Source organism: Dipteris shenzhenensis, chromosome 10, assembly GCF_047967505.1.
Source record: "Dipteris shenzhenensis isolate YYH24624 ecotype China chromosome 10, Dip_SZ_1.0, whole genome shotgun sequence".
Classification (NCBI taxonomy): domain Eukaryota; kingdom Viridiplantae; phylum Streptophyta; class Polypodiopsida; order Gleicheniales; family Dipteridaceae; genus Dipteris; species Dipteris shenzhenensis.
Window position 1 is genome coordinate 14,084,910 of NC_141605.1, and position 72,089 is coordinate 14,156,998.

At 42.7% G+C, this 72,089-nt stretch overlaps 1 protein-coding gene across 2 annotated transcripts; it reads right to left on the minus strand.

The window, feature by feature from the left end:
• Positions 1 to 7,711: 7,711 nt before the first annotated feature.
• Positions 7,712 to 35,706, minus strand: LOC147897435 (isocitrate dehydrogenase [NAD] regulatory subunit 1, mitochondrial-like). Of its 2 annotated transcripts, none has more exons than XM_087380284.1 (4): positions 34,891 to 35,706; positions 27,642 to 27,869; positions 25,676 to 25,754; positions 7,712 to 8,334 (listed from the first exon to the last, which is right to left on the minus strand). In XM_087380284.1, the coding sequence occupies exons 1-4, from the start codon at positions 35,479 to 35,481 to the stop codon at positions 8,060 to 8,062; spliced, it is 1,173 nt and encodes a 390-aa protein (XP_087236410.1). In that variant the 5' UTR covers positions 35,482 to 35,706; the 3' UTR covers positions 7,712 to 8,059. The 2 variants fall into 2 exon arrangements, with proteins under 2 accessions (XP_087236410.1, XP_087236409.1); XM_087380283.1 differs by having other exon boundaries at positions 27,642 to 27,881.
• Between the last annotated feature and the right edge of the window lie 36,383 nt (positions 35,707 to 72,089).

Sequence of the window (72,089 nt, forward strand, 5' to 3'; positions counted from 1 at the left end):
ATAAAAGATGAGAGAGATGGAAAGGACTCCTAGCCCCTCCTCACACGAAAGAAATGTGGCCACCCCTAGTCTCCCCCTTTACCTCATCATCCTTCCTTCTGCTCAACCTCTCCTTTTGGCTTATCCATCCCCCCCTCTTTGGTTTGTAGTAGCTAGTTCAAAAGTTGTATTGAACTCCCCCATTTTTTTTGTTGCCTACATTTTGCTTATTGTCCAAGTCTCGGTGCCAAAGTGAGGTTACAAGGAGGGAGCCAAATGCCCTCCCTCCCATTTTAGAAGGATGACAATCCCTTTGGATTGTGGTCATTGCTCAGCACATTGAAGACTATTTTGCTATCTCTCTCGCCTTGACGTGGCCTGTGAACAAAAATGGTAGGGTCTCATCGCAGGGTGTTTTGCCAAGCTTCCCTTTTGTTTTTGTACTACTAGCACCCCGTTGATAGCTATCTTGATCGTGTGAGACCTAAGCCCCATCTCAACCTTATCTCAAACTAATGCCTTTGCCTTGTGCCTTTGTGGACTGAGCTAAGCAAGCCCTTCATTAGTGTCAGTATCTAGACATAAGAGAGAACCTTGTTTATGCCATAGGAATGTTTGGGTAGCTTACCTAGAGTAGTTAGGTATCTATAACCTATAGCATAGACAAGGTTCTATCTTGTAGCTACCCAAAAAAATAGAAGTTTCCAAGTTGTTTTGTATAGGTGAAAGTAGACAAGGTACCAAACCACATGGCGATGGTTTTCCTTGTTAGTGGTTCCAAGGTGCTTATTTGGGGGGACTGGACTCATCTCTATGAGATATTCCGATTGTGGTGAGGCTTGGAATGTCTTTGGTGCATCAACTTTAGGAAGCACATTTGAGCCTCCGACCTTGAAGCATCATGTGGTCCATGAGGAAAGAAATCAAGGTGGTGTAGATGGTGGACATGCCAAAATGGATGTATTCAACAAGGTAACAAGGTGATGTAGATGGTGGATAGACCAATATAGAGGCATTCAATGTGGAGGTCAAGATAGAGGTGCTAATGGTGGACAACAAGGCGGAGGTGGTGCACAAGGAGAAAGTAAGTGAAATCTGATCACATGGGTAGTGGAAGCCCTTTTTAACATTAAAAACCTCTCTCTTTGTGTATGCATTTTAGCTTTTCATATAGTGTTAAATTTTTCTCATTTTAAATACCAAGGAACTTTCTATGTGTGCGTAAAGCTCTTGTATCTCAGCTATCCCTTAGTGTTTGTATGTGCATTATATGGGTTCACTTTTTCCAATTACTTGAGCTATTGGCACAAATGGAGAAGTCATGCAAGCTTATAAAGATCTCTATCAATGTACATGTTTTAGATGAGATCTCTGTCTATTAATGTAGCATTGTCACATCTCTTGAGAATTTGAAATTTATGTTTGGTCCCAGGAGCACCAAATGCCATGCATCTTGAGGCTCAAACTCAAGTTGAGAATCAAGAGGCCACTTGTGAGTAAAGTCCATCTCTCTTGAGGCTAAAACTCAAGTTTTATCCTCTATAAAATATATGAGCTTTTGGCACAATACTTAGGTAGCATTTCTCCATAGGACATGGTCGCACCTGCCCTTCATCTACTATTTTAAATGAGAGACCTCTGTAGCATTGCCATGTCTCTCAAGACTCAAGCTCAAGTTTGAGAACCAATAGGCTACATGGGACTAAATTCCATTTCTCTCGAGGCTTAAACTCAAGTTTGAGCATCAAGAATTTACATGTGACTAAAATCCATTTCTCTAAAGGCTTAAACTCAAGTTTGAGCTTAAGGAGGCATGGCTCTTTCAAAAAATAGCTCTATGTATGTGCCTTAAATGGCCATGGAGGTTCAAACTTAATTTTGAACCTGCACAATTTATCTGAGCTATTGACACAATATTTAGGGGGCCTTTCTCCACAAGATAAGTGGCTATGCCATGCCTCTCAAGGTTGAAACTCAAGCTTGAGCATTAAGAGACTACATGTGATTGAAGTCCATTTTTGTCAAGGCTCAAGTTTGAGCCTCAAGAGGTGTGATTGTTTCACTTAAATAGCTATATGTATGTGCCTAAAATGTCCATATAGGATCAAACTTGATTTTGAGCCTTTATGACATGCCATGCCTCTCGAGGCTCAAACCCAAGTTTGAGCATCAATAGGCTACATGTGACTAAAGTCACGTTCCGGCTCAAACTCAAGTTGGAACCTCAAGAGGCATGGATCTTTAACAAAATAGCTTGACCATAAAGGCTCAAACTTGAGTTTGAGACTCTAAAAGATATTTGAGCTATAGGCAAAATACTTAGGTGGCCTTTTTCCACAAGGCATAGTCGCGCATGCCTTTCATCTATTGTTGTGGATGAGCCTACTTCTCTATTAATTCAACATTTTCATGTCTCTTGAGACTCAAATTCATCTTTGCTCCTCAAGAGGCTATTTGTGATTAAATGCTATGACTCTCAAGGCTGAAACTCAAGTTTGAGCATCAAAAAGCTACATGTGACTGAAGTCCATTTCTCTCGGGGCTCAAACTCAAGAGGTGTGTCTTCCCCACAAAATGGCTATATGGATGTGCCTTAAATGGCTATGGGGGATCAAACTTGTGTTTGAGCCTCTAGGGGTTATCTAAGTTATTGGCACAATAATTAGGGGGCCTTTCTCCAAAAGATATGATCACTTGAAGTCCATTTCTATCAAGGTTCGAACTCAAAGTAGGCTCAAAGTTGGAGCCTCAATACGCCTGGCTCTTTCACGAAACATCAATATGCATGTGCCTTAGGCTCAAACTTGAGTTTAAGACTCAAGAGGCATGGATATTTTATTAAATAGCAATATATATGAATTTCCTTAAATGGACATGGAGGATCAACCTTGAGTTTGAGCCTCTAAAGGTTATCTGAGCTATTGGCACAAATGGAGAAGTTATGCAAGCCTCAAAATCATGTTTTCATGAAGGTAGATTACCCCTTTGTGGTTTCCCCTCTCTACATCATAACTCTTTTACACTATTTGAATACCACAGAGAAAATTAGAGGTACACGACTAATTGCAAGGAAATTTGCTTTTAAAAATATGACATCATATATTGGCAATTTTAATACTTTAGGATCGGTGTGTAGAAAACCACACCTATACATTTTTTTTGGCAAGAAATAAGAAATGTATTAACAGGAGAAAAGTACAAAAAGTTCACAACTCTATCCATTGAATGCCAACAACAAATTTGGTTGAATTCGTATGTGTTTTCCCATTCACATATACTCTACTCACATTAAATCTATGAGAATCTTCCAAAGGGCATTGAAGCTGTTAACCTTGTGGCAACAAGTCCTAAAAGTGTAGTCTAGAGCAATGAAGAGAAGATCATTGTGTGTGTAGAGAAGTAACAAAGTTTCACTCGTAATATCTTGAGCCTGAAAGATGGTATGAGGAATCTAAAAGGATGAGGATAGCCAAAATCCTCTTTGTGGAGGGAATCAAGAGATTCCCCCACTTTGTGGAGGGACTCAAGAGGTCACTCCAAAAAGTGGAAGGCCTCTTGTCCGAGAGGTCCCACCCTGGAGGTACCTACGAATTATGTAGAGAGCAACATGTATAAATTTCTATCAATGAAATGAAGATCCCACTCTTTGGGGTTCAGTGTTCAACTTCACGATTGTGTTCCTCTGATTGATCTCCATTGCATCCATGCTCCCTTACACTATCGTGTTCTCCCTTACCCTTGCACTCCCTACCCTTGTACTCCTCGCTCCCATCTCCTCTCCTTCCTCCTTCCTCCTCCTCCTCCCTCCTCCTCCTCCTCCTCCTCCTCCTCCCCATCCTCCTTCCTCCTCCCTTGTCCCTCCTCGAAGAAAAACCTTCTATCTATTAGTGCCATTACCAAACAAAACAAGGTGGAATTTGATGAAGGGGAATTTGTCATTCAAGACAAAGTTGATGATTTCAAAATCATAGCCAAGGGAATCACAAGGAAGAAGGACCTTATAAATTGACATCATGTATGCCTAACTTCAAGACCTACATCTCTCAATTAAGCAAGAAATAAATCATGTGGCATGAAAGGTTTGGCCATTTGCACATACAAAGCCTAGTCCTTATAAACAAAGAAAGGTTTTGTGAATGGCTTGCCTCATCTTCATCGATTATTTATAAAGGATGTGTCATGGGAAGGCACAATCGTGAAAAGTTCCCGAAAAAGGGTTCAAGAAAGAAAGGAATTCTTGGCCTGACACTTCACTTCTTGACATTCACAGATGACTATTTAGGAAGGCATACTCTTAACAAAATAAAACTCTTAACAAGGCCTTTACACAATAAATCTTAGAATAGATCATCGAAGAATATTTCATTGCACGACTTATGCTCATATCCCAGATGCCAACAAAAGAAAACTGGATAATAAATCAATTAAATGTATATTTGTTCACTATAGTGATGATCACAAGGCCTACAGGATTTGGAATCCTAAAGCACACAATATCAAGGATGTAATCTTTGATGGAGGAGGACCTAGTTATACTTCACAAAACAAAATATGTTGTTCTATCATATTACTAAGCAAAGTGGTAGAAAAAGAGCCTGAACCATCTCTTGCTAAAGAACCTTCATCAAATACTTGTGAGGTCTCGAGAATTGTACCGAGATGGTTTTATGAAACCATCAAAGTAGGTCAAGTTATTGATGAGCCCTTAACTAGTGAGAAAGGACTCTAAAGATCTATAAGGATCTAAAGTGCACTTGATAGGCACAATTTGAGTCATGCATTAATGGCCACTATGAAAGATGCAACTGAGCCTAAGAGTTATCAGAATGCCAAGGATAATCCCAAGTGGCAAGAAGCCATGAAAGAGGAGTACAATATATCATATAAAATAAAATTTAGGAGTAAGTAGATTCACCACCAAGAAAGACTTCCATTGGTAACAAATGAGACGGAAGTTTTGGAAAGTATAAAGCCAAGCTAGTTGCACTCAGAAAGAAGGCATTGTTTACGACGAGATTTGTGCCTCTTTATCAAATAGACATTAAAAACACTTTTCTAAATGGTGAGCTAAAAGAGGAGATCTACATGGACCAACCCTGTGGTTGAGGTTAAAGGCAAGGAGAAAACAGCCTACAAAATATGAAAAGCTTTGTATGGTTTAAAACAAGCACCTCATGCTTGGTATTCAAAAATTTGATGAACATTTTCAAGAAAAGAGCTTCAGTAAGAGTTCATCGGATTATTACATGTACACAAAGCATGATAACAAAGGCAATATAGTTCTCAATGTCTTATATGTTGATAACGTCAATGGTAATAATGAGGAACTAATGAAGCAAGCCAAAAAAGATTTGAACCAAGTCTTTGATATGAAAGACTGGAGAGACCAAGATAAAACATCCATATCCCAAACCAAGTATCCAATGAAATCCTCAAACGATTCTAAATGGCAGAGTGTAAGCCGATCAATACGCCAAAGAATCCAAGTGAGAAATTGTCAAAAGATCAACGTAGTCTTGGAGTAGATGGTACCTTATATAGGCAACCTATTGGTAGCCTAATATTTGACCATCACCAAACCGAAGGTAGCCTATCTAGTCAGTGCACTAAATGGTTGATCTAAAAGAAAGCCATTGGAAGTCAACTGAGAGAATACTCAAGTATGTCAATGGAATCCCAGATTGAGTATAAAAGAAGCAATAACCTAAAACTGTCAAGGGTTTTGTAAGTGAAAAGATATTAAGCAATGAAATAGAGCTTATCTACTATCCTAGAGAAGATGAGGTCCTAACCAAACCTCTTGCTAGAGTTAAGCAAGAGAAGTTTTCCAACTTGATTGGCGTGAAGCCTAATCCATTGTTCATCAAGGGGGAGTGTTCAAAGACTTATGAACTACAAGACTTAAGCAAGAGAAGTTTTCCAACTTGATGGGCATAAAGTGTAATTTATTGTTCACAAAGGGGTAGTGTTGCAAAAAGCAATGAACTATGGACTTAGTTCACTAAGGTACACTTGGGGTAATTTCTTTGTTAGGATTAATGAAAGATTAAAAAGGGTGGTAGATAGACCTTAGGTCCTAGGGTAGGACATCCATAACATTGTCTTGGTTATGGCACCAAAGGTATGGGCATCTTAACTTCAAAACAAAAACTTGTCTCGACGGTAACATCTTTGGGGCTTTCAGATCTTTGATGCCCCATGACGTCTTAGCTTTCATCTTAACTGTGCAAAAGATCTGAAAGCCCCAAACGAGCAAAGGAGGCTAAGCAAGTCAATGGAACAAAGGACAAGGCATCTCAATCTAAGCCTGACACCCCCATGAAAGAGCCAGAGCAATTGGAAAAGAAGGCATAGGAGCCAAAGGATGAGCCCAAAAATGAAGACAAACCCGAGTCAATGGAATGGGTACACTTCGCTAATTCTCAAGTGAATATCTCATGGTCAAGATGCCCAAGAAGCCACATCATCCAAATAGATACTGAGGTAGGAAAAGAAACTTGTGGATGAAGCAAAAAGCATTGTCAAGAACACGAAACCTAGAAGACTACAAATAGCCCATAGGTGTTGCATGGCATAGGACAAAGAACCCTGTCACTTCCATGATGTGGCTAGTCCCCACGTGCATCCTTCATGGATGAAGAGGATGGTCACCACATTCTATTAGTGTATCTCAGGTGGACTCACCACATCACAAACATTCACTCACCATCTCTCACCCTAGGGCAGCCAATCAAATGCAAGTATGCATGCGTTTGATGCGTTCTGATTTCGTACACTGTGTCAGTGTGCCACATAGGATGTGGCTGAAGCTTTGCCTTTTGTGAGAAGCCACCGGGAAGCTTCTCAAGAAGCTTCAACCCCCCACCTCGACAATTCCTCAATTGGTGTGCTTTATATTGAGGTTCATTGTGCTTTATGTGAGAAGCCACCGGGAACATTCCTTGTGTGGTGTTTTCTCAAAGAAGAGGAAACCTCTTGCCATTTGGGCAATGGCACAGATGGCTGCACGTCTGTGCAGTGTGTGCAACCAGCATTCAATCCCGAGTATAGCAAAAGGTGTGGTTTCAGGGGCAGGTGCCCTCCAAAAAAATAAAACAAACATGAGGATAGCTCTCAGGTTCTCAATTATTTTGGTTGGCAGCAGTTGTAAGTCCACGGGTGACAGCAAATGCTGTTGTGTGGTGTTTTCTCAAGAGGAAAACCCTTGCCATTTGGGCAATGGCACAGATGGCTGCACATCTATGCAGTGTGTGCAACCAGCATTCAATCCCGAGTATAGCAAAAGGTGTGGTTTCAGGGGCAGGTGCCCTCCAAAAAAATAAAACAAACATGAGGATAGCTCTCAGGTTCTCAATTCTTTTGGTGGTTGCCAGCAGTTGTAAGTCCACCAGCGACAGCAAATGCTGTAAATAAATCAAAAGGGTATTACTCATCCTCAATTGCAGATTTCAATTTATTTCCACCAACCGTGACAAAAAAAAGTAATTGATGTATTATTCCTGCATCCAGTGATCAACAAATATAAGACTTAACCACCTTACTGCAAAAGACATCCTTTTTGCGAACGTTAATGGTTACCAATGGAGAGCACTCACACTCACACTACTTTTCAAATAAGAAGGGGAAAAAGTGCACAAATGGGGTGTATGCAGTTAATACAGTTGCTTCACATACATGATTAAACAAGACTGCTAAAACAAGGTATCATATTAAAACGTTACTGCACTAAGCAGACCCACAAGCCTCAGTGTATTCATTATTTCATCAAAACGTGTAAGATACCTTACATGCTCACGCCCTCCATGCACCTTGGCTATCCATCCATTCGATTTATGGCCAATAAGACAGCACTGAATTTATGCAGAACGGAGATGTCACACTACCTCCAAACCAAGCCAAACTTCATGATATTCTATACCATACTCACCTCTGTAGATAGCTTAGTCCTGGCTCCTGAATCATGCTTGTCTGTGTCCATTCTGGATCTTTTGGGGGCTTAGTCTGCAAATACCTATAAATGAGTGGATTGCCAAAAAGAAACAAAATTAACTTTGTTTACAGCCCAATGCAGGTTGTTGGATCACTCCAATTTGGCAATCACTGCATCAACAACCTCCTGTGTCACGCTATTTCCACCAAGGTCCTTCGTTCGGTAGATACCCTCTTTGATGACACTCATGACAGCTTGTTCCAGCCTATCAGCAAAGGCAGGGAACTGCAGATGTCTTAAAAGCATAGATGAGGAGAGCAGCAGTGCTATAGGATTGGCTCTTTTCTGTTGTACAAGCTTCTCATTTCCCACATTGCCAGCTGAAGCTCCTTGCTCGAAAATTGCATGCTCTGCACCCACATTTCCTGTATAATCATACAAGAAACCAGATAAGACTCCCCCCCAAAAAAAAGGATTTGATAAAGAAGCATCATGCTTTGCAAATCGCCAATGTTCCTAGCTTTCATGCTGGTAACACAGTGAACACAGAGACAGAGAAGAAATAATTAAGTCAATCAAACAGTGTGGCTGAAAAGGACAACCCTAATCAAGTATACCATAGATCATTCTCTCCTTTTAAATAGGCACTGAAATCCTTGCTGTCAGCAAGGAACCTGTAAACTTTACAGTCATGATAAATAAAGCGCGTCTCTGCTTGGAACAACCAGAAGGTTTCTAAGGAATAACACTATTACAGGGACCACTAACTCCCCTTATGGTATATGTTTACACAGGTTATACTCAAGCAAATAACCTGTATAAATAGGTATATTCATATACAACTATCCTATATGTCCTCTTTTCTCTGGTCTAGGTTTTCTTCCCTTGGTCATGCTCTCCCCAGGATCCTAGGGAAAATGTACTTTGCTGTCTTCAAAGAGACTGGTTAATTGTTACCACCTGGAAATAAACCTTGGGTTAAGCATAAGCCGAAAGGGTAATTTCATGATATACATTGCATGTTCGAATGACAGGTCTCATCCAAATATCAGTAGCACTACTTCAGCCTAGCATTGAATTAGCTCGTAGCAACGCCATTTGTGACCCTAAACCCATTTTTCCCTCTAATTCAACCATTCGTGGCTTTTTCCCACAGTTACTATCCCCATTGAACCAATTCTTAGTAGACTGGACAAATGGGTCAGTAAAGGCAGTTGATTTGGGCAATACATGCAAAAGGCCCTTATATTTGTTGGGATTGAGCTTGTTACAAGGCCATTGAAGCATTAAAATCCATTACAAGAATATTGGCACCCTCCCTCGTGCATAGATCCAAGCCATCTGACCTACATGACAAACACGACCACAATTCCTCACGTATACATGTTAGTGTAGTCAATTGCCTGCTATCAATAAACACACCATTTGATAACCATAATCATATAGTATATGATGTAATTTTAGAGGGCACAACCCTGGGTGTGCATTCCAAATCATTCCAAATCAGCTGAGGTGCTTGGTGCACAATTTTCTTTGGGCCATCTCGAACGACTCGCGAAATGCTCAGGCCAAGGTCGCTTGGCAGATAGTGGTTCTCCCCTAGGCAAAGGGAGGCCTAGGTATCATTGATGTAAAGATGCAAAGAAAAGCCATGTTGGGGAAGCTTATCGTCAAGGGTCTGGTGGTTCTTCCCTAGGCAAAGGGAGGCCTAGATATCCATGATCCAAAGATGCAAAGCAGAGCCATGTTGGGGAAGCTTATTGTCAAGGATCTAGCTCCAAGCTTTGAGCCTTGGAAGCTCCTCCTCCGACAGGGGTTCCTAAGAAACACACTCCATACAAGAGGACAATGGTAGTAGTCTCACAGGTGGATCTTCACGGAAGCCCCTCTCATAGGGAAGGGATACCTATTGATGTGGAGCTTGATGAGAGTGTGGCAACACTCTCAAGCAACCTCATACGAGCCACCCCTAAAGCAGAGATGAGTTTGAGACCAAGAGTGTTGTATGCTAGGCATGCACATTGGGTGGGCCCAATGGAACAAAGGACCGGCAAGATCCTTGGGGGTACAGATTCGACTCCCCAGCAGTTGGAGGAAAGGCTGAGCACAATTGCCTATTTCAAAGTGACCAGCAGCAAGATGCAGTATGAGAGGACCACAGATGCCACAGACCCTCGGCATTGGTTTGGGCAGTCCTCTAGGACATGAGATTCTCTCAGAGTCATCTACCTACAGCAGAACCACAATAAACCTATCCCATTTTCTTCAGTGTGGGCTTGAGTGGATTACACTAGATGGAATCAGAGTGAAGAGAAAAATATCAGAGAGGCAATGGGGCCTTAAACTTTGTAGAGTGGCAGAGGATTAGAGTTGTTGGTTGTTTGGGGTGGACTTGGACCAACAACTCCAAGCTTCTCTGTATGGACAAGATCACTCTGGGTGGCACCTCTGTTTATGGGAGGGCAGACCCATCCGCAAGGTGCAGTGGGTTCTGGGAGTGTGGTTCTAGCCATCCAGGGTAGGGCACACGGAGCAGGTGGCGGAGACGCCCTTCTTGTCCTACACCACTTGTAGTGGTAGATGGCTTCAGATAGATGAGGCAGAATAGGCTCCTTCACATGAGAGGCACTTGCTAAAGCAACATAAGTCACTTGAGGTCCTTCCCAAGCTTTGGGCCCGCCTTTGGACTAGTCTCCGCCCAAGGAAGATATCCTATTTCTTCTTGGCTAGTAGCTGATGGAGGGCTTCCAATAGGACCATGGCTAGAGCAAATGACAGATGGGGCCTGTCATTGTCGTGATGCCGGGGACCTCGAGATTATAGCTCACTACCTAGGGAGTTGTCCAAAGTCTCAAAGGATCTGGCAGTGCTCCCTCAAGAGGATGGTTGCCAAGATGCGGTGTACCCGCCAAGACTTCACTTGGGACGTGGCAGCTTGGTTGACAAAGGGAAGACATGTTTTCCCCATTGAGATGGTGTTGGAAGGGTCACGTCCCCATCTGTAAGCCCCCAAATGAGGAGAGCATGGGGGAAGGAGACCTAGGGCAGGACATGCCCAAAGGAGAGAGAGTGGAGGCTGCCACATGGGCAGCACCCACAAGAGCACAATGATGTTGAGGTATCCCGGAGGTAGATATGCAGCATATGGCAGGATCTGTGAGCAGATATGCGGTCTGCAACAGGGCCTGTTTGTGGCGTATTTATGGCGGGGGAGGCCTGCAGCATGGTCGGCTAGATGGAGGACTGGTAGGCTGGTCAGAGCCAGCCTACCAGGTCCGGATCAGGGCAGGACCAAGGGGGCTGGGCCCCGCAATGATTAAAGGGCCTACTGCCCGTTTTCTATAGCCCCACAGGATTGGTGGGGGGAGGGGGCCACATAGGCCAGCAGCCCACAGCCCCATACATGGGGGTGAGTGGAGGGAGCTGGCACACACTACAAGGGGGGCTGGGCCCCCACTTAAATGAAGAGGGCACACAGCCCAAGAGCAGCTGCCAACAGCGCAAAATATAGGGCTGGTGGGGGCGGGTTTTTGCAGACCTAGTCGGCCAGTAAAGGGGCTTCCAGTCGGCTATTTTACCAGGCCTTGGGGCCTATAAAAAGGGAGGCTAGGAGCCTCATAACTCATCCTGCACTCCAGTAAATCCAGGATCAGAAGGAGCAGCACAAGCCCCATCTTTGGGCCTACATCCAAGAGGCAAAGCAAGGGCAAAGAGTTGCTGCAGACTGAGCTCAAGAGGGCTGGTACCTTGGCTGTCTCCTAGGGCAGCAAGGAGCTGAGGTCAAAGGACAGAGAGTCTACATATGCTCGAGGTGGAGCACGCAGGCTCAAGTTCTAGAGATATCCAGCAAATAGTAGAAGCACGTGGTGGTAAGATCAAAGGACCATGCTCTGGTGGAACTTTGGATCTCTCTCTCTTTGTATTGTGTCCATAGTTTTGGACGGAATTATATTATTTTGGTAGCTTCTATATCTGGCTGGATCATTGTCTATTGATGAGTCTGCACATCTATTTGAAGCACATAAGTTTAAGAAGTTTGTGTTCCACACCCCACACACACTGTGTGAGCTCCTAGGCTATTCTATCAGTCTTCCACTCTGCGTACCCTCTGTTGGTTAATTTCTAACAGACCGGTCCCTCCAACCTACAGGATATATGGTCTAATTGTCACATGCATGCATATCTAGGACTGGTCCCTCCCTCTCTCCACACCTTTGTTCTCTTCGAAGGACAGCATCTGGTAGATGGTAGCCTACATCATAACATAGAATATCTGGAAATTGAGGATGATACCTCATGTGCGGACCCTCTCTTATCAGAAGTTTGTCCGGTACAATAGGTATTGCACCCAATGGCACACGAACCTCGTTCTTTGAACACGAGGATCGAGAATTTGAAAGATGCCTTACAATAGCTCTACTTGTCGGCAAAGGACATAATAGTTACATACAGCTATTCATCCATTGACAGATAGACACTCATGGGAGGGTAAGGCAAAAGGGATAATGGAACCTACATCTATTGAAATTGCAGAAAAGAGTTAACAGAAATGGCCTTATATAGCAAGCTCCAAGCCAAAGAAATATGCAAGGAGGATGCCTGATAGGAATTCAGATATAGTGCATTGAAGAGGGGCTCCACAAAATGGGACAAAGCATTTGCCATTTGTGAAATTCACGATCCACAAAGCCATACATATGTTTGTGGGGGCGGCAGATAGACGGTGGATTAAACCAAAAAAAATCAGTGTAGCTCCAATTACATGGGAGAATTTTAAAATACAATTCTGAAAATATTCTCTCCACCTAATAAGCTTCTAGAGCATTGGACAAGTATAGATACCTCATGCAAAGGAACTTATCAGATAGCTGACTATACCAATAACTTTGAGGGAGTTAAGAAGATCCCTGGTGTCACATCCCCGCACTCCTGAAACCTCTGATCTGCAAAACAAACACACACCACGTAAGAAACTGAGTAGGCTGCTCACCACCCAACCATGACATCTACGGGATGTGATCCCGAATCAGGAGATGTCCCCTCCGAGCCACGAGCAGAGCTACTGGCACGAACTCCCAATCAGATCCAAACCAGCCTGGTGTCCCATACCACCAGGTGGTGCTGTGAAGCCCTGGATCTGCCACTGGGCCTTGGGCTACGCTAAGATGCAGGCGCGCGTCCGCGACTCAATCCAAGAACAGACCTGGCACCTGGGAACGAAACTTGCTCCCAACTGCACACTAAGAACTGAACCCCCTGGGCCCCTTTTATAGACTTGGGCCCCAGCGCCAAAAATAGCGAAGACCTATAAATAGTTTGTACCCTTGCCACTCAACCCGAGAATCAAACCCTTGCCACTCAACCTGAGAATCAAGCCTGCCTAGCTCTAAGCCTCCCCAGGCTAACCTGAGCTAGTCCTCTGTACCTGGTACACGTCAGATACCAATCCGTGCACATGACATACTCCCCCTCCTCTAAGAACTCACTCCTAAGTTCGCTAAAAAACCCGAAAATGTTCTCTGGAGGTTTTGTAATGTCTCCCATGTTGCATCCTCCTCAACACGATCCTTCCACTTGATCTTGTATTCCGTGATGGTTCTATTTCGAATCTGTCTTTCACGAAAGTCAAGAATACACTCAAGTTCGTGAGGAATAAAAGTCAAATCTGTAACTTCTATTATCTCGTGAGGAGAAACAAGTTGATCATCTACACCCAATACTTCTTTCAGTCTACTGACATGAAAGACTGGATGGACTTTAACAGCAGGAGGCAATTCTAGTCGATATGAACTGGTCCAATTCTTTTAATGACCTTGAATGGACCACAGTATCTTGGGGATAATTTCGGAACCAAACCAGTAGTTAGGCTCTTGGATTCCTTCGGAATTCGCAAATATATCATCGTTCCTTCAGAGAACTCTCTAGGTGAACGATGTCTATTAGCATAAAATCTGTCCCGATCTTGGGCACTCCTAATAGACTCCTTGGCAAACTACAACATTTCTTGCATGTCTAGCAAGAAGTTCTTAGCAACATCATTTTGAATCCCTTTTAATCCAACCATAACTGGTGACTTAGGTTGAAACCCGTACATAAGCATAAAAGGACTGTAACCAGTACTAGAATGCTTTGCACTGTTGTAAGCAAATCAATCATAGGTAGATAATCTTCCCATGAAGACTGAAGTGTATCTTCAACCAACTGGTTGACCTTCTCTGTACTGCCATCGGATTGTGCATGATCCGAGGAACTCATACTTAGAGTAGCTTCTAACTTCTCAAATACAAGTGTCCAAAAGGTACTTGTAAACTTTGAGTCCCTATCACTGACTATGTCAGATGGCAAACCATACAGCTTAAACAAGTGGTCCACAAACTCGTGAGCCAACTGAACAGCTAATACAGTTGTTCTAGTAGGTAAGAATCTAGTCATTTTTGTCAAACGGTCGACTATGACCCATATGGAATCATGACCCTTGCGCGTTCGAGGCAAACCAGTAATAAAATCCATGGAAATACTTTCCCATTTATTACCTGGAATCTGTAATGGCTGTAATAAACCCGCGCTTCTAAGGCGTTCGGCCTTAGTAACCTGACAAACCTGGCAACCTACTACATAGTTCTCAATAAATGCACGCATCTTAGGCCAATAAAAGGTATGCTTCACAAGAGACAGAGTCCGATGTATACCCGGATGTCCAGCACTAGGAGCATCATGACACTCCCAAAGAATCTTGGATTTAAGGTCCAGAACATCTGGCACACAAATCTTTTCATTCCGGAACAGCAAGCCGTTCCTAATCATCCACTGACCTCCCGCCGCCTGTACCATAGGTGGCACAGTCCCTGAGTCCTGGTCAACCATGGAGCTCCCATCCTGGACTCTCTGCCAATAAGAACTGAAATGACTATTAGTTGCGTATAGCCCTCTCAAGGATTGAAATAGGTCTGAGGATATTTCTGTAAATGACAGAGCATTTACAAACTTAACTCGACTTAAGGCATCCGCCACACTATTCAATGAACCCTTACGATAACGTATTTCGAAATCAAAATCTTGCATTAATTCTGCCCATCGAGCTTTCCTTCCCCTCAATTCTGATCCATCACACACATACTTAATTAACTGATGATCAGTCAATACAAGGAACTTTGAACCATATAAGTAGTGCCTCCAAACCTTAAGAGCATGCACTACAGCATAAAGTTCCTTTTCGAGTGTGGGCCAACGATACTGAGTGTTGTCTAGCTTCTTACTCTCGAAAGCTACAGGTCTGCCCTCTTGGAATAGAGCTGCCCCAATCGCATAATCACTCGCATTGGCCTCTAAAACATAAGGCCGGGTAGGATCAGGTAATGCAAGAACGGGTGCTTCCTTGATAGAAAACTTCAAGGTTTCAAAGGCCTTGTTCATTGCATCATTCCAAGGGATTGGCTGGGTAGACCTGCGTCCACGACCTTTCAATATGTTTGTCAAGGATGCCGTAATATGTGAATAATCACGCACAGACTTCCGAAGAAATACCGTAAATCCTAGGAAAGAACAAAGTTGTTTCACAGTCTGGGGAATAGGCCATTCTAAAACCTTCTGGATATGATCGAGATCAATGCTAATACCTTCAGAAGAAATCTTGTGTCCTAAGTAAATGATCTCCTTCATAAAGAAGTCACATTTACTCGTCTTGGCATAGAGCTTATGCTGTCTGAGAACAACTAAGACAACCCGGAGGTGTCCTATGTGATCCTCAAGCGTTCGACTATATACCAAGATGTCATCTAAGAACACTACAACAAATTTGCCCAGAAAATCCCTGAACAAATCGTTCATCATCTGCTGAAAAGTAGCAGGAGCATTGGTCAAACCAAAAGGTAATACAAGAAACTCGTAATGACCATACCTAGTTCGGAATGCGGTCCTATCTATGTGTTTAGCATAGATACGGATTTGGTGATAACCCGTACGCAAATCAATCTTAGTGAAATACTTCGCTCCGGCCAAACGGTCTATCAAATCATCGGAACGAGGTAGAGGATATCGATTCTTAATTGTCACTTTATTTAACCGTTTATAATCTATACACATTCTCCACGAAGAATCTTTCTTCTTTCTTAGGAGAACAGGTGCACCCCAAGGTGATTTACTTGGGCGGATATAGCCCATATTCAAGTAATCCTGTAGCTGTGTAGCTAACTCATCCTCCTCTACCTGGCTCATCCTATAAGGTGGTACACTGATAGGTTGAGCCCCTGGGACTAAGTCTATGCGATGATCTACTGCCCGTTCTGGAGGTAAACCTTCCGGCAGTTGAGCAGGGAATACATCCTTAAAACTATCTAGCAACATTCTCAATTCACGGTGTTCAAACACACTTAAGTCATTCTTGTTAATTACAGAAACAACAAATGAAGAAAGCGGAATCAAAACACACTGATAGACATCATAATGATGAGTATTTAATATATTTCGAAGCTGCATCGCAGATACAATAGGCCCCTGAGAAGAGGGAATTTTATCACACTGAATACAAAATTGGGTGTCCTTATCTACAAAAGAAAGTGTATGCTCCGTGGGTTTTAAAACACTCTATTCCGATCAACAAGTCTACATGCTCCAGATGCATAACATAACATGTAAGAGCCCCTGTGTAGGCTTGAATCCGGATAGGAAGCACTTCAACCTTGCGATCCCAAAATTGCTTCCCCGCTGGACGCTGCACCTCATAGGTATGGTCGCTAGGTACTGTGGACAGCCCCATCTTCTGCACAAATTTGTAATTAACAAAGTTGTGAGAGCTGCCCGGATCAAAGAGAATGTGTACCTGTTGGTCCATAACTTCTCCATAAACTCGGAAAAGATCATGGGAACCAAACAACGAAGTATTGAAAGTGCAATTACAAGAAAGTGGGCAGGTAATGACATTTACAGAAATACCTATCATCGAGACTTGGTTCGCTCCCTTGGCTTTGGTACCAGTACCCGCCTGGAGCTTCGGTCCAAGCACCAACTTTTGGTTCTTGCGCTTTGGACACTCATTCTTGGTGTGGCCCCGCTCCTCGCAATAGAAGCATCGTCCTTCTTTCTTGAGCCTCAAAGTACGAAGGAAACGGGCTTTACCATTCTTTGCTGGAGTCAAGTTTTTCTTGGAGGCGCTGTCCGTAGACTTCGTCTCCTTAGTACCAGTCGTAGACTGAAAGAACTTGCGTTTGTTCTTTCCACTCGTGTCGGAAACTGTAGTTGCTTTGGCACCGGCCATGATATCATCATAAATGCGCGCATAATTCATGGCCTCCTGCAACGTTGTGCATTTGTTGTTCTTTATTTGCAACTTGTATGAATCTGGCAAACCATCCACGAAGAAACCTAACAAGGTCACTGGATCCATCTTTGTGGCCCTGGTTTGCAGATCGCGAAATCTTTGAAGATAAACTTCAAAGGATAAGTTTAGCTTTGACATATCGAGGGCTTTAAGCTTGCCAACGATATCATAATCATCCTCCTTCTTCAGGAACTCCTTCCTGAAGATCCCTTCGAAATCTGTCCATGTATCTGGCTTAGGTTGGATTTCCTTCCACCATAGCAATGCTTTACCTGACATGAAACCCGCTGCAAGCTGGATCTTCTTCTCATCTGGGTATGGGTGGAACTGAAAGTGTACCTGCCACTTGTGTAACCAAGTGTCAACTACCTCCTTCGTTCGAGACTTTTGATCTCCCGGAAAAGGATTTGGAGTTATATTCGGGCCTAGCACTGAAGCCATGGCATCCACATGCGTGAGTGCCTGGACAGTGCTAGCCAGAAGAGTGAGAGTCGCCTGAATCCCTTGGAGTTGCTGTGTTAATCCCGTTTGATTTGCATTAACCTGCTCGAATTTTCCATCCAGAGCAGTGGTAAATTCACTGAAGGCCTTTTTTGTAATCAGGTCATCATAAAGACCCTGATCCTCCTCTCCCACAGGAGTGTAATCCAAATCCTGCTCTCCCATGGTGAAGTCGGGATTTGCAGAATCAGACATAACTGAAATCTGATTTGAATATAGACTGAGAGAAATAACTGACTGAATCGAAGTAAAAAGGAGAATGGAGCAGAGGAAAACCGTCCCAAGAGATGTTGACAGAAGGAGATGCTGGAAACTGGCGAACCGGAAGCACACGAATCCCGAAATCTGGCTGAACCCGCTGCCGGATGCAACGTACGGAATCCTGCAGCGTACGGACTGCTGACATGGCTGTACGGTCTGCTGACGTGGCTGTACGACTGCTGATGCAGTCCGTACGACGGCTGACGTAAGCCGTACGACTACTGACGCAGGCCGTACAGCAGCGGACGGAGGTCGTACAGCAACTGACGTGGCTGTACGGCGACTGATGATGCAGGTATGGATGGCTGGCGCAGGCGCTGTACGGACGGCTGGCGCAGGCGCTGTACGGATGGCTGGCGCAGGGCTGGATGCAACATGATGGCGCAGCGAGGCTGTTTGCAAGGCTATGGCTGGGCTGGTACCCTGCCCATCTATATAGGGAGCAAGGCAGCCTAATTAGGAAGCCCTGCTTCCAAAAAAGGCCAACCCTCCCAGCTTTGGAGGGGGTGCTTTTTTCGAAAAAAGCAACCCTCATCGCAGGCTGGCCGCACCCTGTTCCTGCACATCTCGCCTCACCCTGCCCTGGCCGGATTTCCGTACAGCCTTGGCATCCAATCTCCACCTCCCCCGCAGCCCTTGTCAGGTCCTTCGCCTCTCTTTCCTTCTTCTCTGCTCTCTCTCCTGCTTCCTACATCCTTCTCTCTCAGCCCCCTTCAGGAATTTCGAAACTCTCCCTCCTTTCTTCTACCTTTTCCCTACCAACTGTCCACCCCTGATAACCCAGGAACCACGCAGAATTTGCAGCAACAAATTTCGAATTTTAGGGCATACCTGGAGGAAAAATTCGTCAAAAATTCTCGCATCAGAAGTTCCTACCTCAGGAGCTGGCTCTGATACCAACTGTCACATCCCCGCACTCCTGAAACCTCTGATCTGCAAAACAAACACACACCACGTGAGAAACTGAGCAAGCTACTCACCACCCAACCATGACATCTACGGGATGTGATCCCGAATCAGGAGATGTCCCCTCCGAGCCACGAGCAGAGCTACTGGCACGAACTCCCAATCAAATCCAAACTAGCCTGGTGTCCCATACCACCAGGTGGCGCTGTGAAGCCCTGGATCTGCCACTGGGCCTTGGGCTACGCTAAGATGCAGGCGCGCGTCCGCGACTCAATCCAGGAACAGACCTGGCACCTGGGAACGAAACTTGCTCCCAACTGCACACTGAGAACTGAACCTTTACCCTAGTTGAATGATAGAATTAGAATGGAAGTCAGAGGTAAATATGCCAACATGCTCAATGATGCAATACTGACTAGCGATTGCACTGAATTATGAGGATGCAAGGGGCAAGGCAAGTGGTTTTGCACACTCTAGAGCTCAATATGAGTTCCCAAAGAAGCCAACTTTTTAGACAATTTTCATCAGTAAACCAGTAATCAAGCCAAGTAGGCTAGAACAACCGGTAATGCTTCATAGCCAAGTACCACCATAGGGATAAAAAGGAAAGTATCCCCTATGGCAGCTTGGGCCTAGGCGGAAAAACAAAATCTTCTTTGATTCCAGAGTAGAAGGATAAGGCAAGAAAAGAAGGTTTGTGTTTCCGTGCCTTCAATCGCATTTGTGGAAGGAATGTTTGGAACATTAAGGCCATCACATGGCTGAAATTGTAATTTCAAAATAAGATGCAAAAATGGAGAAGATAGGACCTTTTAATCTAGCTAGTGGGACCCTCTCACAGATTATAAGTTGTTTTATTATCTATTATTATTTCTAAAAACTTAAGAATGCACCTATGCCAATATCCTATCTAAACCCACAACAATGGGATATTCAAATTTTGCAGGAATGGAATTACTAAAGATGAAGCGGAAAGTTGCCAAGCACAATGTCATTGTGTTGTTTCAATCAACGTCAACTACACAATGTTATTAATTCCAAACTAGCAAAAATATATACTCTGACTATGCCTATACAATCCGGATGGCAAATGGAAGTCCAATTGAGGTGTGGGTCCAAAGGATCACACAGTTGAGATGCACCAACAAATTCTTTGGGTACCCAAGATGGGGAGATGGGCCATTAGGCAATCAAATTCTCAATGAATTTTCTTATTGTTTTAGGGATGAATTACCAATGTTCAACATAAGATTAAAGTTATTCCTAGGGCGAAACTTGTCAATAGACCACCTTATAGGCTGAGTTTCGCGGAAGAAGCTCAGGTGCATAGATAATCGGAAGAATATCTCAAGTTGGGGCAAAGTCAACCCAATTTCTCATCTTTTGCTTCACCATTGATATTAAAGAAAAGAAAGATGGTACTTTGTGGTTGTATATCGACTATCGAGGGTTGAACAATATTGTTGTTAAGAACAAATATCCGACAGCATGAATTTATGATGTGTTGGGTGCCTTGGATGCATTGCATGGTGTTGTAATCTTTAGTAAAGATCAATCTTAAGTTGCTTACCATCAAATCAGAATTCGTGCTCAGGATGTGCACAAAACTACTTTAGAAGCAGATTTGGTTACCAAGTTTTTGGTAATGCCATTTGCGCTTACCAATGCTCCAACTACATTCGTGATGATAAATGATTTACTACGCTGAAGTTCATAGTACATTCAATTAATGATATATTACTTTACAACAAAAGTATTGCTGAGCATAGGGAACATGCAAGAAAAGTGTTCAGCATCCTGAGACAAGCTAGTCTCTACGCGAATAAGAAGAAAACTGTGCTATGCATGTTAGGTTAGAATATCCGATGTTTAATATACCTCCTGATAAGGTCGAAATGAATCCAAAGAAGGTGGCTGTAATTTTAGTGTGGCCAATAGCTAAGAATGTGATAGCTTTACGATCCTTCTCCAAATTTGTTCAATTTTATGGATGACATCAAAACATTATGATTTTTGTCTCTCCGTTGACCGAGTTGACCTCAAATAAAGCACCTTATGTTTGAGGAAAGAATCAACAAGAAAGTTTTAATGAAGTAAAAAGGGCGATGCTCAAGGACGTGTGTTAAAAATTATTGATCCTCGGAAACCGTTTTTCCTAGAAACCAATGTAAGTGGTAGGAGCGGTTTTGTTGCAAGAAGGAAGGCCGAGGCTAGTCGCCTTTGAAAGCAAGACAATTTCTCCTTCTCTAAGAAATTGGCCGACTCATGAGCAAGAGTTGTATGCCGTGACTTATGCTTTGAAAATGTAGAGACATTACTTGTATGGTGCAAAGTTTTATGTCATCGTCGATCATGATACCCTTAACTATGTTTGTAAACAGCCTGATTTGAGTGGCCGCCATAATAAAGTTGATGATGTCACGTATTATGCATAATATGAGTTTCATTGTAACATGCAATGGTTAATGATCGTGTGAATCACAGCAAGCCCTTCTTTATAAACCTTTAGTGGTCTTCAATATACATCATAGAAAGAGAAGTACAGCGAAAGAGGAGATAAACGTAGAGAGATAATAGAGTCGACAAACGATTGGTCCCTATACACACAGAGGGCCCCCTCCTACAATCATAGGAGAATTTGCTTTAACTTGGAGAACTGAAATACAATGCTGAAATACACTCTTCAAGAGAACAAAAGGCTTCTGTGAGGCTGAGATTGAGGCTAGTGCTGTACATGGGTAAGTAGGTGTCTGTGGGAGTGAGAGAATTACAAATGGAAGCTGAAAGTGAGCATGAACTGCAAGATAGAATGACAGAACTGAGAGAGAATGCTGCTGAAACAGGCCCAGAACTGCCTCGGAAAGCTGCTGTCCAAGTCGCCTCTTGCTGCGTGATGTTCTGCTCCAAATGGCGAGGATATGGGACTGTTTCGCTGCACAGGCTGGAACTAGGAGTGGAGGCAGGTGGGAACAGCAGGGCAGAAAACAGGGGCTCATGCTCCGAGGGGGGATGATCCCTATTTATAACCCTGGACAGACCCAACCTGGTCAGCAAGCAGCCGACCTGGTAAGTCGATTTGACCAACCTAGTCAGGCCGACTTGACCGACCTCGTCTGGGCCTGCTTGGTCAGTCCTAATGGGCAGACCCTAGGCCGCCAAGTGTGCTTATAAAAAGGCTGCCTAGTGCCCCAAATGGCAGCCCTAGGGCTGGCCACTTGACCTTGTTTCCAAAGAAGGTTGGCCACGTGACCTAATTCTAACCTAAACTGAAACCTCACTAACCTAGGCCTGAACTTAACTAACCTATGCACTTCTCAAGGAGGTACAAGAGTACTTGGACTGATCCTAAAGGCTGGGAGAAGAGCCACGTCGCCCATGTCTGACTTGTCCCTCTTCTAGGGCTCACAATGGGGCCACAACATATGACAAAATGTCCCTAAATTATGAATTAACGCTGTTTAATTCGGCGGCAATGCATAGCCTCCAAGTAGTTTGCCAATATCCCCCTCAAGTAAATCTCTAAGAGGTGTTGCAAATGTGGAGAAACCTTTCACATGTGCACTGTAGGCTTGGTAGGCAACAAAGGATCGGGGATCTCCTTGGGCAGTAGTGGGAAGAACCCAATCTAAAATAGCCATACCTTTTCGAGGTCCAAGCAAACATCTAAAGAGCGTTCCTCTTGCACATGTTTGGTATTTGCTGAAAAGATAAGAAGATGAAGAGACACACACCTATGTACTTTGCCAAAATCCTCGACATTATCTTATTGAAGGTGGGCGTGCATCCTTGAGTCCGTGGAAGGCATCACTACGAACTCATAGTGTGCTCGTTCTATTCGAAAAGCCATCTTTGGACTGTCAACGTCAAAGATATGGACCTAGTGGTAGCCACCCTTCTGATGAATCTTAGAGAAATGCTTTGCACCATTAAGCCTTTCCAACAAAGATTCGATGCAAGGCATGGGAACTTGTTGCCCAAGGTCAACCTATTCAATGCCTGATAGTTGACACAAAGACGTGCTAACTTAGGAGCTGCAAATGGTGAGGATGAAGGTCCGATAAAACCTATGTGTATTAATAGAGATAACTACTACTCCAATTCACCCTCCATAAGATTTTGAGAGCCTGTAGGGGAAACTACTTGGATTAAATCAATGCGATGATCTTGAAGTCTACTTGGCGGGAGCCCTTCAATGAAGGCAAGATGGTGTTCGTGGCTGAAGTCAGATATGCAGGAGCTACAACAACCCGATGTGAAGGTAGAAGCTGGTGATTTGAAAGCCTTCCTGGCCAGCCACTTAGGACAATCCTTCTTCCCATGCTCGGCAATGGTATGTCAAAAGAAAGAACGACCCTCGGATTGGTACCACTTTTGTTTGTTGGGCTGAAGGTAACCCCCTGTAATGCCCTCCTTCGACTTTCATCCTGAGGCTTGGAATCCTTCTTTCCACAAGTCGATTGCAAGTGACCTCCTTCTGGTTATTAGAGTCCTTCTGTTGTGTGACCTTGCCCGCAGATGATGATGACTGCTCTGGGGCCTTGGCACCTGTTTGGACTTGCTTGGGCTTTCCCCCATTCAGCATCATTTTCTGATTGACGTTTGAATCCAAACCTCTGATGAGCTGCTTCAATTTATTGTCCTCTGACACTCCAAGCGGCTCGGCCAAAGTGATGACTTTATTGCTTTAGTACAACACAGGCAAACCACTCTGGGAGAGGCAATAAAACTTGTCTTCCATGCTAAGCATATACTGTGGAGGTAGAAAATGAGACTTGAGATCGAACAAACCTATTCCAAATAAAATTTATGACTTTTGTGGTGGGGTCAATATATCTACTGGCCCAATGCTGCCATCAGGCTATTGCCTCACCGGTGAGGTGGAGAGCTGTGAACTAGATGTTGTCCTTCTCATCCATGATGCGCACAAGTGGAAAATGTGCAACAAATCGATGGATGAACTAGAGAATGGCTGAATGATCACACTTACCATCGTACTTGGTGAAGTTGGGATTGGATCGTGCAATTGGATGGGGAGTGGCTGGTGAAGAGGTCATACCTAGGGCAGACGCAGTCGCAAACTAGCCTGCATACTAGCTAACAATTGCTGATGTTGAAGCAACATGGCCTCTCGATCAGTCTGTGCTTCTTCTTGGTTTGGCCAAGCTCTGTGCGCCTAAATACCTCTCTGTGCTTGCGTTCCTCGCATCAACAAGAGCAGTTTTCAACTTTCGCGCCGCCTCTAGATTCTTGAGGCTTTTCTGCCTCCTTTGTTTCTTCCAGCTGCTTCTTATTTTCTTCCAGCTGTCCTCTGATTTCTTTCAGCTGCCATGAATTTTCTCTGAAGAGTGACTCAGACTACCAAACAAATGCCCAAAAACCTGAGAAACAGCTCCAAACCCTGATCAAGGCCTCAATGTTGTCCACACCGTCGATGTAGGACACTTCTGCGAGGCTGAGAATGAGGCTATGCTGTCCACGGGTAAGCAGGTGTCCAGGGAATGAGAAATGTAAGCTGAAGCTGAGCATGAACAGCGAGATAGAATGAGAGAACTGAGAGAGAATGCGCTGAGAAACTGGGAGAGAATGCTGCTAAAACAGGCCTGGAACTGTTTCAGAATGCTTTAGTCCAAGTTGCCTCTTGCTGTGTGATAATCTTCCAAGTGGCAGGGATATGGGACTGTTTCGCTGCAAGGATCTGGGCATAAAGACAGACTGGAACAGCAGGGCAGAAACCAGGGTCTGAATACCTTACACGCACCTGTTAAACAATCTCAGCGTCACCAACAAACCTGTCATTTGATGTATCCACGACTAACTCCAAATCCATCATTCATCTGCCAAATATAAATAACCCCATTCATCTGCAAAATAAGCCCCTAAGCAATTCGAGGTCACATAAAACTCCCAGAGGTATTCCCATCAACCTGCTCTGATACCAAACTGATACATGAAAAACCTGTATCATCAGCTTTATTACAGGATCTGCAGAAATCGTCACCACCCAACCAATCTCACGCTTCGTCAAAAAAATCCACGAATAATCACACAACCTATGTAATCCTTCATTTCTATCATGAGCCCCTTGAGTCTTCTACACAAACTTAGGATCATGCCAAGTGTCATTACCATAGGTTCCCCCTCTTTGGGGTATTCTCATACACCCCAATCCAGAGTTACGTGAATGGCGACTAATAAATGAATTGCCTCTCGACGCTTCCACCCTAGGAGCTTCTAGCCTTCTTGCGACCTCAGTCCTTCATCATTCAGTTTAATCACAAAGTCCGTAACCAACTATAAATCACACCACAACAATATAAACCAAATCAAATCACTAAGTAGAACCATGTCCGCATTTGCTTACGACAAACTACTAAATGATCTCTATAAGGACTTCTATCAACCAATCCATTCAACTACACTGTAACAAATGACCATACATCGACAACATAAGCTAAGGCATTTGAATTATCAAGGAGCTGTTGGCAACATACATTCTACAAACTTCTCTAATGAGCAGCTGTGACTACCATCCTCAATAAAGAAAAAACAATGTGATGGATTCCAAAGCTCATTGAATCTACCATCAAGTAGACAAGCTTACACTGAAGCAATGAGGCATTCAAATACCAATCTTTGTTATTTTCATCAGTTTCTGTGCCCTTAAAAATACTGTCAATATCTTCTAGTCAATAATATAACCAGGATCTCTTGTGCTGCTAACATCAAAACAACAAGCTTCATATGAAATCATCTGAACAAAATATGCAAGTTGAAACACATACCTCCTGGCATCACACCAGTTCCGCCTGCTATACCGGCTGCTGTGTTTGACACCAAATTGCCATACAAATTTGGTGTGACCTGTGTATGAAAACAGCTCTTTCATCTCTTTCTTGCAAAATGTTCATATTCATACAAAAGAAGGAAAACAATAAAATTTGAACAAACTTTGGAACATTGCAAAGGATAGCAAAAAACAAAGACATAGATGACTAGGAGCTGAAATCAAATCCCCATTTCCAACACAATTGACTCAAAAAGAAGAACTCCTGAGATATCCTAACAGACGATACGCATTGCTTGTCTCCCACCCACACATCCCAAGAGCAAATAGATGACACCCGAAGAGCATTTACAATTTGCATCTTTCAAACTTTTAGACTGACTAATATGGAAATGGGATCAATTGTGAGGCATTCTAATGACTCCTGTAGTAATTTTGTAAGCATAAAAATAAAGAGCTTATACAGAGTGCAAGGAACGGAATATGGGCTTTGAAGAAGCGGAATTAATATACCTAGCTGAGTCCAGGAACATGCCCAAAGGAAATGTTTGAACTTTGCACCCACGTCACACATTACAACCATCAAATGCATCATTGCCATAGCAACTCATCCTCTTAAAACACAACATAGTGCAGTTTCAATCTCACGATAGTCACTGATAAGGTTGAAAACCATAAACTCCATCACGCATAGCAAGGACTAGCTACTATGACATCCCCTCTGACATCATCAGCGCCCAACAGAGGGTGAAGAAGCGGAATTAATAGTTGTAACATCTATTGACCCCCTATAAAAAACATGCACGTATCATAAGACTTTGATAAACACCCTACAGAAATGCACATACCAGCACTGCAAAATAGATTCCAATCCAAGCTTGGCAGTTCAGACAAGCAAACTCAATACTACATAAAGCATTCTCATTTCTGTATGCTGTTCTTATGAAGCTTGAATTCATTCTTCCAAGATGACTCCACTAAGTGGCAAGGGAGAAAATTTGCTCTCCTGGAGTCATGTCTAAGAATAGAGGTAATTCTAAGGCATCAAGAAAGTTGCAGCTCTCTTCAACCTTCTGGTTGTTGTACTCAATGTGTATGTATGCTTCTGTACACCTATATGAATCCAGGAACATGCCAAACTCAGCATGTATCCTTCACAGTGCAACAGTGGTGCTGACCAAAATGCACTAGTGTTCGATGTCACACGTGCACAATATACCAGCCAATGTACTGCAGGTCTCAAGTTTCAACCGTTCAAGATGAAGGCTAGTATTTTGAATAAAATGCCAATCAACTGAGGCAGTCCCGATTTCATTTTGGAAGGTGCAAAGAATACAAAATTAATAACTAAGGTCTACACTTGAATCCAAGACACTGCATGGGAGACAGCTATCACCTGCAAACTTTCTTTATTGAGACGACCTTGCCCCTATCCGAATTCACCATTTTCCTTTCATGTTGAGCCGCATCACCTATTCCTTCCATTTTCAACACATGTAGCCTAGCCGGCTTTAAGTTTGTTGAATCTCCTCTCTCCCTGGTCCTTCTAGGGGACCCATTCTTAGCTCTTACAATCAAAGTTAATCTTTTCATGATTAATCTTATTTATTGTGTGGGGATGTACTTCAAAACCTTACCAACCTTCTGATCTTTCCAAAAGCAAGTTTTGGAATGTAATCATCCAGAAAGAATATAAAAGGGGAGAACGTGTGTGGTGTTATACTCCATAACAAATGCATCAATAAAAGATTCTGGTATTGTGATCATTTAGTTCTTTCTACCCTTTCATATGTTTCAGAGACTTCACATGTGCATCAACACTATTTCGCCTTTCCAACTGAGCTTGAAGATGGAAAAAGTTTTGAGCACTGCCTAAAAAAGCATCTGTATAAGTAACTAACACAGAATGTCATCTACAAGGACAAAACAATTCTGTAGAAGTAAAAACTGAGAAAAAGGTTTACCATGACATCAAATTGTTCTGGCCGAGCTACAAGCTGCATACAGCAGTTGTCCACAATGATTTCGTTATATTTTATTCCAGGGTAGGCTTTGGCCACTTCTCGACAGGACTCCAAAAAGAGTCCATCAGCTAGCTTCATGATATTAGCTTTGTGTACAGCTGTCACAGTCTTTCGATTGTTCAGGTAGGCATATTCAAATGCATATTTTGCAATTCGCTCTGAGCAGAACTTTGTGATCACCTAGCCGTACACAACAATGAGATTCACATACAAAGTCATACGCATAAATGTCAGAAAATCTTTCCAATTGCTCCAATGCCTTTGTATGTAAATCAGAATTTTTTGCTCAAAACTCATCCTTTAGGTTGGGATAAAATCATTTCTGAAGCCACAGAAACACACTTGCTTTGCTCATCGACGAAAACACATACTTCGATCAAAGATGTAAAAATTAAAATATTAAATGATTGGCCCTTTCCAAGAATTTTCATCAGCATCCAGCAGACTTTCGTTAAAGAATACAGCATTCCATTGTCCGATGCTTGATGACTCTAATATGTTGTGATGAGGTAAGGGGCAAACACCCACAACAGGTAGAAATGAAATTTGCATGCATGAATGAGAGAGAAACAAACTGCATTTCTAACCCTGAATTGTAAGTAAGGCTACTCTTCAAAACCCAAAAGCCTTCCCCGGTGGAAGGGTGTTACATTACTTCTGTTACAATTGAACCAAAAGTAAGCCCACAGAGACTACTTCACCCCAATCAACAAATCTCATATTTTGAAAGAAGCTGTCTCACAATTTTGCATAGAAAATTTCTTGGCTGGTCATTGACTTTTCATCCCAACATTACAATGTTTATCTCACAGCAAGCAGGCAGCACACATAACCTTTTCAGTTTTCAGAGCTTTGGCTCCAAAACACAGCAACAGAGAAACGTTCCAGATTGGCTGTAACCATTAATATATCTTCAGGTTCCAGGGAAGAAAGATTTTGCTTTGTCTTGTGGGGCCAGGAATAAGGAGGGGGGTTGGGGGGTGTGGAATGTGGGGACCTCGAGAGCTGAGCTCAATTAGATATTATGTAAGTCTTAGCCGTTTGCTGCAACTTGCACAGAAAATCAAAAGGCAACCAGGCTGCTGTCCTGGAAATTGGAACCCAAGAACCTCAACCACGTAAAATCAGCATCAAAGATTAAAGGAGGAGCTGTTTGCTCCAACTTGCACAGAAAACCAAAAGGCCCACAGTCTGCTGTCCTCGAAATTGGAACCCAAGAACCTCAACCAGGTAAAATCCGCATTGATATACCAGATTCTATTTCAAGATTAAAGGAGGACATGAGTTGCCTAACAGCAGTTCAGTACCTAAAAGATATTACTAGAAACGTATCTTCCCATGCAGAAGCCATATGGGCAAGACAAGAGCCACTATGGTGTTGCTCAAACTCCAATACAATATCAGAAAGTATCTTCCTTATCTCTGCTCAATGCCTTGGTAGATGTACCTGCTACCTGCTCCCCAGTGTTGTAACTTTTGTACTCTACATCTTGTCTCCTATGAAGGAATGATGCATGCCTATGCATTTAGTCAGGGGAGAGGAAGGTCCTACTCCCTATTAATTGCATGAGGCATATCGCCTCACATCTAGCATTGATTGCACCTCTTTTCTCAGCTTTTGTCAAAAGATAGAGCAACAGTGGGTTGCTTCTTACTAACGTGCAACCTGAGCACGTTGAACATGTATCTTAATGTGGTCCATTGATGCTTCCTGTCCCGCTTGCATCTATGCATCCAACCAAGATCCCTGCTGGTACACAAGATCCCATAACACCATGCATGATGAAGATATTATCACAGTATCTATTTTGCTACCATTTGATATGTCTTCACTTGTGAAACATAAGTCTGCTAATTGTACTAATCGTATATGGGATGCATAGTCTGATGGTGACCAAGATACTAGCTGACGATACAACTTATCATTTACCTCTGTCCTCAAATCACATGCTGACAACTGGAAGCGAGGATTTGACTTAAGGTTTGCAAGCATGCATATGACATCTTATATCAGTTCCAAAGATACTTGCCTTTGTAACTTGTTCCACCTCTCTGTCCATACCTCTACACCAACACATTTCCGTACAATGCCCAAGTCATCAATCAATGTAACGACCTTCATTGACTTTAATGATGAGATTTGCAGTTGCATCTACAGACATAAATTATCCACACAGAAGAACAAGAGAAGAATGGCATCCCCTTTTTGGTTGATGGATAAGTGGAAATCAAGGCATTCCAAACAAATCATATGTTTTGAAAGTATACATATCAGGCACAGCGAACGTGCCTGAAACTATACAATGCCGATAATACCGCTCATGATCCACTTCTGTCCTAACCTCATGTGCTGACAACTTGAAGCTAGGATTTCGTGGAGTGCCTAAAGGTATGCAAGCATGAATAATTTTCCAAATATTAGTTGCATTGTGGGATGAACATGGTTCATCCATCTGTGCATCCATACCTCAAGCCTAAGCCCATTTTAAAATTTGAGATACATGCTAGTACGGACAGTCTTCCTTCATCATACAAACAGTAGCCCTGGTCACTTTCAGAACATCCACGAAAGATGCATCTCCTATTGCGGTAGAGTATGCATGAGGCCACAAGACATATCACTACAATGGATTCCATATAAGCTGTGTATGCTCCTCGATGAGCTTCAGTGATGTAAGACTACAGAGCCAGCAGGGCTCTCCATAGGCCGCCTACAAGGCACTGCTGGCCAGGAAAATCTAAGCTGATCCTATCTGGTCATACCCATCAAGCTGTTAGGCCTTCAGATGGCCCACTGTGCAAAGCCAATGGCACAAGCCTGATTATGTACCCATGTAGACCATCGGCAACTCCCAGGGAGGGTACTGCAAAAATTATCAAAAGAGGACATGTCTCAAATTGCATTCAGAAAGTATCCGAGGTTGATTGAGAGCCCCATCCATCTAGGTATTGGTCTTATGATGTCAAAAGTCTTATCGAACTTTTGAGAGCATCTGTGCTTGGCTCAGGGTCATCAACCCACGTACCAGACCCCCCTCCACAATTTTCACCACCATCCAAGAGGCCAATATCTTTTGCAGGAGGTGGCTGCTCGTAAGGTTGCAAGGGCTGGCCTTATCAATCTTCGCCACTACTTCTTGGCTGATCTCCATCATTGTTGGACTCCAACCTTTCTTGCCTTTCATGTTCCTGAAATACAATATCTTTGTTGATCATCATCCCTTGGTAGATGAGCTGTAGAGTTAGCCCCATTGAGTCTATACTGTATCAATGAAAGTACACTTTCACACTATATCAATCAAAGTACACTTCCTACTTTTGGAATCGAGGTTTTGACGGGCAGGCTGATTCCTGCTGCCGCTACACCGACTGGAAGAGGCTGCACCGACTTGCTATTCTGCCCCAACCTGCCACATGGCTGCTGATGTCAGTCGCTGATGTGGTGCCTGTGCTGATGTCACCACGCTGACCTGGCATGCGTGGCTGCTGCTGCACTGGCTGTCCAGCATGTCCACGGGCTTGTGGATGCCTGTGACATGGATGAACTCCAAATGGAATTGTATGATCGCACAAACACTAAACACTCGGGCAAAAGGCAAAGGCGAGGGAAAGCCATCTACTCCAGCAAAGAAGGATGGGCAAGAAGACGCATCTTTTGATTCCAAAAGATGAACAAGATCAAGCATTTTTACTGAGGTAAGATGGGACACTACACCAAGGAAAGCAGCTGACAAGGACAGCACGAAGAAGCCCAAGGAGGGCACAGAGCAGCAACTACATCATCATCAACGAACTTTTTCTTATCATCGAGGAGATACCACTGATTGCCAATGTGGTAATAAAACCACAGGATGTCTGGTATGTTGACATGGTGCCACCAGCCCATGACCAGCAAGCACGAATGGTACAGTTCCATCAGATTGATGGACCGCAGGGCATCAAGTGCAGTGGAAGGGATAGGTAGTGCACCAATCATCACAAAAAAGGGCGAGATCAAGGTACTTACTGATGTGCTTCTTGTTGCTAAGCTCTACAAGAATTCTCTCTCTATTCATGCTATAACAAAGAACGGAATGAAGGTAGAGCTTGATCATCAGGGAGTTAGGATCCTTTATCAGAAGAGGAAGTTAGCTGCACAAGGAGTATCATATAACTGTCTCTACAGGATGACAGCTTTATAGCTCAGCCGGAGTCCGTATTCAAGGCGAATAGTGTTCTCCAACCAGTACACTCAGATATTTGTGGAAACATGTCTACACCATCACTTGAAGGTGCAGTGTATTTTCTAACCTTCACTAATGATTTTGATAGAAAACTCTCGGTATACTTTCTCAACAAAAAGTCTGAGGCAAATGACCAGTCTGAAGGATGCTGACCATGGTAGAAAATGAAACTAGAAAGAAACAGAACACCACGAGGACGGATAGAAAAGGAGAATTATTGTCAAAGGAGAATTATGGTTCTACATCTCAAGAGGGATCAAGCATCAGCTTACCACAACACTTAATCCATCTCACAGAATGCAGTAGCAGAACACAAGAACAGATCCATAATGGACAACTGCAAGGTCAATGCTGGATGGTAAAGGACTTCCCAAATATTTATGGGCAGAAGCAGTACGTACTGCAATGTACTTACTCAACAGGAGTTCGACAAAAGCAGTAAAAGGAAAGATTCCACACGAAGCTGTAAATCAAAACACTTGAAAGTTTTTCGTTGGTATGTGCATGTTCCAGATGACAGGAGGGCAGATCTTCATTGGATACAGAGTGGATTCGAACAGATACAGGCTCTACAACCCAACCACCATGAAGATTGTAGTCAGCAGGGACGTGATCAAGAGCACGACAACTAAGAGACTGTTGTAGCCCCAACAAAAGCGCCTGCAATCATGGATGCAGGCCACAAGGAGAAAGGGGAAGAACCAGTGGTTCCTAGACCTAGAGTTGCAGAGCCACCACAACCGAGCTTGAGTATCCAGGGGAACTAGGCATGGATGGCTATCCAATCAGAAAATCTTATCAGCATTAGGCTGAGACATTAGTCCAAAGTGTGGACATTAAGGGGGGGGGTTTCAAGGTCAATGCTCCACCCTCTGGTACCTTTCACTGCATCTTAGAATTTAATTGCTCATCTGTAGGGCCCCTAAATGAGGATAAGTCACGAATGTCAGGACAGGTGAAGGTCAAATGCATTAGCATGAGTATGCAGCAATCCATCATCATGATGAGATAGGCTGCATGTTCAGCACAGCATGTGGCTATCCAAGATCATATACCTAGACGAATCCAGGAACATTCCCAAACTCATCCTCTAAAAACACAACATAGTGCAGTTTCAATCTCATGATAGTCACTCACAAGGTTGAAAACCATAAACTCCATCATGCATAGCAGGGACTAGCTACTATGACATCCCCACTGACGTCATCAACGCCCAACAGTGGGTGCAGACCATAGTATAAAAATATGCTCCCACACATACAAATCCACACACCCACACATACTTGAGCATCCATTTATACAAAGTCTTCGTACTGAGTTTCTGTCGGCACTCCAAAGGTGAAGGGCAGACTCAGCCATGACGAAGGCTAGCACTAAAGGAGAAGGCATTCAGAACCATGCACAAGTGGCATTCACCCACCCAGGGTGGGCTGATGACATGCACTACGTGACACATGGCAGATGTGCAGTGCTGATGTGGCTCTGTACAGATGCTGCCGTGGCATAGCAACCGATAATGACTGATCATGCTTGCAGTTGGCTGGTCAGCCTGCTCGGACACTTCCCATTGCATCAGCTATATAAGTGGGAGTTTTACTCCCATCCCCAATCATTTTTGTCCCTCACTTGAAGTCTTGAACAGAGTAATAGTGTCCAAGACATAGTGCATCCCTGCACTTACTCCTTCACACCCTGTCTCAGGAGTTGTGCAAGGAAGGACACTGACATCCAGTAGAGGAAAGAGTGGTTTCCAAGAGTTCTGCTTGTGGCGGAGATTCATTTTCAGTCTGATTGGGCTGTGTTTATTCATTTTCACATTCCCTTCCAGCTCTCTCATGTCCGTACATTTGTTGGTTAAAGATTGCTTCTGCTTTGTGCATTAAATGCATAGTGAATTTCTCTCACAATTGCTAGGTCCTAAACTTGGACCAACATTCCTTTTTCTAAATGTTTTATGGTGATCTGTCAATCATGCCAGGCTTTGCATCGTCTCTAAACGACAGGATACTCAGGTATAGAGTTCATTCATACACCTGCAGCATGCTCAATACTAGCAACTCAAGTGGCATTGGGTTGCGTAGTGTGTTAGGTAGTCAATGTGACAGTCTGCTTGGGCAATAATTGCTCCTATTGCATACCCAAAGGCATCAACCTGCACATGGAAAATAATGTTCCATTGCAGGTGTCACAATATTGGTATTGGAATTGCTCCATTATTTAGTCCATGGGGAAGCCGGTCTGTTTCTGTGTTAACTCATAAGGGGCTTGCAACTCGAACAAAATCTCAATAAATCATCAATAAAAAAGAATGAAGCCTATGAAGGACAAAAAAGACCAAAGTTGGTTCAGGTATCCGCTCAATGGCCTCAAATTTTGTCTTTCTTGTCATCATTCCATTTGCTCCAACCCTTGGAAGGTAATGGATGGCCTGGCGGGCTGGTGTTCACCCGCATTTGCTCATCAGAACCTATGTGCACAGCCCAGAAGACGTGTCCACAGTCGTCCAAACAGTCAGTATTATTTTGCATGCTAAATAACATGTTTGTGTAAACTATCTAAGGACTCATCACACTGCAGTTTATTTTGAGGTAGGACGTCTGCTGATTTTGCTCTAGAACTATATATTGACAATTTTTTTCTAATGAATAACCTGCTACATCTATGGGATTTTATGTATGCGAGAGTCCTTATGTCCCTTCACACAAGAAAGTGCATTCAGAGACCTGAAATTCCCAGTTCCAGCGTGCTTCCAAGGTTTTCCAGGCATTTACATCATTTCTCAAGGCATGCATAGAAAACCATATGACGACATCTCCAAAAGCCAGGTCAAAATAAAGAAAAGGAGAATCTCGACAGCATTCAATACAGATCACGTTGAGTTTTCAAGCATTTTCAAATTGGACGGCCTCGTGGAAGCTGTCCTTATATAACGAAAACGGACTGGTCTTTTCTTTTAACATGGATACCTTGAGACTTTCAACTACTCCGGGGATGACCTCATGTTCTAGCCCAGAATATTCACCCTCAGTATTCTCCCTGATAACCACGATATCCACGTTATCATGCCGAGTTGGGAGACCGGGCAAATTGAAACAGTGTACCAAGGATGCGAACAAGTCCAGCTCCTTCCGCAGCTGAACGTTTAGAGAGCTAACACCTCCTCCGACGGGAGTGGCCAAGCCCCCCTTTAAACAAACTTTATTCTTTCTAATGGAGTCTAAAACTTCAGCGGGCACTTTGTCCATCGTGCCAGTAACCTCGTAGGTCTCAAAATCGAGAGGCGCATGCATTGCTTTCATCACGTCCACGACAGCCCCCGTAACAAGCGGTCCGATACCGTCCCCCGGGATGAGAGTGACTCTACGAGGGGCCCCGTCGCCAGGTCGAGGCATGTAGGTGATGCAGCGCGTTTGCGAACTAGAAATCAAGCCATAAAGGGTAGGATCAAAAGATTTGTGCAGGGGATTGGTAGAGGGATGAAGAGGGGAGGGAAAGATCTGGTATCTGCTAAGGGAAGGGAGGAGACGGCGCAGTGAGGGGGGTCGACGGCAAGCCATGGCTGGCTAAGCAATGTGAGAAGGTAGAAGTTCAAGGGAAGAAGAAGGATTCGGCCATAGTGAAGCAAACTAGCGAGGACGGAAGAACGCCATCGCCATAGCCAGAGCTTGCAGTTACAAAGGTCTGTCTTGGAAAAGACCAAATTTAGAAGAAGAGAGAGAGTTTCACGTTGAACTGAAGATCCCCCCCCCCTCTTGTCAACGGTTTGCAAGGAGTGCCCTCTTCCCTAGCATGGGTTTGTGTTTTGTTGCATGACTAATAACCCCGGCGCGGCGCGCCTCTACGCCCCGGTTCACACCACCCGCCGGCCATCTTCGCAAGCTATGTAAATTTTGAGCTTGCCTGAGGCTCGGTTCACACGGACACCCCTCGACACTGACACACACAAAACTATGTCCACGCACCAAACAATGTGAGTGAAGGGATGCGGTTCTAGTTGGTCCAGTAGGAGGGACGAGGGCCCGGACACTGACACGTAGAAAATTATGTCCGACAGACGAAGGCTGCCCACTACTCGGCCAATTGTGAAAATCCCCCCGCAAAGTGCCCTGAGTGGGTATTGAACCCACACCGACCAACCAAAACGAGCTCCTTCAGCCACTAGACCAATCAGTCGTTCATGGCATTAAATAGCAACCTGTTGTATAAGAAATAACCGCCGGGTGATGTGAACCACCAAACCCATTCCATTTGGCTCCTTCTCCATGGTAGCCGAGTGGTGTTAGCCTAGCCTAAGGGTCTTTACAGACTACCACAAGGTGCCCAATGAGTGCCTATTGTTGGGACACCTTAAAAAATGGGACAGGCGGGTTGTCATGGCTGAGCCTTTAGAGACACACATTGGTGATAAAAATTCATTTAATGAGTAGTAGGTAGGGACTTTTCCTAGCAGAAATGTGTATGAGTGGCTCGTTTACTAGGTGCCCACCCATGGGCAGCCAAGGTTGGCTGCCCATTGATGGGTAGACTTTTGGGCTTGACTTGGCACGTTGGGCGGGTGGTGTGTAAAGCGTTCACTGCCCGCCATTCATTTATTCATTGTCATTGGTTGAAATGCTTCATCATGGATGGCAGGTGCTTAATGTGTAAACCCTAACCCTAAAAGGGTTTGTATATATTCTATTTTTTCAACTAAATCTAGTGTACAGTTAGTCATTTGTGGTGTGCTAGGATGCAAAAACGGGTCTCTTCGAAGCTAGCTTTGGATGTGCTCTAGTGCACATCCAAACGAGGCTCCCAAGAGACCTGATTGTGGACACTTTGAGACGAGGGAACCTCAGATTGTTTCCCATTGAGCCTCGAATATAGGGGTTGTGGGGCTCATAAGGGGGTGCAAAATTTAGGCTCTTCAAATTCTCTTTTGGATGTGCACTAGCGCACATCAAAATAGGGTTACCAATAGTCTCGATTTGAGCCAGTGGGACATCAGGTTGTTCCCCATTGGGCCTCGAACACAGCGGTTGTGGGGCTTGAATTGGATGTAAAAGCCGAGCTCTCTAAAGCCTATTTTGGATGTGTGCTAGTGCACATCAAATTGGGGCTCCCACAAGTCTCAATTTTAGGCTAGTTCGAGCCAAGGGGACCCCAGATTGTTCCTCGTTGGGCCTCAAAAACAAGGGGTGTGAGGCTTGAAGGGGATGTAAAACCTGGGCTGCATCTTGGATGTGCACTAGTGCACATCAAAATGAGGCTCCGAAGAGTCTTGATTTCAAGCCACTTCAAGCCCGGTGGACGTTGTATTGTTCTGCATGGGGCCTTGAATATAAGGGTTATGGGGTGCAAAAATCGGGCTCTCAAGCCCATTTTTGGATGTGCACTAGTCCACATCAAACGGGGCTCCCAAGAGTCCCGATTTGAGGCCACTTTGAGTTGGGGGAGACCCCTAATTGTTCCTCATTAGGCCTCGAGCACAAGGGCTACAGGGGTCGAAGGGGGTGTAAGGCTCCCAAGAGTCATGATTTGAGGCCACTTTGAGCTAGGTGACCCCGTGTTATTCCCTATTGGGCCTCAAACACATGGACTGCATACCTCAAAGAGGGTGTAAAAATTGGGCTCTTCAAATCCCTTTTGGATGTGCATTATCACACATCAAAATGGAGCTCCCAAGAGTCTCAATTTGAAGCCACTTTGAGCCCAGGGGGGGGGACCTTGGATTGTTCTCCATTAGGCCTTGAACACAAGGGCTATGGGGCTCGAAGGAGGTGCAAAAAGTGAGCTTTCTAAAGTGTATTTTTTATGTGTTCTAGTGCACAGCAAAATGGGTCTTCCAAGAATCCTGATTTGAGGCCACTTTGAGCTAGGTGGACCGGAGATTATACTCTATGGGACCTCAAATACATGCTACCCTTAGCTAAAAGGGGGTGCATAAACCAGGCTCTCTCAAGCTTGTTTTGGATGTGCACTAGCACACAATAAAATGGGGCTCCTAAGAGTCCCAATTTGAGGCCATCACCACATCGGATGCAGTGCAACCAACTGAAATGAAATAATTGGATGCAATGTTGCTAATTAAAGCCAAGGACACATTGCAAATGACCAGTTTGAGAACTAGCTACAGGGAGAGTGGTAAGGATTGAAGGGATGCAAGTTCCTTATGTGGGATGGCGATCAAAGGTTGAAAGCCTAGCTTTCTCGTATTTGGGATGGTAAGGTCTTTATGTGATTTATTTTGGTGGTGCAGCTTCATGCCATTGTCCCTTGTTTAATATCCTAAGATTAGTATGGATCTTTTGTGGCATATGAGATCTCGACACCTCCACTTGTGATGTTAGTTTATTATCATTAAAAAAAGGTGCAAGGGAGAACTCCTACTAGCCTTGAAGTCCCACAAATAGTATGCCTTTCATCATTTATGAATATCATTGCATTGGGCTGAATTCGCCTACTTGTTCATTTCAGCGGTGAATAGTGGCTAGGGCGCATATCACACCAACGCTATCACATGAGACCTTTCTAGGGATGGCAAACAAGTTCTCATTAATGGATTGCTTGACTGATGAGGACAGAAGATGGGTGGAGATTGAGAAGGATTGCTTGATTGATGAGGACATAAGATGCGTGGAGATTAAGATGGCTATTGAGCAAAAGAGAACTGCCTCCACCTGGTATATGGTTCTAGCATCTATCTTGTCTCAACTAGTGTGGAAGGTATGTAATTGCTCGTCAATTGATCATATAGGTATAAGTTTGTAAGAGTATCTATGATTGACAACATTTATGCAAGGGGAATTCTCTAAAACTGTAAAGAAAGCCATGGCAACCCTTGAAAATGCCTCGACCAACTACAATCCAAGGTAGTTGATGCCATAGCCATACATAGCACACAAGATAAACATAAACAACATTGTTCACTAATAGATGTCTTCCTTCCTCAATCGGATTAAGGGACCAAAGAAAATATTGTTGAAATGGAGTACAAAAGGTTTTTGGATCATTCCAAAGCAGTAACACAAAATGTGAGGAAGAAATGGTACCCGAGAAAAAGAATAGAGGATGCATTGGTCCTCGATGATGGAGGATTTAAATAGTTCACTATTAGCCAGGGCAACTTGGTCTTGGCTCGCTTTTGGCGCCTCACCTTTTTGATTGGCTCGCTTTGAGTTGCTCGGTTTTTTGACTACCTGCACACAATCCCCTGGCAAGCATTGTTACCCCTTCACAAGCACTCCCATGGGTTGGTCCACACAGGGAATGGAGAAATCACACTACATGGCACGAAATGCATTCTTTAGAGATACACAACATTTTGGAGGAATACAGAAAGCCAATAGTTTAAAAGAAGTGTTCCAATGGTTCTATCGAGGAATATTACAAAGACTTCAAGCCAAGAAGAAAGTTAACACATCACAGGTTAAGCTAGCTTTTAAGTTGGCTCAAAAGGAAAGAAGGAGGTAGATTTTGGAGAACTCAAATCCAGCACAAAGACATGCTCAGTGGAGACACTCAAAGATATTTGTAAACCACAAATGGGTAGATATAGAAGCTAAGTGCTAAACCTTGATCATCAATTGGTGTCATCAAATGTAACAATTTTTTTTTTTGCAATGACCAAGACTTGGATCTTTCATTCATAAGAAGTCATTGTATGCAACCATTGAAATAGTTGAAATATACTACATATATTTCTATTTCAAAATGTATATTGTTTTTGTTACAAATACACATAAACATGCAAATGCCAATCTCTCTAATAAGGAGTATTCTAAAAAGTACAACAAAGCACGATGGGTGTGGAAACCACCCTTTAGCATAAAGTTTACAAGACGTTGCACATTGCAAATCCTTGCAACAGAGACGGATCCTTTTAGATGCTATAGAATTTTGATTAGAATCAAAAGGGGCTTGTTCCCATAACAAAGGAAAAAATATATGTTTCATGTCAGGCATCACAGCTTGGGGCAGAGAGGCATGGCTCAAAAGTATGTATGCGTTTCCTTGATGGTTCTTAGCATATGGTTCTTAGCATTGAGACAATTTCTAATGGGCATAGCTGTATCACTTTGAAGGAAGAAGGATATATTAAACATGATGCCCAATGCCGAGGTTAAAGAATCATCAATCTTTGTCTTTGAGGGCAACAAGAAGGTTCATACATTTGTTAAAAAGGAAACTTTTGGGGCACATGTTCCATCGAGGATTAGAGCTAGTGGAGGAGTTGTGAATCAAAGGGTTAAGGCTTCCTGGTAGACTCGACATTTTATGGAAAGAGAAAAGAGCATTTCATTTGGATTTAGCCTTCCATGAGCTCTGGACCCAACATGAAAAGTTTAGTAGAACTAGAGAAACAATTAAAGATTGATCTCTGCTCCAAGAGACTTGTTTATAGGTGTTTGGACATCTTTCATGAGCCATGACCATGAATTTATCTACATAAATGGATTCAATCATTGTCCCTTGTGAAGTCAAATGTCTTCCTAATCATTGAGTGCAAGTTATGCCATGGACAAGCAAAAGGGAGGAGAGTATGTATTCCCCCTATTGGAGAGAGGCATCGTGTGCTTATTCTTGGCCTATCATTCTTTTTCACATCTTCCAGAGCCAAACTTTTATAATTGGATGCATTTATTGGCTACCTTCAATCTTCCTACTATAAGTGGAATAAAGTTCTCTTTGATCAAGATCTATCTAGCCTTGTGTCACCTCTCAACATGATTAGTATCTCATCACATGATAACAGGGAAGTTGAAGCAGAATCTGATCTCCATTGCTTGAGCTTATTGAACAAAAGGAGAAGAGGAGAGAGAGAGAGAGAGAGAGAGAGAGAGAGAGAGAGAGAGAGAGAGAGAGAGAGAGAGAGAGAGAGAATTTGGCTTCTCGATAGGGTCATACATTGCCACTTTATAGGTTGGAGAAGGTAAACCAACCAAGGGAGGATGGGATTGTGACAACCTATACTTATGGGACATCTAGATGGTAACATGGAACTACAACCATAATGGAGAAAGCACTTTCTCAAAGATCTCATTTATTGGTAGATTTACTACAAGGAACCATCAGATAGGAGACAAAACCCAAAAGACATGCTACTTCATGAGGATGGTCATGGTTCACTTACAAAAGAATGAATCAAGAAAACAATAATATCCGATATAACTTACCATTCTTTGAGTTTGATCTAGAGTGCTATGTACTCAGATGAAGGAGTTCATTACCAAATGTGACTATTTCTAATTCAATAGCCATTGCAGTCAATAAGTTCTTCAAACTCGTCATCATATTGCTTAAGGTTGCATCTCCCACATTGGAAGAGAAATCTATTGGCATCTACTAAAGAAATCTTTTTGCAAATCTTTGATGAGGACCCTATGATTCCTTTGATTTGTCATTCACAGTGCAAGAAAAAGGAGGATCTTCGAAGATACCTAGTAGTGATTCAAAACCACATAGGTCCACACATGTTAAATTAAATCCAATTGATGGGGCTATGATATGATAGGTGTGCATCCCATCATAGGTCCACACATGTCAGATTCAATCCAATTGATGGGCAACAGGTGTGCATCCCATCATAATGCTTGCATAGTAAAGGTTATACAAGAAATAGATCCCTTGTGCTTTGAGTATGCAATAGGCTAGTGACACTGGAATAAAGCCATGGATGAAGAGTTCGCTACGCGTTATGTAGATCGCACTTGGAATTTGGTGTCTTTGCCTCAAGATAAGAAGGTGTTTGGATGCAAATGGGCCTACAAGGGCAAGCATTGTGTAGATGGGTTTGTGAGTAGATACAAGGAAAGATTGATTGCCTAGGGTTATGGACAAACATACGGCATTGATTATACTATGACAAAACATTCAATCTAGTTACTAGAATGGCAACCATGAGAGAAGTCATTGCTATGGCTATAGCTAAGGGGTGGTATTTACATTAGATGGATATGAAGGATGCCTTCTTGCATGGTGATCAAGCGTGCATGCGCATGTGTGTGTGTGTGTGTGTGTGTGTGTGTGTGTTTACAAGATGTGTGTCATGTGCACGCATGTGTGTGTGTTTGTTTACAAGACATGTGCAAACCAATTCTCTACACTATTGAACTTTAATTCAACATATTAATTCAATACAAATCAAATTCTAAGCATCATTTTGTATAATAATACAATGCTTCAAAATGTCATGCGGTATTTCAATCGAATGGTAAATTTCTTTGTCCTAATAATACCTTTACAGAAATTTTCAAAAATCTAGATATCAAATGAAATAATACTGATGATATAAATACTCGAGTATACTCATCAAAATACCCTAGTATGCTCATCGAAATTTGTGACATTTGTCATATTAATTAAAGGAGAGATACTATTCTGCCACCATCCAACATAACATTTTGTTAGAACAATATAAGTTACATTGGGAAGGAAGGTTTAGAATGCATCTCCCCAGTTGTTATCCATGTCACAATTATTAAATATAAAAAACAATTTAACGATGCTATGTCTAGTATACATCTGTTTTTTTTTTGTCTTTGTCATGTGATTTGACATTGCAATGAAATATTACTAAAAATGCCAAATTCTATGAGTCATTGAATGTACATTCTCCAATGCCATTTTGTTGTTTAAGTATCAATCTAGAAGTTGTTGATGTATGCAATGTCATCACTTGGGATAAGATGTATTTTCTAAAATGACCACACTTATTTTGTTTAGTAAGTGTTTGCATGTCCAATAGTTTAAATAATCATGTTTAATCAAGGTTAAAGCCTTAAATCAATCAATTTTTGGTAGTCATATCAAGCAATGGGTATGTACTTAGCACAGAGAGGAAATCTAACATGTATGCGTCTATATCTATCTATCTATCTCTATATATATATAAAATCTAAATCTATATATTTAGTTATTTAAATATCTATCTAAAGAGGAGAACTAAAAGTGGAAATACAGAAGTAAACAAAAATATAAATAAGGCACTCTCAACCAAATAATACACTTAGCCAATCTAACTTTGTTACAGAATCCTAATATAAAGCTAATTTAATGAACATATATACTAATCCATTTTTATTGAAACAAGAATCTAGGAATATGCCCAAATGACCATGCAATAACTAGTACATAAAAAATGAGTTTTATTAGTGAATGAGAAGATTATATGAGAGATTAAAAGACTCAAAGATTACTAGAAGCCTACAAAACATAAATGCAATGCTAGGTCATATATCAATGACCACATGTAAGCAAAGAAATTAAGAGGATCCCCCACTAAAAGCAAATATCTAAAAATCAAACAACATCTAGAAATACTTGAGTAATCACAACCAATAAAAAATATATACAACTATAAAAATAAATGAGCCAATCATACTTAAAAACCACTGAACAAAGATGTAACATTTGTAAAGAAATATACACACACACATATATATATATATCAATCTCTCTCTCTCTCTCTATACATATACATATACATATATATGTATGTACACACACAAATTTTGATTAGTAAATGTATCTCACAGAAACACTTATTTATTCACACACACACACACACACATGTATACTTCCCCAACTATGAATTATTCTTTTAAGTATCTCCCTCGTGAAATCTCTCCTTTACACTATCTTTTTAATCAACCCACACACCAAGCACACTAATCCTCCCATACCTTCACTAATCCCTTCTCAACCCATGCACTCATTTGCTCCTTAATCCACTTGTGACTTATACTTTATATCAATATATATAAAATCTAAGAATCCATATGGTTGTCTATATTCCTAGGTAAAGCGATAATAAGCCGAGGAAAACAGGCATTACCTACCTACCCAATCATAACTATGATGTTTTGACATCTAGTTTGTTTCGATGGTGGCAGAGGTAAGTGGACCCTGACCTCAGAACGTGGACTGCTTGAGGATTCGACATCTTTTTTCAATATCATGTTTGTCAAACTCAATATTATTGAAAATTCTAAATTTTGGCGAACTTTGGTTGTTGCATTTTTCAACTTAGATGTCTTAAACATTTTTTCTTATATGTTTCCCTTTAAAAAAAAACTTTTTATCCAATTGATGGAATTAATTGTATGGCTCAATTATTGATGGGGCTTTTTAATCTAAACACACACACACACATATATATGTATGTATAAAAGACAAATTACTTATAAGCAAAAAAGCCAAGAATCCATAAGCTAAAGCTTAGGAATCCTAGACGAAACAAAAAAGATCAAGGTTTACTAGTAAAAGGTAAGGTGGCAATACGAAGCATGTTGTGCTAGGGAAAGAAGAGAAACCCATGACCAACTCTCTAGAAAGACACTACGTCAATTTGTTTCATCAATCAAGCAATCTGAAGCATGGGCTAGAGATGAGAAACTACCATAAAGTCACACCGATCAAAAGATTACCGTGATTAAAGAAGGGTTAGGAAGATTAAAAAAGCTAACTTTACTCTTAAAGCAAGACAAGTGGAAGCAACAAAGGACATATAAACCTCTCACCTAAAATGATATAAACTCGAGGATTAGCTCCAAGGCTAAATGAAAATAAGGAACCTCTAACCTTGCTCTCTGAAGAACTCACAACAGAGAATGCTCAGACATACACTAATTAAGCACTAGCGAAAAGGTAGGAGCTAGAACCATAGCTAAAACAAGAATATCACTAATAAACCATATGATTCATGATGAGTAAAGCAACATAAAAAAAAGAGAGGAAGAACTACACACGACTCACTTGTTGCTTAGGGATGAGCGGACAGAGACCGATCAAGGAATTCACATGAAGGCACAAGCTTAGAGAGAACCAGAGAGCTATTTAAGATAGAACTAAATGACAATTAAGCATGGAGATTAAAATAAGAATCACTTTGACTTATTTTGTTGCATCTCTTTCATCATTGCATATGGAAAGAAGTGGTTATGACCTTATATGAAGAAGATCTAAGTTGATTTGATTGTTTCCATATGAATTTTGTTATTTTGAAAGATAGATCATCTCTTTTGTCATACTTCATGATGAATTTTGTTATTTTGAAAGATAGATCATCTCTTTTGTCATACTCCATGATAAAATATGTTTCGAAGCTAGCAGACATGACATATAATTTTGTATTTCGAAAAGCGTTATCCTTGGAGACCTTTGCTGACTTGTTTATGAATGCCATTGCATTTTTTACATTGATGAAACATATATATTCAATGAATCTGAATTAATGTTGAAAATGATATATCAAATCCCATCTTTTGAGCCTCATCAGTCTTTTAAAGAATGTGAATTCATAGTAGAAGAGGTAGAGGTTACACCATATTGGTGAGCACAAGAATCCCATTGGTATTCCTCTTAGTTGTTTCCACACTCTATCTCCCAAACGTATGAACATGTTTTCAATGAGCCAGTTTGTTATATTTATAATGCCTTGTTTTTAAAACTTCAAACCCACTTTATTGATTTTGTTTGTCCATATCCCACTTATTGGTTTATTTATGTCACTTGGTAGAAGTATGTACTTTTTCTTTTTTGTTTTGAATGCAAGTGTAATTACATTCTTCAATACTTCTTGGAACCCATTTTCTTCTATTGATGGAATCGACTCATAGCATTTTGTTATATCTGTAGATATGACACTATAAATATGCTTGGGCAAATTTAGTGCAAATTCATAAGCATTTGTCATCCAATAACTACAACATCTTGATCCACTGCATAGGAATATGTCAGCTTGTAAGTCTTTACAAGCTTATTGTAGTGGATCTAGGCATGTTTTAATAAGTGAAGTTATTAGGACTACTATTTGAGAGAAATGGCATTATGGGCATTTGTTATCCACGTCAGGAATTTTTCGTGGGCCTTATATGATGCCGTTATGTATGGTAGGGATTTTGATACCCCCTTGAAATGTGGATATCTCAATTCTTGTATCTCACACATGTTTCCTCTATTGTGTTAATACTGCAACAACTGAAGTCCTCTCCTTCTAACCTTTTGACAGTTAATTGTCGTATTAACTTTTTACATACACAAGCTACATTGTTTTGTGCCTTATCCATGTAACAAAGATATAAATCATTGGTCAGCTCTTCTATTTGTACTATTAACTAGAAAAGAAATCAAGGCATGAGGCTAGATGCTAGGCATGGCGATGCTCGAGGGCCATGGGGGAAAGGGAATGTGAGGGGAGAAGCGTTAACATGGGTGGGGGAAAGGGATTAATAAGGGTGGGAATGAAGAGGGAGACTATGGCACAAGGAGGTGTTAAAGTGTGTATCGTACTAGCCTAGTGCACACAAGATCAGCGGAAGAACTAAGGAGGCTCAAACCACACTAAGTAAGACATGAGAGGGAGATAGCAAATCTATATCTCTTGCAAAATGTGTGTTCAACAATACATGATAGGCCTCTTATATAGAGAGTGCCCTTTGAATAGTCAACACTTGTGGGATCCTCTCATCCACATCTCTCCTTGTGGATATCCTCAATCCACATCTCCACATCATGTAGTCCACATCCTAGGGTGGCTACTTTAATTCTTTCCTATACCATACCTTAGCCCTCTAATCTATGTGCTCATGGCACCACAACTCTCAACACCTCCCCTTGGTGCCATGATCCTTTGGCTACTGCAAGGTGGTCAAATGTGAGTTACAAATCCATCACCTCCCCTTAGTGCATGCATTGCTACTTAAGGTGGTCAAGTGTGGTTTTTACATGTCATACCTCCCCTGGGTGCTTTCATAGCTACTCTCAGGTGGTCAGGTTTGATTTACAAACATATGGGCTGTAGGTGGAAAGGATTTTACTTTTTAATGCTTCATGTCGATGGCGTTCGCTTCGTAGCTTGATGCATGATGCTCTGTTCTTCCATGTGCCTTGATGCTTTGTGTGTGGATGCCATGCTTCTTGCTATGGTCATCTCATGCACTTGTGCTTTTGGCTTGCTTTTTACATCGATGTTTGCATTCATGCTTTGCTTTTTCCAATGGTTGCAAAGGTCTTACCAATTGAATTCTTTCAATATTGGCAGTGTCTAATTGCATACAATAATTCTGACATGATAGCGCGTGGAGCCTGAAAAGACGATCACTTTTCCTTTTTGGAGCGTGTCCAAATTCTTCCTGCATTGGAAGTTATGCTTTGTCAAAGCTTTTGTGAAGAAGAGGGGGGTCTTGATGATGTGGCACAGGGATTCACATGCTAAATTCCATACTGTGCTTAGCAAGAGGCTCTGTGTGCTTAGGTGGCACTGTGGTGACCTTTAAACCCAACTTGGTTAAACCCAAGGTTTACATAAACTTTACCATAGTTCAACTAACCCAAGTAGCTAAACCTAACCATAGTTAATTTTGACTACCTTATCTGCCACGTGGCATTTGTAGAGAACTTTAGCAAAGAAATGGAAAACTTTGAGATCTGCAGACGATGTCGACGGAGATGCTTCGTGACAGAGATGCATTGGCGAATCGGCGTTGAAGAAGTCGAGTCGTCTTTGTTGAGGATGCAGCAGAGTTGATTGGTCGAGGCGGCTGTGGCTAGTGCTGGTCTTTGGAGACTGTAGGCCGTAGAGGCATCGTCGTTGAAGATGTTGGAGGAGAAGTCATGGGACGTGCAGGAGCCATCGTTGCTGTTGGAAGCTGCATTAGCGTTGGCGCTGGAGCTGTGTGCTCTCATTCTCCGCATTCCTAGCGGAGGGCGGGTTGAGAAGCTAGAATCATTGTTGCTTTTCCTCTTTACTGCCATTGCAATGGCATGTTGGAAACTCGTGTGTCGATTGATGGGCACTGCTCGTGTGCTGCTCTTGTGGGTCTTCCTTTGACGTGGCTCTTTGCCTGAGTCATGGTGAAGAAAGCGTCTCACTGGAAATGGCCCGTGTGCTCGGGATCCTTCTTGGCTTTGAAGCACTCGTACAAGGCGACAGCGATATCACCAAATTCTCCCAAGTGTTCCTTGTTCTTGGCCGATTTCAGCTCTTTCTTGGCTTTCTCCTCATCATCATAGGTGCTCTGGCTATAATTACTGTCTACATAACCTCCGTCAGCGCCGTAAGTGGATTGAGTCAAGGTATAATCAGCCTGATTGGAATACTGATCATTCCTGGTAGTTGCGAACAGCCAGGAGCTCGCATTGGGCTGCTGGTATCCCGTGTCCCTTCCTTCTTTTCCACCACCTTTCCTCTCCTTCTGTGGGTCTTTGAGGCGTCGCTTTATGCTTTGGAGTCCTAAGCACAATGGATGGCGGTGACTATGGAGAAACTTCAAGGCTCATTGGGAGCCTTCGCTTTGGAGCTGGCCCATTTGGCTGAGTGCTGACAGTCGAGGCTTGTGTGCCTTCTTACAAAATGAAACTCTCTCTTTCGCTCCTTTACGATGAAGAAGAAACAAATCTCTCTCTTTCACACTCTCAAACTCTCTAGGAAGAAGAGTGGGCGAAAACAGAAATCTCTAATGAATGGAAATGCATGACGGAGATTTCTCTTGGACTCTCAATCTAAACTATTCTAGGCTTAGCTAACCTGCTCTGATACCATGTCAAAGTGTGTATCGTACTAGCCTAGTGCACACAAGATCAGCGGAAGAACTAAGGAGGCTCAAACCACACTAAGTAAGACATGAGAGGGAGATAGCAAATCTATATCTCTTGCAAAATGTGTGTTCAACAATACATGATAGGCCCCTTATATAGAGAGTGCCCTTTGAATAGTCAACACTTGTGGGATCCTCTCATCCACATCTCTCCTTGTGGATATCCTCAATCCACATCTCCACATCATGTAGTCCACATCCTAGGGTGGCTACTTTAATTCTTTCCTATACCATACCTTAGCCCTCTAATCTATGTGCTCATGGCACCACAACTCTCAACAGGAGGAAGGGAGATGGGGAAGAGGAGCATGTACATGATGGGAGGTGGAATGTAGAGATGGAGACATCAAGGGAAGAGAGTCATGCTTTATTTGAAAGGAAGGATGGGGGAAATCAAAGTACTAGCATGGTGGCTTTACAAGAATGAGCGTGTCACATCAAGGAATAGCCCCCTCCTTTTATAGCCAAGAGAGGGGGTCTCTCTCGATAAATGCATCCTCCCACATGCATGGTGTGTGTGGAGGAATCTCCCATGTGGGCTAGGTGGGTACGCACTCTCAATTGTGTGCGAGAACCCTTTGCCTCATTTTCCCACATAAATCAAACCCCATATCCCAAGTCTAAGATACTCCCTTGGTCTCTTCTCAATTTTATAATACGTTCAAACATCTAGGATGAAACCAGAAGGTTATTCTTTTCAACACACAAATTCACCACTTAATCAATTGGAGAAGAAGAACACAATCACACTATGAGAGCGACAGTAGACTGGGTACAATCTCCACCCCTAGATGAGTGGCTCACACTTCCTCATCTAGAGTATTTATGATATTCCATAAAAGCACCAAGGAGCCAAAATTATCCCTCTCATCCAAAAATGAGGGATTTGCTTTACATAGCCATCTTAGGGTCCAAAATGAATTATGTCCACAACAAAATATATTGCTCAAACTTGCAATAATAAAACAAATACAAAATTGGCCCATGGCTATATATAATGCACTGTGCGACACCTCGATTGGTACCCTCACACTAACTCCAATTCTTGCTATGAGTTCCATCACATGTACTCAAGCCACCAATTATATTAGTTATTAACAATCGATTGAACGAATCACCGAATCAACCGATCCCAATATAACCGCGCTCAAAGCACAATAATCAAGCACAACACCAATAACACTAGTGACATCAGTATTAACATGGAATCACCCACAATACTGACCATCTAGCATGGCAAAACACAAGCTAGTCAGGCATCCCCAACTAACCACACAAAGTATCCACTAGGACCCCCGACGTATTCAGTGCGCTCCTATGGAATACTTTGCCATAGTCACACTCGACTAAAAATAATAATGTTCAAAGTAAGATATATCAAAAATATAATTTTCGTAACATCCGTCTTGCTTGGATTGCAACTGACCTCAGTTGTGTGTTTGATTATAGGAACTAAGGAGGTCTGGAAAAGTTCGAAAGAACCGCTTAGGCATCCACTGAGCATCGTCTCTTGGATGGTTCTTAAATTTGAGCAAGTATTTAGTATAGACATTTCCTTTTCAGGTCGAGGTCTGTTGATGATCAACTATGCATTCGAGTTCTAGAATTTCTTCTTCATCAACAATCAATGGGGCCTCTTCATAGATAGGATGAATAGGTAAAGGTCCTTTGAAGGGCTTTAAGAGGCTGATATGGAAAGCATTATGTATTTTCCAATTATTAGGTAATTCAAGCCTATAAGCTAGATCATTGATTTTTTGAATCACCTTGAATGGTCCATAAAAACGTGGTGACATCTTGATTACTGGCCATTTCTCAACACTCTTCAATCTTCTTTTCTCAATCCGAAGAAGTACATAATCGCCTTCTTTAAAAAGCATGTTTTTCTGTTTCTTATTAGCTTGTTTTGTGTACTTCTCTTGAGTGATTGCAATGGCTTCTCGAACCTCTTTGAGAATATTTTGATAGTCATGGGTAAATGCATTTGCTCCCTCCACTCCATGGGTCAATCCTGTGATAGGAATAGGTAAAACCTTCCCAAAGATAATCTCAAAGGGTGCTCTTCCAGTTGCAGAATGAGGAGTATTATTATAAGCAAACTGTAAGAGATGAACGTATTTGTCCCAAGTCTTTGGTTGACTTCTTGCATAAGCTTTTATCATATCTAGAATAGTACTATTTGTAACCTCAGTTTGTCCATTCGATTCTGAATGAAAAATTGATCAGAAATCTAACTTAGTGCCTAGATTATGAAATAATGTAGTCCAGAAATTATTACAAAATTATTGCAAAACTTCGAATCTCGATCAAACACTATAATCTTTGGCAAGCCATGATGAACAAAGATATGCCTGATGAATAAATGTGCAGCTTACTGAGCTGTTAAAGTCTTCTTGCATGGGATGAAATAAGCTTGCTTACTAAAGCGATCTACTATCGTCCAAATCATATCATTTTGATTCGTTGTAGTAGGAAAACCTGTTATGAAATCCATAGATATTTGTTCCCAAGGTTGCATAGGAATAGGCAAAGGTATTAGCAATCCTGGGGTCTTTCCTTTGTAACTCTTGATCTTCTGGCAAGTGATGCATTTGGCTACAAACTTAGCCACATCTTTTCTTATAGTAGGCCAATGAAATTCTCTTGCTATCACTTGTAAAGTGGCAATCACTCCCCTATGTCCCATATATGGTGGTTGGTGCATTTCCTCCATTACAATTTGTCTAAAGGGTCAAGTGATGCATAATTTCTTTTGATAAAAGAGGTATCCATCATTGCATGAATAGTCCAACATAGGATTCCAATTATTATTCTCTAATTTGTTCCATATATCAGAAAAGTCTGGATCCCCTTGATAAGAATTCTTTATACCTTCGAAAGATTGGGTCTCTATAGCAGTGATGTGATTAATACTTGGTTTTCTACTAAGAGCATCAACAACTACATTCTCTTTTCCAGGTTGATACTGAATCATGGGCTGAAAACTCTGTATAAATGATGCCCACTTGTGCCTATCGGATATAAGTGGCTGAGTCAACAAATGCTTGATACTTTGCTGATCGGTTTTGATAAGAAAGTCAGATCCCATCAAATAATGTTTCCACATTCGTAAGGCATGCACAACAGCGGTTAATTCTTTATCATATGTACTATAATTGCATTCCACTGGTTTTAATTTTTGGCTCTCATATGCTATTGGATGTCCATCTTGCATAAGTATGGCTCTAATTCCATATGCACTAGCATCGGTGACAACTACAAAAAATGGTCTAGAGAAATCAGGTAATTGCAACATAGGAGCTTGTGTGAGAGCTTCTTTTAAAGCTGTAAAAGATTTATCTTGACGCTCAGTCCATAAGAAATGCTTGGCTTTCCTAAGAAGGTCTGTCAATGGATGTGCAATGTATGCGAAATTCCTAACAAACTTTTTGTAAAAGCTACACAATCCCAAGAATGATCTTAATTCATGTATATCTTGGGGTTTAGGCCATGTGACTATGCACTCAATCTTCTTTGGATCTACTCGAATCCCATCAACGGATACAATGTGACCCAAATACTCTATCTGATCTTGAAAGAAACTGCTCTTTTAAGGATTTATGTATAATTGATTTTCTTTCAAGAGTGAAAAGACTAGCTTCAAATGTTCCTTATGCTCAACATCTTTGCTAAACACCAGAATATCATCAAAAAATACTACCACACAATCTTGGTGTTTAAGGAAGATTTGGTTCATCATTCTACTAAAAGTAGCTGGAGCATTAGTTAGCCCAAAAGGCATAACTAGAAACTCATAATGTCCTGTTTGAGTTCTAAAGGCAGTCTTGTATATATCCTCTTCTACCATATGAACTTGATGATAGCCAGATTTGAGATCTATCTTACTGAAGATCTTGGCCCCTTTCAATTTGTCCAAAAGATCATCAATCCTAGGGATTGGATATTTGTTCTTCACTGTGATTTTGTTTAGTGCACGATAGTCTATGCACATTCGATAGGTTCCATTTTTCTTTTTGACTAATAAGACAGGTGCTCCATAAGGAGAACTGCTGGGTCTTATCAATCCTCTCTCTATCAATTCCTCCACTTGCTTTTGAATTTCCTTTTGCTCTAGCTGGTTGACTCTATAAGGAGCTTTCCAAGGTGGAGTATTGCCTGGTAAGATTTGTATACTATGATCTTCAGGTCGAGAACATGGTAGTCTAGGCGGTAAATCCTCTAAGAAAAAATTAGAAAATTGAGAAAGAAACTTTTGGTGCATAGGCTTAGTGTTTGGCTGAGTAGCTGTTACGGTATTCACCAAAATTAGATATGTCCTCACGTTTTCTAATTGCTCTTTTGGCTTGTGTGTGATTGAGTAAAGGACTGATCTCAGGTTTCATTGAGCTTTTCAGACATATTTCTTGTCTGTCCTTCTCAATCCACATCTGATGTGAATCGTAATCTATCTTAGGATTGTATTGATGCCTCCATGGCATTCCTATGATGATGTCCACTCCCTGTAGGGGTGCCACTAGAAAGTCTCATGTATCCTTGTAGGGTTTGATTGAGATTTCAAGATTCTTGACTTCTCTAGTGCAATTGTATTTTGTTTTGGTAAAAGTAGTTTTAACCTTATAGTTAGATGGGAAAGACTCTAGGTTTAGCTTTGCTAAGGTTCTTCCGAAATGAAATCATGTGTACTACCATCGTCATGCAAAATAACAACCTCTTTGTCATTAATGAAACCTTTCATCTTTAGAAGAGCATGACACTTATACTTACCTCCCTCTTGCTTGGCTGCTTCATCATCAATCATGTGCACTTTCGCCGTCGGGGTTTTTCTTTCTTTCAGGACACTCAGTGGCTATGTGTCCCAGCTTGTTGCATTTGAACACCTTATTTCTTTCTTTGGAAAATTCCCACCATTTGGCTTCGAAGAAGAATTTGTCTTCTGTGGTACAAAACCATTTTTAGATTTAAAGAAGGACTTTTTATCAATTCTCTTTTCTTATGAAAGGGTACATGCCGTTCTGAATCTTTTCCTTCTTTTGGGATTCCATTTTTCCTTTCACAATTCATTGCAAGAGAAATTGCAGAGCTCAGTGAGCGAGGATGAAACATGTTAATCTCAGCTCTCAACTTAGACTTTAGACCTACCACATACTTCTTGCGTTGATCTCGCTCATTAATTTTCTATAAGGACTGTAGTTTGATCGTCTGCCAAAACCTATCAGTATAGGTGGAGATCATTTCCTTATCGAACTACCTGAAAGTATCCCATTTTTGTCTAGTTTTTGCTTTGAAATGTGAGGGAAGAAAATCTCTCTTGATGAGCTTTTGAAAAGACTTCCAATATTTTGGTCGCCTTTTACTGTGCTTAATGATGTTCAACCAAAGTGCAGCACTCTCTACTAAATGATTTGCAGCACATTTAATCTTATCTTTTTCAGAGAATTTCTCCCCCGAAAAATAATCATCTAGCTGACTGATCCAAGACAAGACAGTGCGTGCTTCTTTCTTTCCATCAAAATTTTGAAATGAGAAAGCTTTTCTACTTATCTTACTTTTCTTCCTCGAATTTTGTGCTCTCAGTGTGGCTTTGACTGTCCTGATAATAGTATCATTGTCAGAATCATCGTCGGATGACTCATCATCAGATGAATGTCTCTTCCTTTTCTTACCATTGATTTTCTTTTCCAATCTCTTCCTATGCTCACACTCATCAACCAACTATGCTTGAAGTGTGTCTAACTGCTCTTGGAGCATGGGTGGTTGTGGTTGATGCGCCATGATAATGCAATAAGTACAAATAAAGCGGAGCGGAGAAAAAATAAAGATACTAAGTGTATGAGAATTAAACGGGTGAAAAAAAGTACGATTCGAGTGTATGGTAAGAAATGGATGGCAGAAGATACTAAGTGTATGAATAATATAGCAAAAGAAATCACTTATCTCGCTCTCTGATCGAAAGTGGAAAGGATTAGAGTGGGAGATATGTGACCAATGATGTCACTCATAGTCGTTTATGTGCTTGACTGATCTCCAATTAATTGCTCGGTGATTCATGGTTCCAATCGCCTTCTTGATTCGAGCTTCTCAGATTTGGCAATGATCTTTGTCTTGTTGAGCTCCGATTGCCTATAGGAGCCCCGTAGCTTGCTGAATTTTCCTCTTCTTCTTTCTCTTTTATACAACCTCGCTAGTCAATGGAGTGGCTTAGCACTTGAGTTGTAGGTCACCAAATGGAAGAGAGTCTTCTTGAGTTGGCCTTTAAAACACTTCCTTCTTCTTTTTTTTTTCTTTTGTTTTTTGGGAATAACAAACTTTAGACTAAAAGACCACGTATCAATCTTCAAAGTTCGTGAATCAAGGAGGCGTGTGCAGGATGATGGCAACGGCGGATATGCACATCTTTTCACAGATACTGTTCCCCGCGATAGAGTCTGGTTGTCGGTGGAGATAGAGACCCGCTGGGGCGGTGCGCGATGACAGCCTACATAGTGCACTCAATGCACTAGTCTCTTTAAAAAAAAAAAAAAAAAGTGTAAACAGCACTGATGCGAAGTCTAACGACTTGGATGAATGAATTAAATGGCTCTGCAAGGTCTATCTCCCTAATGGCAGCTATTGAAAACTAGGCTTAGCAAAAGGCTCGTCTGCCAAGGGAGTTTTAATACATGCTTATGATAGGCGTCTCGATCCTACAAAGATGGGCATGCAATGCATTGAAGACCACAAAACTTTCAGGTTTAGAAGTGGCTACTGATCTTCGCTACAGAAATCGAGGCATAAACTAAATATTATAGGCCTTCGTTATTCATGAAGCCAAGGCAAGGCGAAAAACAATCTATTTTGTGAGAGCGACTTGTGAAGTAGAGCCACAGAGGAGTTGTCGATGCAGATTAGCACATGAAATGAGATGCACAATCAGGGGTGCAGCTTCAAGTATTCCTCAGCAAGGCTTCTCTTTCCAAAGTGTCCTTTTTGAGTATTAAACTTAGCCATGTCGTAAAATTTGAGGTGAGCTCTTTCAAGACTCATCTGATTCTACCACTCTTTTGTCACAAATTTTCTTTTCTTTCTCCACAAAAGCATGACCAAAGATCTGATACCACTGAAACTAGAAGGTAATTCTTTTCTTTTCAACACACAAATTGACCACTTAATCAATTGGAGAAGAAGAACACAATCACACTATGAGAGCAACAGTAGACTGGGTACAATCTCCCCCCCCTAGATGAGTGGCTCATGCTTCCTCATCTAGAGTACTTATGATATTCCATAAAAGCACTAAGGAGCCAAAATTATCCCTCTCATCCGAAAGTGAGGGATTTGTTTACATAGCCATCTTAGGGTCCAAAATGAATTATGACCACAACAAAAAATATTGCTCAAACTTGCAATAATAAAACAAACACGAAATTGGCCCATGGCCATATATAATGCACTGTGCACCACCTCAATCGGTACCCTCGTACTAACTCCAATTCTCGCTATGAGTTCCATCACCTTTACTCAAGCCGCCAATTATATTAGTTATTAACAATCGATTGAATGAATCACCGAATCAATCGATCCCAACATAACCATGCTCAAAGCATAATAAATAATCAAGCACAACACCAATAACACTAGCGACATCAATATTAACATGGAATCGCCCACAATACTAACCATCTAGCATGGCAAAACACAAGCTAGTCAAGTGTCCCCAACTAACTGAGAGTGCTCTCAACGGAAGCAAGAACGGAAGAGGGAGAGAGAGCGAGAGAGAGAGACAGAGAGCCACACAAGTTTTGGTGGGTGCAGAACCACCCTAATCTTCTTTTTCATTCATTTATATATGTGTTTGAGTATTGTACATAACCGGGGTTAAGGCACAGTGACCTTTAACCCCCACAACCTCCCACTTAAAGGACAATGTGCCTTTAAGGGAGAATAACAAGTGAGCATACTATCCAATGCCCATCAATACACGACAATACTCAAACCGCTGACTAGGTAGACTCTTCGTCAGCATATCTACAGGGTTATCATCTGTATGAACCTTGACAAGCTCTATGCGCTTGTCCTCAAGTACCTCCTCGATGAAATGGTACCTGACCTCAATGTGTTTGGTCTTTGCATGAAAGACCGGATTTCGTGCTAGCTGAATAGCACTCATGGAATCACTATGCAATGTTGGTACACCTGTATGAATCCCCAAATCTCCCACTAGCCGATCAAGCCATATAGCCTCCTTGCAACCCTCTGTGGCTGCAACATACTCAGCCTCTATGGTAGACAAAGCAACGCACTTCTGTGCGCGAGACATCCACGACACTGCACCACCTGCAAAGGTGAACACGTAACCAGAAGTGGATCTCCTACTATCCACATGCCCTGCATAGTCTGAATCTGTGTACCCAAGTACACGCATGTCTCCTTTACCAAAGCAAATGCACATCTCCTTGGTACCCTTCATGTACCTCATGATGCACTTAACTGCCTCCCAATGCCTCTTTCCTGGATTAGCCATATACCGGCTAACAACTCCCACTGCAAATGCAATGTCTGGTCTAGTAGCTATCATAACATACATAAGACTCCCAACTGCTGATGCATAAGGAACCTTGGCCATCATGGCCCTTTCCTCATCTGATTTGGGACTATCTGTATGACTCAGTTTCACATATGGAGGCAATGGAGTACTCACTGCCTTCCCCCCCTCCATATTGAAACGCTGCAATACTTTTGTAACATACTCTTTTTGTGAAAGCCAAAGGAGTTTCCTACTCCGATCACGCGTGATGCGCATACCAAGAATATGACCTGCAAGTCCCAAATCCTTCATATCAAAGGCCTCATGCAACTTGGCCTTTAATGCATCTAGCTCATAAGTATTCTTGCTAGCCAATAGCATATCATCCACATATAGTACCAAGATTATCAGGCTATTATCCTTAGCCCTTTTAGTGTAGAGGCAGTGATCAATTTCACTCCTTCTAAAACCCTGGGACCGAATGAAAGCATCAAACTTCTGATACCATTCTCTAGGTGCTTGCTTAAGACCATAGAGACTCTTTTTCAGCTTGCAAACTAAATGCTCTTTGCCCTTTTCTTCAAAGCCTTCCGGCTGCACCATGTAAATGTCCTCATGCAAATCCCCATGCAAGAAAGCTGTCTTGACATCCATTTGCATAAGCTCCATATCCTCTACTGCCACTAGTCCAAGCATGCATCTAAGTGTGGTCATCTTCACGACCGGAGAGAATATCTCATCCAAGTCCACACCCTTCTCTTGCTTGAACCCTTTAGCAACCAAACGGGCCTTGTACCTAGGCACATCATCACCTGTGACCTTCATTTTGTAGACCCATTTACATGGCAATGCTTTCTTTCCATGTGGCAAAGAAACCAAGTCCCAAGTCTTATTCTTCATAAGTGAACTCATCTCTGATTGCATAGCATACTCCCACTTGCGTTGATCCTCACGCATCATAGCCTCTCTGTAGCAAGAAGGCTCCCCGCAATCAGTAAGCATCACATAGTCTACCCCTGGAATAAACCTATCAGGCGGTCTAGACACTCTAGATGATCTTCTCAAGGGCATTTCAACTTGCTGTCCCACTTGCATATCAGCCACATTTGGCTCATCATTTCCACCAATAGATGATCCATCATCTACCCTTGATTGTATACCTGTGGGAGTACTTGGTGGTACCATTTCTTGCACACTTGGTGCATTAACAGCTTGCTGTCTATCAACATGTGTAGGTGGATTCACATCCTGGAAAGTTATTTTTCTCATTTCCACATCCCTCATGGGTGCCTTATGCATCTTTTTCTCATTGAAGACCACATCATGGCTGCGTATGATCTTCTTTGCTTCTGGATCCCAGAGACGATAGCCCATCTCTCCACTTTCACCATAACCTAGAAAGATGCATTTCCTAGACTTAGGATCTAGCTTCTTTCGAAGCTCTTTTGGCACATGTGCATATGCCTCACACCCAAATATACGCAAATGAGAGTAAGAGGGCTTCTTGCCACTCCATGCCTCTTCAGGAATACCACCATCCAAACTCTTACTAGGTGATCTATTGATCACATGCACTACAGTCTTCATTGCCTCAGCCCAAAAACCACCAGAAAGACTTGCATTGGAAAGCATGCATTGCAACCTTTCTTGAATGGTACGATTCATCTTTTCTGCAACTGGATTTTGCTCTGGAGTACGAGGGGATGTGAGCTCCCTCTTAATCCCACGTGTATCACAGAAATGCTGAAAGTCATGAGAGAGATACTCTCCACCATTGTCAGTCCGTAGGCATTTAAGCATTCTACCTGACTGATTCTCAACCAAGGCCAGCCATTTCTGAAATACCTGGAATACATCACTCTTCCGAGCTATAGCATAAGCCCACACTTTCCTAGTTGCATCATCAATGAATGTCACATAGTATTTGGCCCCACCTAATGACCGTGTAGGCATGGGACCACATACGTCTGAATGCACCAAATCAAGCATTTCAAACTCTTTCTTTCCCCTTCTTTTATGGGCTGATTTAGTCTGCTTCCCATAGAGACAATGCTCACAAAATTCAAAATCAGAGAAACTCAAATGCGGTACATAACCCAAACGGCATAAGAGTTTCATTCCATTCTGGCTCATGTGCCCCAACCTGCAATGCCACAAAGAAGTGCTTGGCTGCTCGGTTATTGCAACAACATGATCAAATACCCCTGATACATGTAAGGGATACAAAGTCCCACACTTGGCACCCCTAGCCAAAAGCATAGAGCCCTTCTGAATTTTCCAACTCTGAAAGCCAAAAGTGGTGTGAAAACCACCATCATCTAGCTGACCCACTGAAATAAGACTCTTGGTCAGCTTAGGCACATGTCTCACATGTTTCAAAACAAATGCAGACCCATTTGCAAAAGAAAACTTTATGTCACCTGCTCCCACTATGTCACATGCATAGTCATTTCCAAGATGCACACAACCTGTCTTTCCACTGTCATAAGTGGAGAACCATTCCCTATGGGGAGTAACATGGAATGAAGCACCAAAATCCAAAATCCAATCCTGGGAATATGCATCATCTGAAGTGGTAAGCAACTCTGCAGATAAACTAGACATGAAGAGAACATCATTGTCACTATCATGTGTGACTGCATTGATCTCCTCGATCTTCACTTTTCCTTTGTCCTCCCTTGGACTCTCTTCCTTTTGATTTGCACCCCAATTTGCATTCTTTTTCTTATCCTTTTGCTCTCTTTTCAGCTTGTAGCAATCCTTTTTCATATGGCCCTTCTTGCCACAGTGGTAACACTCAATGTTTCGTGCCCTGGATTTGCTACGAGACTTTCCTCTTTCTTGGGACTTCCCCCTGAACTGTGATCTACCCCTTTGCACATTTAAGGCTGCATCCTGCTTGTTGCCATCCATAGACTTCCGTCTAATCTCCTCGGCCAACAAGCTACCCACAACATCATCAAATTTCAGTACTCCACCAGGTGCAGAGTTACTGACAGCTGTACGGAAGGTATCCCATGAGGATGGCAATGAACATAAGAGAAATATTGCCTTAGTCTCTGCATCAAAATTCATTTTCTGAGCCTGAAGCTGGCTGAAAATAATATTGAATTCATTCAGGTGAGAAGCAATGGAGACCCCTTCCTTCATTTGCAGCTCAAACAACCTCTTCATGAGGTAAACTTTATTAGAGGCAGTTTCCTTCTCATAAGTGGCACACAGTTTCTTCCACAAATCTTCAGTAGTCTGCTCATTTACTACTGTGAAATAAACTGACTCTGCAAGATGGAGTCTAATAGTAGACTTTGCTAATGCATCCAACTCATTCCAATCATCCTCAGACATATTTGCAGGCTTAGCTTCAATCCCTGCCAAGGGTTTAATCTGCTTCTTTTGAATAAGCACATCCCTTATCTGCTCTTTCCACAAAGAAAAGTTTGTCCCATCAAACTTTTTAATGCTGAAAAACTCCTTTTCAGACATGGGAGAGGATGCCATGATGCAAATAAAACAAAATCCCAAATGCTAGTGCCTGCAAGAGAGAATTACACCAAATACCAGGTGCACCCAAATGTGTATGCCACAATAGAGTGAAATATCACCAAAACTCAAAACTCAAAGCATCTGACTCATGTGCATATACTATGCATCCATATGAGCAAATCTGGCCCAAAAGAAAATGCCAATAAGTGCCAAATGACTCAAGCATAAACACTGTCCACTGGCATATACATCAATAATGTCTCATCCAAGAGAGCATAGCACTATCAGTGCATCACCTGCAATGTTTCAAAGCTGTCCCTCAGCATAAAATAGCATCCATGTGCAAAGCGTCCATAAAAATAGCATCCCACAAGGCAATTTGGGCCTAGCAGCGCATCCAACAAGGACCGCAATGCATCCAAATGGCCTATAAATCATCCACTGCAACCCAATGCATACCACGAATGAGCGCACACTGCTCAGACTGCAACCAGAGTGATCTGTATAAGGTATGCTCAAGAAATCATAGTCCCACGGTAATGAGCGCTACTGAAAATAGAACCTGAGATGCTTCAAAACATGGGCGCCATTGCATAATCGGACTCAGCAAGAAAATCTGCAAATATCTCTCTTCTGCCAGAACTCCAAAATCCCAACCGATGAATGAGAAATGGGAGTCAACACTTATCCACTGCCATGTGGCATAAATCTAAGGTTTCAAAACCTTAGCATGAAAAATGCATAATAGAGAGACGAAATCGAATACACAGAGATTTATAACTCTGAAAATCCTCCACCGAATCACGCAAGAACTGATAGGTAGGGGTTTTTGGGCGTCCGGAATGCAATGGGACAGACGGTTTTGGAAACCGTGGTCTCAATCACTGGGTCCAACACACGGACTGAAAAATGTTTTTGGAAACAGAGCTATCTGTAAACTCCACCGGAGTGCGAATGATGAGCAACATAGAAGTTTTAGGACCTCCTGAGTCCACCGGAACTGACAGATCTGCAAATGGTTGCTCCAAACTTGAGTTCCAACACCCGGGCAAAAAACGCAGGAACTGATACAGTGAGTCAGAAATCCACTGAAATGATCCCAGATTCAAGAATGAAGGTGTTTCCAAGCTCCTGAAGTAATGTGGACACCAAAAGCAAGCAATAGTTGCCTCTACAAGTCAATACGGAGTCTCTGTCATCGACGAACGGAACAGGAAAAAGCTCAAAAAACGACTTTTTCTTTGAAAGCTCTTAACAGGCTCTCAAAACCACTTCGCAAAGCCAAAGTGACTTTTCCAAAGGTTCCTCCAAGGTCTCTGCACACTCGGATGCAAGTAAAGTCACCCACAAAGCTTCCCACAAAGCTTCTCCTTTCTCCCACAGAGCTGCTGAGCTTCAAGCATTCACGCACGCGCAGCTAGATCACCCGGGCTCTGATACCAGTTGAGAGTGCTCTCAACGGAAGCAAGAACGGAAGAGGGAGAGAGAGCGAGAGAGAGAGACAGAGAGCCACACAAGTTTTGGTGGGTGCAGAATCACCCTAATCTTCTTTTTCATTCATTTATATATGTGTTTGAGTATTGTACATAACCGGGGTTAAGGCACAGTGACCTTTAACCCCCACACTAACCACACAAAGTATCCACTAGGACCCCCGTCGCATCCGGTGCGCTCCTATGGAATACTTTGCCATAGTCACACTTGACTAAAAATGATAATGTTCAAAGCAAGATATATCAGAAATATAATTTCCAGAACATAGGAGGACAAGTGGAGGGTTGGCACAAGGAATCTTGCCACCTCATCCTACTTTCCCCATTATTTAACTTGCATTCTTGGACTATCTACACCCCCCCACATGGGCCTATCCTACATGGAGGGAATAATCGAATATAATATCCATCTCCACCTATTTTATATTACTTCTCCCATGGTCCTTGGGCCATGTCTCACTAAATGTAGGCATGGGACCACCTAGGTGGAGGGGTGGCACATGGAGGAACCATGCCACCTTAACATTTTATAATATTACTACCATGGATTATGTACAACACACCTATGGGTCCTCTTACGTGGAAGGGTGGTCATGTCCTGCCACCTCAACCTTGGGCCCTATGCACACCATATTTTATTATACTATTGCCACACATACAAGCACACACACATATTTATGCCTTTTACCTTGGTCAAATTTATCCATAACAGTTTTACTTCACTCAACCGGCAACTCACTTCTCTAAATTTATTTAATTGGTTTCACTTTATTTGAAGTCTAACTTATTATATACAATAAATATCTCATGATGAGAATCTAATAATTATATCATTCTTGTGTTCCATCACTTTATTTTATAGATTTCAATGTACTCAAAATCTATCATCTCACATGTCTTGCATCTGTTATTGCAAAATTGCGGCACAACACAATGTTTTGGAGCCTAATATTTGGAAGACCGACCCCCCCTACATTTTCAGGTCTTTAGCTACTCCCAAGGGATGTAATGCATTTTTTTCTATCTAGTTCCTCTGCCCACAGAAACCCATAAAAGAGGGCTTTGATTTCCCCCCCCCCAGGCAGGGAATGCACAGCATTTCCATGCCTGGGACCATCACGCACAAAGAAGGGCTTGAGATAACGCTTGTTGATCACCTTCTTGCCATATGGCTCATGCAGCTCTTGAACTTGTACAAACCCATTGCTATGTTCCTTGATGACTTTGTATAGACCGGTCCATAGTGGAAGGAACTTATTATCCATTTGGTGGTCCAATATGTTATCAAAGCATAGCATAACATCTCCCTCAGCAAAGTGTCTTTCCCATCCTTGCAAATCTTAGCATCCAAGCGGGCCTTTTGTCGATTTTTTTGGATCTCTGTTTGATGTAGTGTAAGGCGTCGAGTTTCATCTAACTTCTCAAGTTGTACTTTTCTGGCCTCTACATGTTCATCTTCTGTCATCCTCTATTCTTGTGCCAACAATCTCAAGGCCGGAATCTCTATCTCTAGTGGTAAAACTACCTCAGTATAGTACACCAACTCAAAAGGAGTGGGACTTATAGACGTTTTATCCGTGATGTTATAAGCCCACACGGCTTCAATGACCTTCTAATCCCACTGGCTCCTGTACTGTGTGGCCATTTTTCCCATGGATTTACAAAAGAGGCCATTGGTCTGCTCCATTTGTCCCATTGATGCGATAATAGATGCTAGAAGTGTGATGATCAATACCCATGCGATCCATGAGCAACTCCACTGCTTCATTTAAGAATGGACTCCCATGGTCAGATAGTATTTCCATGGGTGTCCCAAACCTTGTGCAGATACGTTCAAATATGAAATTTGAAACTGCCTTGCCATTTGCAGTGGGGAGGGCGATAGCTTTAGCCCACTTAGTGACATACAGAGTGGGTACCAAAAGATACTTCTTTTTGTGGGTAGTCATGGGTAGGGGCCAATTCGGAGAACCCTAGCTCCTTGGCGTAATCATAGTAATAGCTCCTTGGCTTTTCTTGGACCTTGATCTTTTTCTTGAACACTCTTTTCTTCTTGACCTTCAAAGGGACAAAGTTAGATGAACAACTAGATTATGGCATTTTGTCAGCTGGTTGAGAGAATTCTCTAGAAGAGACTCACTTTTCATGCATCTTCTTTGCCCAATAATACCTTCTGATTTTGACCAGCCATTCGTGAAGAGCTTGGAGAATTGAACACTTCTCCTTTTTGTGCCACTGAGAAATTCCACCCCATCAAAAAGATATGGCCCCCGGAAGCTTTGTTGCCATAGAGGATGTAGGATGCAAACCAGGGAGGAGGAGGCAGTGAGGTGGTGGTGGGCGCAAAGTGCAAGGGAGGAGTGGATAGCGAGGCAGGCAAACACAATGCATGGAGCATGGAGGTGGTAGCACGGGTGGAGGTAGCAACGGGATCGATGGTGACGGCGATGCAGGTGTAGGCGACAAGCGCAGGTGGCGATGGCACAAGTGTAAGTGACAGTAGGGTTGATGGCAGTGCACAAGCAGTGGCAAGTGTAGGTAGTTTTAGCCAGAAAAGTTTTCGAGACCAGAGGCTAGAGGCTAAGTATGGCGACGCTCAAAGGCCATAGAGAAGAGGAGAGCATGAGGGCGAAGGGATTTCATAGGGGTGAAAAATGAATTAGAAGTGGAGGGATGGAAAAGGGAGACTATGACACAAGGGGAAAGGGAGAGGGGGAAGAGAAGCATGAACATGATAGGAGGAGGAATGTTGAGATGTAGACATCAAGGGAAGTGAACCATACTTTATTGGAAAGAAGGGATGAGAGGGAAATATCAAAATACTAGCTAGGTGGCTTTACAAGAATGAGCGTGTCTCATCAAGGAATTGCCCCTTCCTTTTATAGCCAAAAGAGGGGGTCTCTCCGCATTAATGTATCCTCCCACATGCATGGTGTGTGTGGAAAAGTCTCCCATGTGGGCTAGGTGGGTACGCACTCTCAATTGTGTGCGACAACCCTTTGCCTCAATTTTCCACATAAATCAAGCCCCATATCTCAAGTCTATGATACTCCCTTGGTCTTTTTCCAATTTTATAATATGTTCAAACCTCTAGGAGGACAAGTGGAGGGTTGGCACAAGGAATCTTGCCACCTCATCCTACTTTCCCCATTATTTAACTAGCTCTCTTTGTCCTTCTATACCTCCCCCACATGGGCCTATCCCATATGGAGGGAATAACTCAATATAATATCTATCTCCACCTATTTTATATTGCTTCTCCCATGGACTTTGAGCCATATCTCACTTAATGCAGCCTAGGTGGAGGGGTGGCACATGGAGGAGCCATGCCACCTTGCATTTTATAATATTACTATCATGGATTATGTACAACACACCTTATGGGTCCTCTTACATGGAAGGGTGGCACATGGTCATGCCCTGCCACCTCAACCCTGGGCCCTATGCACACCATATTTTATTATACTATTGCCACATATACAAACACACATACATATTAATGCCTTTTTCCTTAGACAATTTTATCCATAACAGTTCCCCCCCCCAGGTAGGGAATGCACAGCATTTCCATGCCTGGGACCATCACGCACAAAGAAAGGCTTGAGGTAACGCTTGTTGATCACCTTCTTGCCATATGGTTCATGCAGCTCCTGAACTTGGACAGACCCATTGCTACATTCTTTAATGACTTTGTATGGACCAGCCCACAGTGGCAGAAACTTCTTATCCATTTGGTGGTCCAATCTATTATCAAAGCATAGCACAACATCCCCCTCAGCAAAGTGTCTTTCCCATCCCTTGCGAATCTTAGCATCCAATCGGGTCTTTTGTCGATTCTTTTGGATCTCTGTTTGATGCAGTGCAAGGTGTCGGGTCTCATCTAACTTCTCAAGTTGTACCAATCTGGCCTCTGCATGTTCTTCTTCTGTCATCCTCTGTTCCTGTGCCAATCTCAAGGCCGGAATCTCTATCTCTAGTGGTAAAACTGCCTCAGTACCATACACCAACTCAAAAGGGGTGTGACTTGTAGATGTTTTATGAGTGATGTTGTAAGCCCACATGGCTTCAGTGACCTTCTGATCCCATTGGCTCCTATTCCCTGCCGCCATCTTTCCCATGGTTTTACAAAGGAGGCCATTGGTCCACTCTGTTTGACCCATGGATGCTGGATAATAGATGCTAGAAGTGTGATGATCAATGCCCATGCGATCCATGAGTAACTCCACTGCTTCATTTAAGAATGGACTCCCATGGTCAGAGACTATCTCCATGGGTGTCCCAAACCTTGTGTGCAGATACGTTCAAAGATGAAGTTTGAAACTGCCTTGCCATTTGCAGTAGAGAGGGCGATAGCTTCAGCCCACTTAGTGACATACTGAGTGGCTACCAACAGATACTTCTTTTTGCGGGCAGTCATGGGCAAGGGTCCGACAAAATCTATACCCCACTTCTGAAACGGATGGATGGACATCACTGGGTGATGTTGCCCGGGACGCAAATCCTTCCTACCGAAGAATTGACATGGTTCACAGGTTTTGCAATACAAAGTGACATCCTTGAACAAGGTCGGCCAGTAGTATCCAGCATGTAAAATCTTCTTAGCTGTATAGTCACTGGCATAGTGGCCTCCACAAAATCCATCATGATAATGCTTCAATACCTTAGGCACTTCATCTGCATCAATGGCCCATCTGAGTACCCCATCCATGCCTTGACGGTACAACACCCCATCAAGGAGGGTGTAGCGCCTACTATCTCTACGGATCTTCTTTCTCTCATAGCTTGTACTTTTTGAAGGAAAGGAGAAAGCGCTCAAAAACTTATAGATACCACCATATCAAGGATCCCCAACTTCTATGGCTGCTACCAGGGTTACATCAAGGCACTCCTCTAAATCAATCAAAGCATTCTTCAAGTTGGAACAACCCCCTTTTACAATTTTGAAAGAAAAATCATATTCTTGTAGAACTGCCAGCCATTTGGCCAACCGGCCCATGGGATTTGGTGATTGAAGAACCTGCTTTGCAAGACTAGTGCTTTCTCAATGCAAAACACCAAAGACAAGGCATGCTTGTCGGCCTCTGAATAGCGTCGCTCAGTGTCGAGCAATTGTCGAGAAGCAAATCGAACGGGATACATGAACCGATCCTCCCCTTGCTGGAGAAGAATACCTGCCAGAGTGTGCTCACCAAACCCAGGATTGATATAGAAGGTCTTTGACCAGTCTGGATTGCGTAGAATGGGTTCTGAAGCCAGAGCATTCTTGATTTGTGCAAAACCATGATCACAATCCTCATCCCAAGAAAAATCAACCCCATCTTTTAATAGCATAGTCATGGGCCGTGTCAAAGCAGCATACTGATCAATGAAGCGGCGATAGTATCCTGCTAGATTGACAAATGAGCGTACCTGATGTTTGGTTGTAGGTGGGGAGAGTTTGAGGATGGCTTCTACCTTCTTGGGGTTAGGCTTGATGCCCTCGGATGAGACAACATGTCCCAATAACCTCCCTTGAGTGGCTCCAATGGTGCATTTCTCAGGGTTGAGACTGCCATTCGCATCATTGACCCTTTGGAAGGCCAATCTAATCTTCATGATGTGCGAGTGATGTGCTCCTTACGTGATGAGAATATACAGAAATCATCTAAAAACACCTCCAAGAAATCCCCCAAATAAGGAGCAAACACCATCTGCATAAATCTTTGAAAGGTGGCAGGAGCATTGGTGAGGCCAAATGGCATTACTTTGAATGCAAATGTCCCCCAGGGTGTGGCAAATGTGGTTTTAAGCACATCTTCCTCGGCAATTCTGATTTGATAAAACCCAGAGTAACCATCACAGAAAGTATACATCTCATGACCACTTACCTTCTCAAGAATGAGGTCTTGAAAGGGCAGGGGATGATGATCCCTCTTGGTGGCAGCATTGACTTTCTTATAGTCGATGCAGACCCGCCACTTGTTGTTTTTCTTTGGAATGACTACCACTGGTGAAACCCATTCAGTATTGTGAACCGAAACAATAAACCCAGCCTCTACAAGCTTCTGCAACTCTGAGGGCAAAGCGTCGGTCTGTAGGGGCCCTAATCTCCGATACTTCTGAGCCACAGGCTTTGCATCAGGCTTCAGCTCTATCTTGTGCTCTATGGCAGTCACATGGCGAAGGTGGTGGTAGCTAGTTGCAAAGAGGTCAGGGAAATCTTTGAACATTTCAAGAAACTCATCTTTCTCACCTGGAGTGAGGTCTGGAGAAAGCATTGATTCGAGCTGTTAAGTACTAGCTGTTATCTTTTTTGCAGGTGGCAGGGTCGGAGACACCCCCATCATGTAAACTTCCTCCTCTGAGAATTCGTCCCCCCCATCTGATTCTTCCATAGACTCAGACACTGAAGATGAGATAGTATCACTATCATGCTCCTCTTCTTCTTCCGGTTCCATGGCGCCAGGTTGCACAGGGATTTTCTCCTTGGAAGCACCAAAAGACATGTGTCCTGTCTTCCAATAGCTGACTGCATCACTTTTTCTCAACCATGGTCTCCCGAGTATGGTTGGGTAACTTTTGCCTATATCTTCAATGTCCACTACATAGAAATTGACAGTGGTGGTCAACCCGTTGACAGTGATGGGCAAATCCTCAATGACTCCCATGGTGGCGAGTCGTCGACCATCTGCTACCTTGATTCGAGTGGAGGAACGCCTTGTACATTTCAAATTCAATTTCTTCATAATGCGGGGCACCATGATATTACATGCAGCTCCCCCATCAACACACACATTTTTGACATGGCAATTATCTATGATGACATCTACTGTGTGTGGGTGCCGATCAATTTCTTCAGAGATAGAAGATACCTCTCGTACCTTTCCCTTTTTCTTGCTCTTCCTTGTTGAGAGACCTTGCTGTAGCTCACGTCTCACCTTAGGGCTTAATGCTATTAGTTGAGGGAGTGTGATGCTCAAAGACTGATGAGCAAGGTCCTGAATGACCGAATAGTCCTCTTGCCCTGAGCCGATGGGAAAATCCGAGGGTGACCACTTACTCCTGCGAGATCTTTTAGTCTTCTCTGTTGGTGGGTCTGCCATCTCAGCATCTGAGGGCTCTGAGAAGGACACCTTCTTCCTGGGGCGGCCCGGTCCACGCGGTCCACGGTTTGGAGAGGGGTCCGAGGTAGCACGAGTTCTTTTCCCGAGATCAAGGATCTCCACATCAGAATCCTCAGTGCCCGACTCACTTAGAAGATTCACCCTTGGAATATTGGGGCATTCTGTGCGATAATGACCCTTCTGGTGGCACTCGTAGCATACAACATTAGCACGATCTCTTAGAGGGCGGTTGGCTTGATTTCTGATGCCCACCATCTCAAGCCGAAGGTCATTTAGGGCCTTGGCTAGGTCATTGACTCCAGGTTCTGTTGCAGGGGGGGCCTCTTTAGTTGGAGGGGCCACGGGAGTAGAGAGGAGGGGGGCTCGTGGGCGAGGCTGGGGAAATCTTCGAGGCGGAGGATGAGGATATCCACCTTGTTGAGGGTAAGCATCTAAGGGAGGACCATACATTTGAGGTGGAGGCGGTGGATACATCCCTGATGAGGGGTGGGGGTATGCCCCTGAGTTAGACCCCCTAGGTTGTTGTTGCAGGAATGGAGGGGGATGCGGAGGGACAATCGTCTTCTTTGAAGCGGGGTCAAACTGAACTTTATCAAACTTTTGAGCAATATCATGTGCTAGCACCATAGTTTCTGGATTCTCCCACTTAAGCTTGAGGCGGAATTCATCACTCGCTCCTGCTACAAGGTAGCCCAGCACATGCTGAGTCATTCCAGCTCGAAACCCGGCATTGTCCTCTTGTGTGGCAATCAAACGGTCCAGGAGCACGGCTGCTCGATCCACATATTGACGCACCGTCTCACCTTCTGACTGCTTCAAATTGGCCACCTGCAGGTACACATTCTCCGGCTCCTTTTCTTTGCTGAAATACTCAATCAGTGCTGCTGTCAACCTTGGCCAGCTTTGGCGAACATCTTCGGCTTGCTTCTCATACCACACTTGAGCCAAACCTTCTAGAAATGTGGGAAGAACCAATAGCCATCTGTCTTCAGTAAGAAAGTTGAGAGAAACACAACGGCGCTTGAAAGCCACAAGATACTCATTTGGATTTTCTTCTACCCGTCCACAAAAGACGGGAATGTCAGCCATGCTTGGAAGATGGAAAAGAGGGGCTTATCTATGGACGAACAATAGTAAGAGGAAGCTTGAACTGAAAATCGAGTGAAGATACATCCAAAAAGCACACATAGGCAGGGTAGGGTGTGACTGGTGTAGTGTGAAATATTACACGAGAAGAATCTTCAGCATAGAATAGCACATAGACAATCTTAAAAGGACCAACCCTCATGATATCACATTGATCATTACACGCGAGGTTTAGAGGCGCGGCGTTGCATGATGTTGTTCATCAAGGCAAACAAGAATGCCATGACAAATGTCAGCAGTTGGAGAGCTTGCACATCACCTTCAGCTTCTTCCAGTTCTTGTAGTCGCCATGCTATTTCTTCAAGGGGTGTGCGGTCTGTGGCATCCTTCTTTTGAGCAATGTCCTTGAGAACCCTCCTGATGATCTGCCGAAGTCGGTGAACTCGTATCAAGTATGCCCAACACTTAGTATCATGATGACCACAACTTTTGCATTCCTTACAAATGATCACCCTCCTTCGTGGCTTGCGACTTTGTTGGGGTGGCGTTTCCACTCGCGTCATGCGTGATTGAAATACAAGCTTCACATGCCAAGCAATCAGCAACAAGATTTCGAGCTCGAGGGATATGCTGAATTTTTACCTCTTCAAATTGGTTGCAAAGTTCCAAGGCTTGTTGATGTCGTGGAACCAAGCCTTTGCTCCGCACCTTCCACCTTCCACTAACTTGTTCGCACACTAGTTGAGAATCTCCTTGCACCTCCAATTGCTTGGCATGATGTTCTTGTGCCTTTTGTAGCCCAAAAATGAGCGCCAAGTACTTAGCTTGATTGCAAGTACTTGCGGGTGAAGACTTGCTGTAACAATACTCCTCACCACCCGGTGAAGTGAGCTTCACACCCACGCCAGCCGCCTTGGTCGAAGGTTTGTAAGCTCTATCAAATTGAAGAATCCAAGATGTCATCACACCAGGACTAAAATTCAGACATCCCAAGTTTCTCGGTAGTCCAAGATAGGTAGGAGGAGAGGGTGGGGAGAATTCAACACTTGAGCCAAACGTTCAGCACCAAATAAACTTGCAATAGTTTATCTTAAGCCCAAAAAGAATTACAATTTGAAGCTCGAAATGAGGCACAAAAGGCTGATTAGGTACAAATGGATTCCTTGGTCGAAACATTACCAACCATAGCCGAGGCCTAGAAACCTTTGTAATGAGATTGTGAATAAACCATTCAGGACGAGCTTTTCTACAAGAATCAAAAGGCAGATGCGCCAAATCTCCCCCCAAGCTTGGGGAGCATCTCACCCTTCGATGAAGGACACCGTTTTAATTACCTCTGAAGCAGCAAGTAGTTCGATCACCGCACGATGAGTAGAAGTAAAGTCAAAATCCTCCCAGCGTATCAGTAGTTCTTCGCCATGAATCATCCATGGTGTATCATTCCACCCATCATCACCATCAATAATGCACTGGACAATCAGCCGTTGAAGGTCGACATGAAGATCAAGGAAGACATCTCGTGCATTGGTAGCCGTAAGGTGCGGAGGAACAGGCACCAATTCCTTAAACGCATCGAGAAGTGACATAAATGTCCACCCTTCTCGTAAGGCGTGCATCCGTGAAGTGAGCTTGGAGAAGTTCTAAATTGGTGATCTAGCAAGAGATGTGAATAGAGCACATAAAATGAAATATTTTTGCTTTTTACAGCAAGAGCAAACTCCTTACGGTTAGAGAGTTACAACTCCCGCGATTTCAATATATGAACAAAAATCATTACATTTTTACCACTTCCAACTTGTTGGCCCAATGATAAGACTTTCTTTTGTGAAGGGGGAGGTCTTGGGTTCCAATCCTACTCTTTAATAAAAAGAGAGGAGAGGAGAGGAGAAAGAGAAAGAGAAGAAGAAGAGAAGAGATAGG

What these genes read in the sequence shown, in the direction of transcription:
- LOC147897435 (XM_087380283.1), bottom strand. Translation starts at nt 35,481, where the DNA reads ATGGCTTGCCGTCGACCCCCCTCACTGCGCCGTCTCCTCCCTTCCCTT. An exon ending in CAGAACAATTTGATGTCATG is followed by an intron (nt 25,755 to 27,641) that starts GTAAACCTTTTT and finishes TTTCATACACAG; the next exon opens with GTCACACCAAATTTGTATGG. An exon ending in AACTGGTGTGATGCCAGGAG is followed by an intron (nt 8,335 to 25,675) that starts GTATGTGTTTCA and finishes ATGATTATACAG; the next exon opens with GAAATGTGGGTGCAGAGCAT.